Genomic DNA, 63028 nt, shown 5'->3' with positions numbered 1-63028 from the left:
TGCTCTACCGTTCCTCCTGTCAAGGAAAAATGAATCAGTAGTCGGTCTAAAGGAGAAATAGGAAAATTTATTTGTTCCAACCTGAGGGCTCTAAACCTAAAGACAGTGTTTCGGAAAACTCTACGGATTGTTCCGCTTGTTTTCATTGGAAGACACAATTATATACATTTTTGAATCAAAGGGTATATACATATCACAGTGACGCATATTACATAAAATTCAGAAGAGATACTGTGTAGCTGAACCACGCTGACTCCGTGTTTTTCAGCTCCATCGTAGGACTAAGACCCACAATTCTGCCTCTTCCCTTTTCTGCATGACTGAGCTTTAGCCTACTCAGAAGGAATGCACCCTGCCAGAGAAGCTCAGTATCAACTTTTACCCTTTCCTTTATCTGATAGGAAAATTGGAAGAATGCATTTTGCTGATGCAGATGGTTAATGATTTTTGAGGAATAAAAGTCTTGAGAACCCTGGGAGAGGGGAAAAAAAAAAAAAATCTGGTTCCCGTTGGCATGGATGTGCTTCTTCGTTAGTAATGAAACCAAGAGCTAACCTATATGACCCGCCAAACCTAACCTGCCATGCTTACTTTCAGTTGCTTGCTTTTAGTTGATTTTAAACTAAACTTCCACTAGCTTCCTTATATGTAATACCTCTGACATTTGGATCACTGTAGTATCAGTTGGTTAAATTGTTTTTCAGTAACATGGAGCCGGTTCTTGGCCAGTTCAGACCACTTGAGACTACCGACTATCCAACTGGGCCTGCATGAGCATCAGATGGATGATGTTTTAATATCACAGGGTGAAAAATTCCACCCTCAGAACATGCTAACACTGCCATCTTATGAACATGTCTCCTATGAAGAGCCATAAAGCTTGACTGCTGCTGCTACTGCTGCTAAGTCACTTCAGTCATGTCCAACTCTGTGCGACCACATAGACGGCAGCCCACCAGGCTCCCTCGTCCCTGGGATTCTCCAGGCAAGAACACTGGAGTGGGTTGCCATTTCCTTCTCCAATGCATGAAAGTGAAAAGTGAAAGTGAAGTCGCTCAGTCGTGTCCGACTCTTCGCGACCCCATGGACTGCAGCCTACCAGGCTCCTCCATCCATGGGATTTTCCAGGCAAGTGTACTGGAGTGGGGTGCCACACCACTCTAATTACCTCACTTTCTTTACTACCAATCACCTTTGGCCATGATCAGACCTCCCTGCCTGTTGATCTCATAAATGTTCCTAAAACATATCTTCAAAAGAAGACTCTACACCTGGACATCACCAGATGGTCCATACTGAAATCAGATTGAGTGTATTCTTTGCAGCCAAAGATGGAGAAGCTCTATACAGTCAATTAAAAGAAGACGGAGCTGACTGTGGTTCAGATCATGAACTCCCTATTGCAAAATTCAGACATAAATTGAAAAAACTAGGGAAAACCACTATGCCATTCAGGTATGACCTAAATCAAATCACTTATGATTATACACCTGGAATAACAAATAGATTCAAGAGATTTGATCTGATACAGCTCCTGAAGAGCTATGGACAGAGGATTGTAACGTTGTATAGGAGGCTGTGATCAAAACCATCCCCAAAAGAAGAAATGTAAAAAGGCAAAATGGCTGTCTGAGGAGGCCTTACAAATAGCTGAGAAAAGAAGAGAAGCAAAAGACAAAGGAGAAAAGGAAAGATATAGCCATCTGAATACAGAGTTCCAAAGAACAGCACGGAGAGATGAGAAAGACTTTCTAAGTGAACAATGCAAAGAAATAGAAAAAAAAAAAAAAAAAACAATAGAATGGGAAAGACTATAGAGATCGCTTCAAGAAAATTAGAGATCTCTTCAAGAAAATTACCTGCCAGAGGCATTTCAAGGGCTCAAAAAAAACCTTGTGCCACAACAGGAGGCCCCACAGAAACTGAGCCAGACCTGTCTTTGAGTGTTTGAGTGTCTCCTCCGGAGGTACAGGTCAGCAGTGGCCTGCTGCAGGGGTTCTAGGTGCAGCAGACCTGGATATGGCATAAGCCTTATTGGAGGAGGTCGCCATTAACCACACCATAGAGCCACCAAAACGTACATAGGACTGGGGAAACAGACTCTTGGCACAAACAAAAGCTTGTGTGCACCAGGACCCAGGAGAAAGGAGCAGTGACCCCACAAGAGACTGACCCAGACTTGCCCGGGAGTGTCCAGGAGTCTCCGGAGGAGGCGTGGGTGGCCTGCTGCAGAGTCGGGGACGCTGAGTGTGGCAGTGTCTGCACTGGACCTTTTGAAGGAGGTCGCCATTATCTTCATGAACTCCACCATAGTTGGGCCTCAGATCAAACAACAGGGAGGGAACACAGCCCCGCCCATCAACAGAAAATTGGATTAAAGATGAGCATGGCCCCACCCATCAGAACAAGACCCAGTTTCCCCCTCACTCAGTCTCTCCCATCAGGAAGCTTCCATAAGCCTCTTATCTTATCCATCAGAGGCCAGATAGAATGGAACCCACAATCACAGAAAACTAATCAAACTGATCACATGGACCACAGCCTTGTCTAACTCAATGAAACTGAGCCATAACATGTAGGGCCACCCATGATGGACAGGTCATGGTGGAGAGGTCTGACAAACTGTGGTCCACTGGAGAAGAGAATAGCAAACCACTTCAGCATTCTTGCCTTGAGAACCCCATGAACAGTATGAAAAGGCAAAACATAAGACACTGAACTATGAACTCCCCAGGTTGGCAGGGGCCCACTATGCTACTAGAGATCAGTGGAGAAATAACTCCGGAAAGAATGAAGAGATGGAGGCAAAGCAAAACAACACACAGTTGTGGATGTGACTGGCAATGGAAGTAAAATCTGATGCTGTAAAGAACAATATTGCATAGGAACCTGGAATGTTAGACCCATGAATCAAAGTAAATTGGAAGTGGTCAAACAGGAGATGGCAAGAATGAACATTGACATTTTAGGAATCAATGAACTAAAATGGATTGGAAGGGTGAATTTAACTCAGATCATTATATCTTCTACTGTGGGCAAGAAACCCTTAGAAGAAATGGAGTAGCTCTCATAGTCAACAAAAGAGTCTGAAATGCAGTACTTGGGTGCAATCTCAAAATGACAGAATGATTTCTGTTCATTTTCTAGGCAAACCATTCAATATCACACTAATCCAAGTCTATGCCCCGACCAATAATGCTTAAGAAGCTGAAGTTGAAGGGTTCTATGAAGACTGACAAGACCTTCTAGAAGTAAATCCAAAAAACAGATGCCTTTTTCATCAGAGGGGACTGGAATGCAAAAGTAGGAAATCAAGAGATACCTGGAGTAACGGGCAAGTTTGGCCTTAGAGTACAGAATGAAGCAGGGGAAATGCTCACAATTTTGCCAAGAGAACGCACTGGTCATAGCAAACGCCCTCTTCCAACAACACAAGAGCAGACTCTACACGGACATCACCAGATGGTCAACACCAAAATCAGATTGATTATATTCTTTGCAGCCAAAGATGGAGAAGCTCTATACAGTCAGCAAAAACAAGACTGGGAGCTGACTGTGACTCAGCTCATGAACTCCTTATTGCCAAATTCAGACTTAAAGTGAAGAAAGTAGGGAAAACCACTAGACCATTCAGGCATGACCTAAATCAAACCCCTTATGATTATACAGTGGAAGTGACAAACAGATTCAAGGGATTAGATCTGACAGACAGAGTGCCTGAAGAACTATGGATGGAGGTTCTTAGCATTGTACAGGAGTCAGGGATCAAGACCATCCCCAAGAAAAAGAAATGCAAAAAGTTAAAATGGTTTTCTGAGGAGGCCTTACAAATAGCTGAGAAAAGAAGAGAAGTGAAAGGCAAAGAGAAAAGGAAAGATATACCCATCTGAATACAGGCTTCCAAAGAATAGCAAGGAGAGATAAGAAAGCTTTCTTAAGTGAATAATGCAAAGAAATAGAGGAAAACAACAGAATGGGAAAGACTAGAGATCTCCTCAAGAAAATTAGAGATACCAAGGGAACATTTCATGAAAAGATGGGCACAATAAAGGACAGAAATGGTATGGACCTAACAGAAGCAGAAGATATTAAGAAGAGGTGGCAAGCATACACAGAGTAAGTAAGTAAATGTTAGTCACTCAGTCGTGCCTGACTCTTTGCAACCCCATGGACTGCAGCCCACCAGGCTCCTCTGTCCATGAGATTTCCCAGGCAAAGATACTGGAGTGGGTTGCTATTTCCTTCTCCAGGGGATCTTCCCAACCCAGGAATCAAACCCAGGTCTCCTGCATTGAAGGCAGATTCTTTACTGAGTGAGCTACAAGAGAAGCCCATATACACAGAAGAACTATACAAAAAAGATCTTCACAACCCAGATAATCACGATGGTGTGATCACTCACCTAGAGCCAGACATCCTGGAATGTGAAGTCAAGTGGGCCTTAGGAAGCATCACTATGAACAAAGTTAGTGGAGGTAATGGAATTCCAGCTGAGCTATTTAAAATCCTAAAAGATCATGTTGTGAAAGTGCTGCACTCAATATACTAGACAATTTGGAAAACTGCAATGGCCACAGGACTGGAAAAGGTCAGTTTTCATTCCAATCCCAAAGAAAGGCGATGCCAAAGAATGCTCAAACTACCACACAATTGCACTCATCTCACACGCTAGTAAATTAACGCTCAAAATTCTCCAAGCCAGGCTTCAATAGTATGTGAACTGTGAACTTCAGATGTTCAAGCTGGATTTAGAAAAGGCAGAGGAACCAGAGATCAAATTGCCAACATTTGTTGGATCATCGAAAAAGCGAGTGAGTTCCAGAAAAACGTCTACTTCTGCTTCATTGACTATGCCAAAGCCTTTGCCTGGGTGGATCAAAACAAACTGAAAAATGTTTAAAGAGATGGAAATACCAGACCACCTGACCTGCTCCTGAGAAATCTGTGTGCAGTCAGAAAGCAACAGTTAGAACCATGCTTGAAACAACAGACTAGTTCCAAATCGGAAAAGGGGTATGTCAAGGCTGTATATTGTCACCCTGCTCATTTAGCTTATATGCAGAGTAAATCCTGAGAAATGCTGAGCTGGATGAAGCACAAGCTGGAATCAAGATTGTTGGGAGAAATATCAATAACCTCAGGTATGCAGATGACACCACCCTTATGGCAGAAAGTGAAGAGGAACTAAAGAGCCTCTTGATGAAAGTGAAAGAGTTGGCTTAAAACTCAACATTCAGAAAACTAAGATCATGGCATCTGGTCCCATAACTTCATGGCAAATAGATGGGGAAACAATGGAAACAGTGACACACTTTATTTGGGGAGGCTCCAAAATCACTGCAGATGGTGACTGTAGCCATGAAATTAAAAGACACTTGCTTCTTGGAAGAAAAGCTATGACCAACCTAGACAGCATATTAAAAAGCAGAGACATCACTTTGCCAGGAAAGGTTCATCTAGTCAAGGCTATTTTGTTTTCCAGTAGTCAAGTATGGATGTGAGAGTTGGACTATAAAGAAAGCTGAGCACCGAAGAATTGATGCTTTTGAACTGTGGTGTTGGAGAAGACTCTAGAGAGTCCCTTGAGCTGCAAGGAGATCCAATCAGTCCATGCTAAAGGAAATCAGTCCTGAATATTCTTTGAAAGGACTGATGTTGAAAATGAAACTCCAATACTTTGGCCACCTTATGGGAAGAACTGACTCATTGAAAAGACCCTGATTCTGGGGAAGATTGAAGGCAGGAAGAGAAGGGGACAACAGAGGGTGAGATGGTTGGATGGCATCACCATGAGTCTCATGGACATGAGTCTGAGCAAACTCCAGGAGTTGGTGATGGACAGGGAGGCCTGGCGTGCTGCAGTCCATGGGGTCACAAAGAGTCAGACAAAACTGAGGGACTGAACTGAAAGCCTTTGAATGTGTGGATTAAAACAAACTGTGGACAATTCCTAAAGAGATGGGAATACCAGACCACCTTACCTGCCTCCTGTGAAACCTATATGCAGGTCAAGAAGCAACAGTTAGAACTGTACATGGAACAATGGACTGGGAAATTCCAAATTGGGAGATTGGAATCCCGAATTGGGAAGGAAGTTCCAAACTGGGAAAGGAGTACGTCAAGGCTGTATATTGTCACCCTGCTAATTTAACTTATATGCAGAGTACATCATGCAAAATGCCAGGCTGGATGAAGCACAAGCTGGACTCAAGATTGCCAGGGGAAATATCAATAACTTCAGATATGCAGATGACACCACCCTTATGGCAGAAAGCAAAGAGGAACTAAAGAGCCTTTTGACAAAGGTGAAAGAGGAGCATGGAAAAGCTGGCTTAAAACTCAACAGTCAGAAAACTAAGCTCATGGCATCCACTTCAATCACTTCATGGCAAATAGAAGGGGAAAAGGTAGAAACAGTGACAGATTTTATTTTCTTGGGCTCCAAAATCACTGCATATGGTGACTGAACCATGAAAGTAAAAGAGGCTTGTTCCTTGGAAGAAATATTATGACAGACCTAGACAGCATAATATACATATATATATATATAATATACATATATTATAGGGGACTGGAATGGCAAAGTAGTAAGTCAAGAAACACCTGGAGTAACAGGCAAGTTTGGCCTTGGAGTACAGAACAAAGCAGGGCAAAGGCTAACAGAGTTCTGCCAAGAGAATGCACTGGTCATAGCAAACACCCTCTTCCAACAACACAAGAGAAGACTCTACACATGGACATCACCAGATGGTCAACACCAAAATCAGATTAATTGTATTCTTTGCAGCCAAAGATGGAGAAGCTCTATACAGTCAGCAAAAAACAAGACCGGGAGCTGACTGTGTCTCAGATCATGAACTCCTTATTGCCAAATTCAGACTTAAAGTGAAGAAAGTAGGGAAAACCACTAGACCATTCAGGTATGACCTAAATAAAATCCCTAACGATTATACAGTGGAAGTGAGAAATAGATTTAAGGAACTAGATCTGATAGAGTGCCTGATGAACAATGAATGGAGGTTCATGACATTGTACAGGAGGCAGGGATCAAGACCATCCCCATGGAAAAGAAATGCAAAAAAGCAAAATGGCTGTCTGAGGAGGCCTTACAAATAGCTGTGAAAAGAAGAGAATCAAAAAGCAAAGGAGAAAAGGAAAGATATACCCATTTGAATGCAGAGTTCCAAAGAATAGCAAGGAGAGGTAAGAAAGCCTTCCTCAGTGATCAGTGCAAAGAAATAGAGGAAAACAATAGAATGGGAAAGACTAGAGATCTCTTCAAGAAAATCAGAGATACTAAGGGAACATTTCATGCAAAGATGGGCTCGATAAAGGACAGAAATGGTATGGACCTAACAAAAGCAGAAGATATTAAGAAAAGATGGCTAAAATACACAGAAAAACAGTACAAAAAAGATCTTCACAACCCACATAATCACGATGGTGTGATCACTCACCTAGAGCCAGACATCCTGGAATGTGAAGTCAAGTGGGCCTTAGGAAGCATCACTATGAACAAAGATAGTGGAGGTGATGTAATTCCAGCTGAGCTATTTCAAATCCTAAAAGATGATGCTGAGAAAGTGCTGCACTCAATATACCAGACAATTTGAAAAACTCAGCAGTGGCCACAGGACTGGAAAAGGTCAGTTTTCATTTCAATCCCAAAGAAAGGCAATGCCAAAGAATGCTCAAACTACTGCATAATTGCACTCATCTCACAAGCTAGCAAAGTAATGCTCAAAATTCTCCAAGCCAGGCTTCAGCAACATGTGAACCATGAACTTCCAGATGTTCAAACTGCATTTAAAAAAGGCAGAGGAACCAGAGATCAAATTGCCAACATCTGCTGGATCATGGAAAAAGCAAGAGAGTTCCAGAAAAACATCTATTTCTGCTTTATTGACTATGCCAAAGCCTTTGACTGTGTGGATCGCAATAAACTGTGGAAAATTCTGAAAGAGATGGGAATACCAGACCACCTGACCTGCCTCTTGAGAAATCTGTATGCAGGTCAGGAAGCAACAGTTAGAACTGGACATGGAACAACAGACTGGTTCCAAATATGAAAAGGAGTACATCAAGGCTGTATATTGTCACCCTGTTTATTTAACTTATATGCAGAGTACATCATGAGAAATGCTGGGCTGGAAGAAGCACAAGCTGGAATCAAGATTGTTGGGAGAAATATCAATAACCTCAGGTATGCAGATGACACCACCCTTATGGCAGAAATTGAAGAGGAACTAAAGAGCCTCTTGATGAAAGTGAAAGAGAAGAGTGAAAAAGCTGGCTTAAAGCTCAACATTCAGAAAACTAAGATCATGGCATCTGGTCTCATCACTTCATGGGAAATAGATGGGGAAACAGTGGAAACAGTGACAGACTTTATTTTGGGGGGGGGCTCCAAAATCACTGCAGATGGTGACTGCAGCTGTGAAATAAAAAGATGCTTACTCCTTGGAAGAAAAGTTATGACCAACCTAGACAGCATATTGAAAAGCAGAGACTACTTTGCCAACAAAGGTCCATCTAGTCAAGGCTATGGTTTTTCCAGTAGTCATGTATGGATGGATGTGAGAGTTGGACTATAAAGAAAGCTGAGTGCCAAAGAATTGATGCTTTTGAACTATGGTGTTGGAGAAGACTCTTGAGAGTCCATTGGACTGCAAGGAAATCCAACCAGTCCATGCTAAAGAAAATCAGTCCTGAATGTTCATTGAAAGGACAGATGTTGAAAATGAAACTCCAATACTTTGGCCACCTGATGTGAAGAACTGACTCATTTGAAAAGACCCTGATACTAGGCAGGAGAAGGGAATGACAGAGGATGAGATGTTTGGATGGCATCACCTAACATGTTTGGATGTCCATCATCAATGGACATGAGTTTGAGTCAACTCTGGGAATTAGTGATGGACAGGGAGGCTTGGCATGCTGCACTCCATGGGGTCGCAAAGAGCTGGGCACAACTGAGTGACTGAACTGAACTGACTGAACTGACTGAGACAGCATATTAATAAGTGGAGACATCACTTTGCTGACAGAGGTCTGTATAGTCAAAGCTATGGTTTTTCCAGTAGTTATGTATAGATGTATGAGTTGAACCATAAAGAAGGCCGAGTGCTGAAGAATTGATGGTTTTGAATTGTGCTGGACAAGACTCTTGAGAGTCCCTTGGACAACAAGGAGAACAGACCAGTCAGTCCTAAAGTAAATCAACTATGAATATTTATTGAAAGGACTGATGCTGAAGTTGAAGCTCCAATACTTTGGCCACCTGATGAAGAAGTTGACTTATTGGAAAAGACTCTGATGCTGGGAAAGATTGAGGGCAAAAGGAGAAGGGAGCAGCAGAGGACAAGATGGTTGGATACCATCACCAACTCTATGGACATGAACTTGAGCACATTCTGGGAGATAGTGAAGGATGGGAAGCCTAGCATGCTGCACTCCATGGGGTTGCAAAGAATTAGACATTGACTTATTAACTGAACAATAACAACAGGAAGACTTGGCCATTCCACAGCTGGTCAAGGAATTACAATCTTGGATGAGGGAAGATTACTAGGTTATTGGCGTATTTTCATACCTCGTTTGGCACTAATGAGGCCAATAGTCTCTATTATTAGTGCCTCTAGGCACTAATAATATTTGGCACTAATAAGAATCTCTATACTCTCTAATTTAAAAGGGACAAAAATGGAATTGAGACTGCCCCCACTATAACTTGCAGCAATGATCCCTGAGCTATACCCTTGGTTCCATTGGATGAGCCACTGATCCACTGATCAGATGAAAGGTGGACTATATCGACCCATACTACCCTTATCAGAGGGACACAAACACACATTAACCTTGCTGCTACTGCCACCAGTCTGATGCAATCCTTGGCTAGTAAAAGAGCAAATCAAACAGTCACCATTAGGGGCTTGACCAAGTTGGAAAATGTATACAAAATCCTACTCACATAGATAGCAACCAAGGGACTGATTGCACTGGACATGATACACAAGAATAGTCAGAAGCCCATGAGATTTCATGAACCTCCCATCGGCTGTATAACCCAACAGCAGCAAGATGGGTAGAAAGAGCCAATATAGTATATTAACACATATATATGGAATATAGAAATATGGTAACGATGACCCTATATGCAAGACAGCAAAAGAGACACAGATGTAAAGAACAGACTTTTGGACTCTGTGGGAGAAGGCAAGGGTGGGATAATTTGAGAGAATAGCGCTGAAACATGTATATTACAATATGTGATATAGATCGCCAGTCCAAGTTCGATGCATGAGACAGGGTGCTCAGGGCTGGTGCACTGGGATGACCCTGAGGGATGGGATGGGGAGGGAGGTGGGAGAGGGATTTAGAATGGGGAACACATGTACACCCATGGCTGATTCATGTCAATGTATGGCAAAAACAACAACAATATTGTAAAGTAATTAGCCTACAATGAAAATAAATTATTTTTTTTTAAAAAGAAGAGAAACCAAAAAAAAAAAAAAAAAGTTGATCGGTTACTGAAAGAGGCAGTGAAGACGATTTCTCTGGACAGGTCTTTATGAGAATGATCTTCACAATCTAATCTGGATGTTAGAAGCCATCCAGCAATGAAACACAGCGACCTGCAGCAGGCTATACGCCGGTTTATGCGACACTCACTGTACCTGCTCTGTCAGCTCGGGCCTTAAAGTTATAAGACTTAGAAGGAGGACTGAGACCCATTTAGCATGCTATGGATATTGTCCTAAGAATACCACAAGACTTCCCACCTTAGAGACTATCTTGGATTGGAAACTTAGATGGTATCTCCCTCCCAGGTGGCTTGACATCCTTATACCTTTGTAGGAAGGGCCAGTCTCTAGCATAGTATTTCCTCAAACCTTCTAACCGAAGCCCCACCCATAAACAGGGTGATCTCCTCCTTGAAATTAGGTGGGGGACTCAAGGAGAGTTCCTCTCATGGGCGCTACCAAAATTCCCACATATAACAGCTCCCTGCCCACTTCTGACATAAAAAGAAGTGGCATTGTCTGGCATTGTCCTCTGAGAAAAGTGCCAAAGCCTGGGGTGATCCTTGTACATGGAGACCAGACTTGTATGGTGTTGTTTCTGAATGAAGAAACTCTTATCTATCATTCTCGGTCTTTCCCTTCTGAGATTCATGCCACCTGCCTCCAACCATGCATTTCTGTCCTGGGCTACGACTTACGCTGAAGTCCATAACTGCTCTGACTGCTAGGTGTGTGGATTGCCGCCAGTGTCTAGCACTGAAGGAATGTCATGGGTCAGTCTGCCTGTTAACCTCACAGCACGGGGACAATGGGTGGGCAGGCAGGTAAACTCCTGTTGGGAACACTAGATGTCACCATGGCTCACGTTTTCCCCTTTGACAGTAATGATAGTATTAATAAAAAGTATTTCCTCCTCGGCCTGTACTTGAACCCAGTTCCTCTAGATTTAACACTGCCTGTCATAATCTAGGATGGTCTGGGGTGGTTATGTGCTAAATACAACCGACTTGGACTTACTGCTCTTTTTGTAAAGAAATGTTGGGGCCAGTGTGAGGAAAGCAGGAGAGACTCCATCTTGAAGCCTGTCATCCGTCTTAAAGACAGGATATGAACTAGGCCTGAACCCTGCCCAAGAGTGAGGAAACCATTGCTAATGAAAACCAGGTCTCCTGGAGACTTCCCTCCCAATAGATGACAGAGATTGTAGTTGAGGTCAGGCTGCCCCTGTTAGATTAACCATGGAGACATCCCCCTTGATGCATAATCATTGTTCCCCCCACCCTTTAACCTTAATTGTTTGTTCTCCTAGCAGCTACTTGTTGTAAAACTCAGTCAACATATACAATATACAACAGAGGTTGCTAACATGTAACCAATCGTGTGGGGGAGAGGGGTATAAAACAGGGCCTCTCAGAAACATCAGGGTCCTTTTTGGGAGCTGATTCCCCTTAGACCAACTGGCGTAATAAACTGTGCTTCATGTCTTAAGTGTCCTCCGAGGTGTGTTTTGCGACTCTGGATTCCACAGCCGGAGGACAAAAACACCTGGTTGGCCAAATGTAACCATATGGAGTGTCTACCACTGTCCTCTCTATCTTTTGTCCACCTGGTTTTTCAACTGAATGGACAAGTCAAGGAAAGAAGACTTAAAGCAGGGGCTTTCTTATCACCCAAAGGTGCCGCCTGAATATGTGGCACCAATCTTTGGCTTTATCTCCCATATGGGTGGACTTTCCCCTCGTTGTCTAGAAAGGTCTATTCTTCTTTGTCAGACACTTTCTGAAACCTGCTGACTCTCAAAACTGAGTGGAGTTGTAATCTCTCCTTGTGGGGATGGCGGGTCTCCATCTTTCTCCCTGAGTATGGAGGCATTCACAGTGGCTGGCTTGCATGCTCAGTCATGTCCAGCACTTTGCCACCCCATGAACTGTATAGCCCACCAGGTTCTTCTGTCCATAGAGTTTTCCAGGCAAGAATACTGGAGTGGGTTGCCATTTCCTCCTCCAGGGGAATCTTCCTGACCCAGAGATCGAATCCACGTCTCCTGCATTGCAGCCAGATTCCTTACCACTGAGCCATTGCAGTGCCTATTGGCATTCGTGTTAAATTAGAAATACAAGCTCTAGCCCAGCTTATCGCCTTTGTATTAAATAATTCTAGATAAAGCGTTTTTCTACTAAATCAGGAAACTAAGTGTTCCTCATTTAGTTCCACTTTCCTAGTGGTTTTCCAAAACTATATGGCTCTGGACATGTTGACAGAGGTATGTGGAGAAACATGTCCTAATTCAACAACAATATTGTACTTACAGCCCCTCTTACCAATCTAGCATCACTGGTTTATCATCTCATATAAAAAAGGCTATTAACCATGAAGAGAACATTTCTTTTGCAGATGACTTCATCTGCTGGTTGACCTCCTTACCAGGCAAATGTGCCACGGCCCTGCTAGGCATTCTTCCTTGTCTAACAGGGATTCTTTGTATGTTGCTGTTGTGGTACAGGCATGCAGATTACCTCCCAATATCTGGCCCCAGAGTATTCAGGAAAGAATGGTGCATAAAATTGCATGGGCCATATAGATGTCTGGGTGAAATGTGTGGCTGAACCACACTGACTCCATTTTTTTTTCAGCTCCATCATAGGCCTGCAGTCCTGACTCCTCCCCTTTCCATGTGACTGAGCTTTCATGTACTCAGAGGGAATGCACCTGAGCCAGATAATCTCCTTATCAACTTTAACCCTTGCCTTCATCTTATATGAAAACTGAAAGAATGTACTTAGTTTGTCTGTCTGTTGGTCTGTTTGCTAACATAGATGGTTAACGGTCCATGAGGAATGCTAGTCATAAGACCCCCCCAGAGGGAAGGAAAAACCCCAGACCCCGCTGTATGGATGTGTTTCTGCCTTAGTATTTAGATTCTACCTCTGGTTTTGACTCTGTTAAATGCCCTCAAATGCTCCCAGATTGCTGGGTCATCATGATCCTATGAAGGATTAGGGGAGAAAAAGATTAATGTCTAAGGAGTTATATTGCTAGCACCAGAAGAAGGAAAAAATTATTTTTATGTTTGAGCAGACTTTCCTGCCTTTGACGAGATCTGGTTAACGTATAATGCAGATACACATTGCCCATTAGGGAGGGACCAATATGGGCGAGGAGTATGTTATACTTAAATTATCTTGTTTTGTTTATTCTCTCATTTCCCTCTTTTGATCATTAATCCTTCAACAGAAAACATTAGGTGATGAAATACTTGGTTCTTCAACACCAGAATGGTTTCTTACCTGCCTTGGATCCGTCCTGTCCTACAAAGTCAGATCCCAATAGGCCAGTTTCTTCTTTCAGGAGTTTATGTGTCAATAAAGTACCAAGCCAAGGACTCACGGCTAATAATGTTATGTTGAACATGTTCAATATAACTCATGCCAATTATTGTCCAATCATCCTCCTATGGACATTATGCATGTCCAGCATTTTGCATAGAACTATACATATGATCAATAGTTCCAAGTCACTTAGACATCATTATTTTACTAGCAAGTTTGGATATGCAGCAAAAATCACAATAGTCGTGCATAAGTGATACAGAGCACAATCAGTATAACCACCAACAACATTAAAGTCAAGCTGAGATTTAAGCCATGAACCCCCAGAGCTGAACTATTTACCTAAGATGTAACCTAGACTAGGAAGGAGACCCAGGATCCCTTAATGCAGAAATTTAATTTTCCATGTGATGAAAACTAAATGAAAATTTAATTTTGGTATGAAATTACAAAATTCAGTCTGGATTATAGTACAGATTCCTTCTTGCCAAGTGGTTAAAATGCCAAGATGTATTTGGTTTTGTAACTTTGTTTTCCTTACCATAAAACTTCAGAATTAGACAAACTAAGGGAAAAATTAGTTAATTGAATGCAGTGAACAATACAGAGATATATGCTAACAAAGAAACATTCTACAGGCTATACATGTTGTCGATCATTTTGACTGTTGCGCAAACATTGTATGTGTACCTTTAGCAGTGCAATTTAAGCAAGCAGTGGTACTTGCCATCAGTAACTTGAATAGCTATGAAAATTATAATAATACTATGAAAATAATAATCATCTATAAAATAAAGTGCGAAAAATTACCTAGTCCTTCAGGGAGCCAACTAAACAGATTATCAAAAGGGTCTGGGTTTTTGTTTTGTTCGTTTTTTACTCTTATAACCATTTTGCTTTTTGGAAATTTTATCTAGGAATATCTCTACTTCTGCAGAGGTATTGATATAAATGCCACAAGTCGGGTGAGCAACAGGAGAAACAACTCCTTGGCTACCTCTTAGAAAATCGAAAGTAACTGTATTATCCAGTACTACTTGGGTTAAGGAATTGAGGGATGTCCAATAGATTTGCAGTCTCTTCAGCTATTTGACCGGAGAAGACAATGGCACCCCACTCCAGTACTTTTGCCTGGAAAATCCCATGGATGGAGGAGCCTGGTAGGCTGCAGTCCACGAGGTCGCTAGAGTCGGATACAACTGAGCAACTTCACTTTCACTTTTCACTTTTCTGCTTTGGAGAAGGAAATGGCAACCCACTCCAGTGTTCTTGCCTGGAGAATCCCAGGGACGGGAAGCCTGCTGGGCTGCCGTCTATGGGGTCGCGCGGAGTCGGACATGACTGAAGCGACACAGCAGCAGCAGCAGCAGCTATTTGACAAATGGTGGCTGATAGATTTACAACCATATCTCTATTTATACTCCTGCACCAGGAATCAAGATTCTCAAAAGACTTTGTTACCATGGGTATTAGGATATTCAGTTCAGTTCAGTTCAGTTCAGTCACTCAGTTGTGTCCGACTCTTTGCAACCCCATGAATCGCAGCACGCCAGGCCTTCCTATCCATCACCAACTCCCGGAGTTCACTCAGACTCACGTCCATCAAGCCAGTGATGCCATCCAGCCATCTCATCCTCTGTCGTCCCCTTCTCCTCCTGACCCTAATCCCTCCCAGCATCAGAGTCTTTTCCAATGAGTCAACTCTTTGCATGAGGTGGCCAAAGTACTGGAGTTTCAGCTTTAGCATCATTCCTTCCAAAGAAATCCCAGGGCTGATCTCCTTCAGAATGGACTGGTTGGATCTCCTTGCAGTCCAAGGGACTCTCAAGAGTCTTCTCCAACACCACAGTTCAAAAGCATCAATTCTTTGGCGCTCAGCTTTCTTCACAGTCCAACTCTCACATCCATACATGACCACAGGAAAAACCATAGCCTTGACTAGACAGACCTTGGTTGGCAAAGTAATGTCTCTGCTTTTGAATATGCTATCTAGGTTGGACATAACTTTCCTTCCAAGGAGTAAGTGTCTTTTAATTTCATGCCTGCAGTCACTATCTGCAGTGATTTTGGAGCCCAAAAAAATAAAGTCTGACACTATTTCCACTGTTTCCCCATCTATTAGGACATTACCCATGTCCTAATAATATGGGTCTCTTGATTCCTTAATGGAGAGAGAAAGGTGGTCCAGCTGTCTCTTTTGTATAGACATAACATCCCAATAAGCATAAACCTTCTAACTGCCAGCAATTAGGATATTTATGTGCCCATTCATGGGAAGTGGGTTAATTCCAATGCCACATTTGAAGACAAAACCTGAGGGAGCTAAAGTCATCCTTCCAAGAGAGCTCTCAGTGATGGAAGTGATGCTAACATAGTATTAATGTTACAAGAGAGCTCTCATCAATAGGAAGTGCTGCTAACATGGTATTAAACCATGGGTCACTTCTCTTGCAGGCTTTCCAAGAGCCATCTGTATGGTATTGGACATAAAGGAGTTTCTGGCACAAATTACTTGTCTTTTTCTCTTCAAGACACTTGTTAATCAAGTAAGAGATGGAGCAAAAAGGCCCTAGGCTAAGTTGTGCTCAGTCTCTAAGGGCCAAGGATAGTATCAGACAGGGGATGGATATATTATTAGTCTGGGGAATTTGAACCTGAAAGGTTAGGTCAGGAGGAGGTGGATCCAAGTAAGTGATAACATTAGGAATATCTGAAAATTCCGTGACATGAATTATGAGGGGCCTTTATTAGTCTTGTATTGACTGAGGAATTTGATGGCAAATCCAACAGTTGGTTAAATGACCTACAGTAGCTATTCTCTGTGACAACTTTACTGATGAACTCTCTTTCCATTCTAAACACTGGGGCAAAAGTATAGCTAGAGGTAAAACAGTAACTCTCGATGTTGACAGAGAGACAGACGGTCGGTAAACAGTACAACTGAACTAGTAGGATGAGCCTAACAGGGCTGGTCTGGATTCCGGGGTTAGCTGTCTATTGCTGTTACTGACTTCTCATGCCAGCTTGGTGGTGTCGTCTGAGTCGAAGCCAGGTGTGAGAAACAGGGTTCATAGTCCATGTAGGAGCAGAAGCCCTTTCTAAAAATGGAGAGATAGAAACCCAGAGCTCACTCCTTTGAGCTTTACAACACAGGGATTAGTTAATAATACCTGATAGGGCCCTTTCCAATACAGCTGCAAAGAATCTTATATTTGATACCTTTTCCAATAGACAAAAGTCTCCAGGTTGCAACCCATGATCCATAAGGTCTTCATCTCCCAGAAGCTAGCTATGAAAGGAATTAGTTCCCAGCTTTTCATTTTCCTTAAGTGCCTTAAGAAATCAGACAACAATGCAGCATATCATCACTCTTATATCACACTGGTTTGTACACGCCTTCACCTGGTGCATAGATCATCCAGTGGTTATTTCAAAAGGAGACAACTGATGCTTGCCAAAAGGAGTGGACCTAAGGTTGAGAAGTACCAACAGAAGAGCTTTTGGCCATGAAGATGAAAAGCCCCTGAGAGTTTTGCCAGTTGAGTTTTGGTAGTCAGTTAGTGCATTCTATCAATCGTGAATACTGGGGGTGATAAGCACAGTGAAAATGCTCTTATTGACCAGAAATCACAAATTGATTTAATTATGTATCTGACAAAGTAAATTTCTTTGTCCGTATCCAACTCAGAAGGAATTCTCCAAAAAAGATTTATTCTTTTTAATAGTGATTTACCTACTATTAGTGTTGCTCTCTTTCAAAGAACGGCTTCTACCCAGTGTGGAAATATTACCAAGATACATTTGCATCATTGAGATGGAGGCATCTGGACAAAATCCAACTGCCATACCTCAAAGGTTTCCTTAAGAAGGGCTAAGTGGTGTTGAAATGTGTGAAACAGTTTTCTGGATTGTATTTCAGGTAAACAATGCATCGACATATGCTCTGTGAGCCAGTGTAGGGAAGGGAGTCCAAAAATGCTGTTTTCCCCACAAAATCATTTTTTCAAGAACCCTATGGGTCAGGAGTAAAGGCAACTGAACCCCTACAGACACTGTAAGTCTCTTATTTGGTCCACAACATATCTGTGAAGTGGGGTTAAGAAATCCTCCTTTCTTCTCCTGCATTTGCTTCTCACCTTCTGAGGCTACTTCTCGAGCCTGTACATTTCTTGACAGTTTTATCTGGGTTAGGTTTGAGTGGCGGATATCCTCAGAACTGGGTAGAAACAGAACTTACAGCAGGTTGTTTGGCTGCTGCCTCAGTGGATTGATTCCCTTTGGGCACTCGTGAAGCAGATTTGGAATGTCCAGGTATTTTAATAATGGCCGTTTTTTTTAGGCATTTGTACAAGTCTAATAATTCTGAGTCTAGTTTCCCATGCTTTATGGGTTTTCCTGATGACATAAAACCCCTCTCTTATTACAGAGCATTCCAAATCATGTCACGTTGAAAGCATTGCAGCTATCATCGTACACATTTGCTGTTTGGTCCTTAGTTCGTTGACAATCTCTGATCAGAGCAATGAGTTCAGCTTGCTATGCTGACTTTGCTTCTGGTAGATAAGAGCTCCCAGCTGCATCTACAATTAATGTTATTAACACAGACCCAGCTCAGTATTGTCCCTGCTCTTCCTTTAAGTAAGATCCATCTGTAAACCAAACTAAATCAGCATAACTAATAGGGCTTTCCTGAAAATCATTCCTAGAAACAAGAAAATAATCAGTAAAATGTAATCATGATTGTTGTCGTCTTGGCGTTATGGGGGTAAAGTTGTGGGGTTAAGATTATTGCACTGCAGCCAAAGTAATAGGAGGTGAAGAAAGCAGCAATATCTTGTAAGAGGCCAACTTACTCACAGAACACCATTGACTATGATGAGAATTCAAGAAACTCAGGTGCAGAACATAGATAGTCAAAGCAGAGATCCCATCACTATTTATTCAGTCCCTTGCGTTGGCAAGCTGTCCCTGAAATATTAATAGTTCTCAGACAGGATGCGAGTCCTCTCTCTATGAATCTAATGGACAACTATAGCATCCTCCCAGCAGATGTTGATCACCATGACTCTCTACTAACATCCCTAAGACACTACCTTTCTCTTCATGTAAAGAGAGAAAAAACTGTAAATTGTAATCAGAATGGCCTAATGCCACAGCTTGGTTAACGTGGACCTCAAACTTCTATGGCTTTTTTCTCCTTCTGTTGTTCCTTCAGTTGGGTCATGTCCACTGGACTTAAGCAGTGCGTATAAAAGTTGGGCAATACATTAAAAATTAAGTACCCAATTCCTACAACATCAGTCAGACCCAGAAATCCCCTCAATTGTTTTTCTGGGTGGGGGTGGGGAGAGTGGTGAGAAAATTAAAATTATTTTAATTTTTTTGGTTTCAATCAATAGTCCTTCCTGAGATATTAAGTGGCCCATATGTTTTACAGTAGGTAAGCAAAGTTGGAGTTTATCTTTAGACAACTTGTGTCCCTGAGAAGGGGTTTCCCAGGTGGTTCAGTGGTAAAGAATCTGCCTACCAATGCAGGAGACACAGGAACCACAGGTTCAATCCCTGGGTTGGGAAGATCCCCTGAAGGAGGAAATGACAACCAACTCAAGTATTCTTGCCTGGAGAATCCCATGGACAGCAGAGCCTAGAGGGTTACAGTCCATAGGGTCACAAAGAGCTGGCGATGAATGAAGCAAATGAGCATACATGTCCTTTAGAAGCTAACTTGTGTAGCTGATGGATAGTATCTTTTTGAGAATCCAGTTCAGTTTTAGAACATAATATCAAATTGTCTATGTATTGAATTAAAGTATAACCGCCAGGAAAGTCTACATCAGTTAAGTCAGCTTTAATCATTTGAGAAAAGTAAGTGGGGTTCTAACTGGTAGCCTTGTGCATAGCTGTCCAGGTATATTAATGATAATCCCACATGAAGGCAAAAAGTCATGTGATTGTCTTTCTCTACTGGGATGCTAAAGAAGGCACTGCTTTTAGTAGGAATGACTGAGAGTAAAGTGCATGGATTTGGGACCAAAGGATGTCAAGGAATTGCAGTATTATTTATTGCTCACAGATCTTGAACAAATCTCCAACCTTTTCCATTCAGCTAGCTTGCTTGCAGGGTAGGCATGTTTCAAGGACTAGTACAGGGAATTACTTTTTAAAAGAAATTCCTGAATAACAGGCAATGGCATAACATCTATGTTTTGAAGCAGGACAAGAAAATTTAAGTGTAGCATAGTCTCTGTCCATTTTATTCCTTTCCTAATGGTCAAGGTGAATCTGTGTTTTACATTAACCAGACCTCCTCAAAGGCAGGAACATCTGCTCAACCATAAAGATCATTTCTTTTCCTTCTTCTGACATAGCAGTGTACCTCCAGAGAAGATTCATTTTTCCTTTCCTAATCCTGTTAAGGGTCGTGGTGACTGCTTGTCCTGTATGTAAAAATCTGCTTTATGTAACTTTGGTGAACCTTATACAAAACATCAATGTATCATTTTAATGTATGATCTGACCCTTTGTCTTAAACATGTATATAATGGTGCCTTCGACTTCTAACAGGTGGAACAATCCTCTGTGTTTTCCAAAAGACTGTCTCCTGGGTTATAATCCTCAGGTTGGCTCAAATAAAATTCTCCGTTTCTACTTAAGATCAATACTGATTACTTTTTTGTTGACATTTGCTGGGTATAGTTTGTAGGATATCAGAGACTCCCACCAGAGGACGCCTGGAATCTACTCTAAACCAGCACTCAAGCCAGCACCGGCTCTTTGAGCCCCTCTGGCTTTTTGGTATTTCTCAGATGGTTTGGTGAATTCTCCTGATATTCGGACCTCGTCGATTTACATGATGATCCTGAAATTTATCCCATCTGTTAAAATTTTAGGACTTGTAGTCTTAACAGGGTACCAGTACATTTCCAGGTAAAAGGGACCAAGGGGAAATTTCCTAGGCAATGGCCTAGATGGAAGTTCCTAGAAAGGGAAAGCCAAGAAGGAAATTTAGAGTGAACTGGGTTGGCTGGTCTTTTTTAATTTGGCTCAAGTTTGAAAGATTTTGTATAAATGGTTTGAACAAACGGACAGCAAAATGAAAGACCGAATCTCTTTAGCTCTGAAGAAAAGGGACATTTCTCTGGTGACTGAGAACCTAGCAGAAGTGTCTGAGGTGCTGGGCTCAGATGCTCAGTTGTGTCTGACTCATTGAGACCCCATGGACTGTAGCCCGTCATGCTCCTCTGTCCACGGGATTCTCCCAGCAAGAATACTAGAAAGGGGTGCCATGCCCTTCTCCAGGGGATCTTCCTGACCCAGGGATTGAACCCACTTCTCTTACATCTCCTGCATTGGCAGGTGGATTCTTTACTACTAGTGCCACCTGGGTACGAGAGATTGTGACTACACAATAAAAACTAAACAAAAAAAGGGGGGAGGGTAATTGTGCTTTTAAAGCTGACCAACTCCCAGATGGGGAGCTACCCACTGGAACTTGGCGGGCTTCATGTGCAATATATATGGAGCCAATACTTGTAAGAACTTGGTAAAATGGGAAGATCTAATGAAAAATAATTTAACTCTTAAATGGCCAAAATGGGAAACTTACCAAAATTAGTTTACTTGTGTGCCTAGTTGGAAAATGTTGGCTATAAAATTACATAGACAAGATGGGAAGCATCCTTCAATTGGTACTTTGAAGCTTTGAAGCATGGTAATGAAAAAATGGCATCTTTACAGGAAACTAACTGAAAACTATTAGAAATTGTTGTTAAGTTAGAGAAAAGCTCAGGAGTTACCCTATCCCTTCTTTTTCCTCCTTCCCCTCCTTTCTGAACGTTATGTGTCCATGGGTGTATGCTCAGTCATGTTCAACTCTTTGGGACCCCATGGACTGTAGCCCACCAGGCTCCTCTGTGCATGGGATTTTACAGGCAAGAATCTGCAGTGGGATGCCATTTCCTCCTCCAAGGGATCCCTCTCCTTTCTGAATGTCCATTTCTTGATTTGTCTGCTCTACCTCTTCTGTAAACTCCAAAGGAGAAATGAACTGGACCCCCGGGATTAAATGTTCAGATCAGATCAGTCGCTCAGTCGTGTCCGACTCTTTGCGACCCCGTGAACCGCAGCACGCCAGGCCTCCCTGTCCATCACCAACTCCCGGAGTTCACTCAGACTCACGTCCATCAAGTCAGTGATGCCAACCAGCCATCTCATCCGCTGTCGTCCCCTTCTCCTCCTGCCCCCAATCCCTCCCAGCATCAGAGTCTTTTCCAATGAGTCAACTCTTCAAACATGAGGTGGCCAAAGTACTGGAGTTTCAGCTTTAGCATCAGTCCTTCCAAAGAAATCCCAGGGCTGGTCTCCTTCAGAATGGACTGGTTGGATCTCCTAGCAGTCCAAGGGACTCTCAAGAGTCTTCTCCAACACCACAGTTCAAAAGCATCAATTCTTCGGCACTCAGCCTTCTTCACAGTCCAACTCTCACATCCATACATGACCACAGGAAAAACCATAGCCTTGACTAGACGAACCTTTGTTGGCAAAGTAATGTCTCTGCTTTTGAATATGCTATCTTGGTTGGTCATAACTTTCCTTCCAAGGAGTAAGCGTCTTTTAATTTCATGGCTGCAGTCACCATCTGCAGTGATTTTGGAGCCCAGAAAAATAAAGTCTGACACTGTTTCCACTGTTTCCCCATCTATTTCCCATGAAGTGATGGGACCAGATGCCATGATCTTCGTTTTCTGAATGTTGAGCTTTATGCCAACTTTTCACTCTCCACTTTCACTTTCATCAAGAGGCTTTTTAGTTCCTCTTCACTTTCTGCCATAAGGGTGGTGTCATCTGCATATCTGAGGTTATTGATATTTCTCCCAGCAATCTTGATTCCAGGTTGTGCTTCTTCCAGCCCAGCATTTCTCATGATGTACTCTGCATATAAGTTAAATAAACAGGGTGACAATATACAGCCTTGACGTACTCCTTTTCCTATTTGGAACCAGTCTGTTGTTCCATGTCCAGTTCTAACTGTTGCTTCCTGACCTGCATACAGATTTCTCAAGAGGCAGGTCAGGTGGTCTGGTATTCCCATCTCTTTCAGAATTTTCCACAGTTTATTGTGATCCACACAGTCAAAGGCTTTGGCATAGTCAATAAAGCAGAAATAGATGTTTTTCTGGAACTCTCTTGCTTTTTCCATGATCCAGCAGATGTTGGCGATTTGATCTCTGGTTCCTCTGCCTTTTCTAAAACCAGCTTGAACACCAGGAAATTCACGGTTCACATATTGCTGAAGCCTGGCTTGGAGAATTTTGAGCATTACTTTACTAGCGTGTGAGATGAGTGCAATTGTGCAGTAGTTTGAGCATTCTTTGGATTAAATGCTAAGAGCCCTCAAATCATTACAACTCCCTTTAAAGAGAAGCTTACTGAAGAGGTGAGCCTGCACTAACTTCTACTACCTCGACTAGCACTGAACTTAAATTTAACTAAGAGTTTCCCAGGCCCTTTATAAGATCCTTTAGGGTTTATTTATTTATTTTAATTTTTATTTATTTTTTGGGGGGTGCCACACCATGTGGCATGTGAGATCTTAGTTCTCAGACCAGGGATTGAACCCATATTCCCTGCATTGGAAGCATGGAGTCTTAACCACTGGACTGCCAGGAAAGTCCCCTTTTAGGATTTTTATGAGAATTCATTCTGTAAGGACACATGAGCCAAGATACTCAGATTTGTAATAACTTGAGCATTTGCTAGTATCCAGTCGATCCCTGGGTCCATTCAATCTCCTAGAGAAGGAAATGGCAACCCACTCCAGTATTCTAGCACAGGAAATCCCATGGACAGAGGAGGCTGGCAGGCTCCAGTCCAAAGCATCACAAAGAGTCAGATACAACTGAGTGACTGAGCACACACTTAACAAAAGTATGACTACAAAAGGCAGAGTGGAAGTCAGCTGTGGAAGATTTTCACAACCACAAGCATGCAGACGTTCACAGGTGTCAAGAATGTGCTTGTAACTTGTAACAAGTAATCCCCCAAATTTTTCCTGAGAAAATTGAGTGGTTCACCAATGTAAACAAAAGCCCAAAGAAGTTATTTTTCATTACTTTGAGAGGTTTGAGAAAAACCTTCCAACAGGACTCTGTAATGGCCCCTGAAAGTTTTCAAAATCATCAAAATGATCCAATTCTAAATTCAATCTTTAAGAGGGATTAGATGAAAAAAATAACAAAGCTAATTTAAAAATGTCAGTTGGGCCACAGTACATGCTGGTGTATTAGTGGCCCTATTAAAACATTGTTTTCTAACCCTGGCCCAAAGCAAAGTATCCGCATTTGTTTTTATTGCAGAAAGTCTGATATCTTCAAATGAGAATGCCATAAGTTTAAACAGAACTTGAACCAAAGCAAAACTAAAAAGGACTAGGGGTGCTTTGATGATTATGAGAAGGAATTTCCCCCTGCTCCTCACCAATAGTGAAAGTCACTTAGTCATGTCCAACTCTACGACCTCATGGACTATACAGTCCATGGAATTCTCCAGGCCAGAAAACTGGAGTGGGTAGTCTTTCCCTTTTCCAGGGGATCTTCCCAACCCAAAGATTGAACCCAGGTCTCCTGCACTGCAGGTGGATTCTTTACCAGCTAGCCAAGGCTCCTCACCAATACCTTAGGGGAAATGGAAACAGCAGTTGGGAGGAAATTTAAAGGCCCTTATAGATACTGGGGCTACAGTCCCTGTTCTTTACCCTGCCCTATTCATTGCCCTTGCCCTCGGAATAGACAGTCAAGTCAAATATTAATAGTAGGGGTTTCTGATGTACCTATGCAAATTTTAAAATCAGAATCGATAAGCATTCAATTAGGAATTATCACAGTGAAACTTGTGTTTCTCCTAGTAAAATGTGCCCCAATTCATTTGATAGGAAGAGAACTTTCAGAAGCCAACAATATTCATACTGCCTTTTCACAAAAAGGGGAAATGCTTCTAGATTTAGAAAATTTAATGTTGAACAAAATCTAGTTACTGAGAGATAGATGGTTATAAAATCAGTGACTGAAACAGACCAAGAAAAATTAATGACCTGTTAATTGCCAGCACCTAAAGAATTATGGTCACCTTCTTCCTTAGATATTGAAATATTTAAAATGGCCACTCCTATCAAGGGGACTGTTGACAACTCCAAGCCTCTACTTGATATTTGACAATATCACTTAAATCAGAGGCATTAAATGGGACAACCTATTATTCAGGGATTTCTTAAGGAGGGACTTACAGTTCCCCGTATGAGACCTTGTAACATACTGATCTTACCAGTGAAACAAAGTCTCACCCATGGAGCTGACACAATGCCTGGGACTTTTTCCCAACTGGGACTCCAGATGCGCTGTTACACGAGGCTTCCCAGAGCTGTTTAAGTCTGGCTGTTGGTCAAAACCCAGTTTGATGATGTATCCTCTGCTCTTTCTATTTCTCTTTTCTTTTAATGTTAGTATATTGAAAGTAAGCTAGATAATTCTCTGATAAATATTTGTATTATTTATTTGCATATAACTGCTTCCCCAATGGCTCAGCAGTAAAGAATCAGCCCGCAATACAGGAGACACGGGAGACGCAGTTTCAATCCCTGGATTGGGAAGATCCCCTGAAGAAGAAAATGGCAACCCACTCTGGAATTCTTGCCTGGAAAAGCCAATGAACATAGGATCCTGGAGGGCTTCAGTCCAAAGGGTCAAAAAGAGTCGGACATAACTAAGCATGCAGGCAGGTACCAGTGAAAAAGGAAAATGGGAAAGGTTGGAGGTTAGTTCAAGATCTGAAAGCTATAAATAATACTGTGATTCCTGCACATCTTCTGGTCCCAAATCCACATACATTCTTCTCAGCCATTCCAGCTGATAGCAGCTATTCTTCATAATTGATTTATGCTGTGCCTTCTCCACTAGTATGGAGAATAAATCAGTTCAGTCACTCAGCCATGTCAGACTCTTATGACCCCATGGACTGCAGCACACCAGACCTCCCTGTCCATCACCAACTCCCGAAGTTTACCCAAACTCACGTCCATTGAGTCGGTGATGCCATCCAACTATTTCATCCTCTGTCCCCTTCTTCTCCCACCTTCAATCTTTCCCAGCATCAGGGTCTTTTCAAATGAGTCAGCTATTTGCATCAGGTGGCCAAAGTATTGGAGTTTCAGCTTCAGCATCAGTCCTTTCAATGAACATTCAGGACTGATTTCCTTTAGGATGGACTGGTTGGATCTCCTTGCAGTCCAAAGGACTCTCAAGAGTCTTCTCCAACACCACAGTTCAAAAGCATCAATTCTTCGGCACTCAGCTTTCTTTATAGTCCAACTCACATCCATACATGACTACTGGAAAAACCACAGCCTTGACTAGACGGACCTTTGTTGGCAAAATAATGTCTCTGCTTTTTAATATACTGTCTAGGTTGGTCATAACTTTCCTTCCAAGGAGTAAGCGTCTTTTAATTTCATGGCTGCAGTCACCATCTGCAGTGATTTTGGAGCCCAAAAAAATAGTCTGCCACTGTTTCCACTGTTTCCCCATCTATTTCCCATGAAGTGATGGGACCAGATGCCATGATCTTAGTTTTCTGAATGTTGAGCTTTAAGCCAACTTTTTCACTCTCCTCTTTCACTTTCAAGAAGCTCTTTAATTCTTTGCTTTCTGCCATAAGGGTGGTGTCATCTGCATATCTGAGGTTATTGATATTTCTCCCAGAAATCTTGATTCCAGCTTGTGCTTCATCCAGCCCAGCATTTCTCATGATGTACTCTGCATATAAGTGAAATAAGCAGGGTGACAATATACAGCCTTGACGTATTCCTTTTCCTATCTGGAACCAGTCTGTTGTTCCATGTCCAGTTCTAACTGTTGCTACCTGACCTACATACAGATTTCTCAAGAGGCCGGTCAGGTGGTCTGGTATTCCCATCTCTTTCAGAATTTTCCACAGTTTATTGCGATCCACACAGTCAAAGGCTTTGGCATAGTCAATAAAGCAGAAATAGATGTTTTTCTGGGACTTTCTTGCTTTTTCGATGATCCAGCAGATGTTGGCAATTTGATCTCTGGTTCCTCTGCCTTTTCTAAATTCAGCTTGAACATCTGGAAGTTCACAGTTCACATATTGCTGAAGCCTGCTTTGGAGAATTTTGAGCAGTGGAGAAGAATAGTCAATATCTTTTTGCCTTCACATGGGGCGATCATCAATATACCTGGCCAGTCATGCCACAGGGCTATAGTGAGAGCCCCACTTTCTTTACTCAAATGCTTAAAGCTGATGTAGGCTTCCCTGGTGGCCCCACTTGAATTTAATGTGTAGATGATTTGTTTAATGTTCTAAAACTGAATTGTATCCTCAAAAAAACCAATACAATATTGTAAAGTAATTAACCTCCAATTAAAATAAATAAATTTATATTAAAAAAAAGACACCATATCTGTTACCACAACTAGCTTCTAAGTGACAAAAGTTGTCTAAAAATAAACTCTAATGTGTCCACCTATTGAAAACTTTGGGCCACTTAATATCTAAGGAAAGACTATTAATCAACTCCAAAATAACTAACAGGATTTTAGCTTGCTTAATTCCCCAAACAAATAATTGAGAGGCTTTCTGAGTCTGACTGAATATTGTAGCAATTAGGTACCTAATTTTCCACTTGCTTCGCAACCTTCATATGCATCACTTAAGCCCAACCAGCCTGATCTGATTGAATGGGTGCTGAAACGAAAAGAGACCATGAACACTTTAAAATCCAGGCACAGGCTTCGGGTTGCACTAATTATAACTTGCCTTGTTCTCTTTGTACTTGAAGAAAAGGAACTGTTTTAGGTGTATTACTCACAAACGTGGTGATCAACATTGACCCATAGGATACTGGAGTCAGCAATCAGATTTGGTAGGAAAAGGACTTCTACTTTGCATGAAGGTTATTTCAGCAAAGGCTTTGTTATATAAGATTATTGAAGAAATAATGAGGTCTCCTTTGTTTATGTCCCACACTCAACTGAGTCTTCTCTAAGCTCTCAGGACATTCAGCATTGTTCTGTAAGCTGACTAGCTTCTTATTAACTATTGTTGCTTTCTGTACCTAATATTACCTTTGTTCAATGTAACAATCTTTTTTTTTTTAAGTGTCCCTGGATGGGCATGAACTACAATGTAATAGTCTTAATCCTGCAACCTTGCTTTCAGCACCACAGGAAGAAAACAACCACAACTGCATTTTCTTTCTTTCTTTTAAATGTTTTATTTATTTATTTGGCTGCATCAGGTCTTAGGTGCAGCACACAGAACCTTTGCTGTGATATGTGGCTCTTTCCTTGCAGTGTATGGACTCTCTCCAGTTGCGATGCATGGGCTCCAGAACATGCGGGCTTCAATAGTTGTGGCGCAGGGGTTTAATTGCTCCAAGGCACGTGGGATCTTAGTTCCGCAACCAGGGATGGAACCCGTGTCCCCCGCATTGCATGTTGGATTCTTAACTACTAGACCACCAGGGAAATTCCGACTGCATTTTATCAACAGACTAAATTCTTGTTCCAGGTATGACTTACAAGAAATTCCTATTGATAATGTTGATTTAATCTGGTTTACAGAAGGACCCTACTTAAGGGATGAACAGGGACATTAGTGAACTGGATATGCAATGACATACACAGTGAACATAATTGAAAGCTCTTATTTACCAGCACAAAGTCAGCACAGCAATACGAATTAATTGCCTTAACCCAAGCTTGTCAACTAGCTAAAACTCAGATAGTAAATATATACATATTGGCTGTTGTTATGCCTTTGGAGTGGCACACAACATTGGATGTGATGGAAATGAAGGAGATCAGCCCTGGGATTTCTTTGGAAGGAATGATGCTGAAGCTGAAACTCCAGTACTTTGGCCACCTCATGGGAAGAGTTGACTCACTGGAAAAGACTCTGATGCTGGGAGGGACTGAGGGCAGGAGGAGAAGGGGACGACAGAGGATGAGATGGCTGGATGGCATCACTAACTCGATGGATGTGAATCTGAGTGAACTCTGGGAGTTGGTGATGGACAGGGAGGCCTGGCGTGCTGTGATTCATGGGGTCGCAAAGAGTTGGACACGACTGAGCAACTGAACTGGACTGAACCTCTTCCAGACAGCCTATAAAAACAGGTTGCAGTTATTAAATGCTACACAACTACTAAAACAGTTGGCAATTATTAAAACACCGGGACATCCCAAATCTGACAGTAAGGAAGCTAACGGAAATCAGCCTGCTGACGCTGCAAACGGACAACTTTAAAAATTCCTCCTCTTCAGCTTTGAGAATGTCCACTGCCCTCTGTGAACCCTGCTAACCCAGGGAGAGTTTATTCCACAGGCTTAAGAAATCACCACTAAAGAAGATAAGCAGATGTGGCAACAAAACGGGGAATTTTTTACCCCATCACACAGATATGGTTTGGACCTGATTTTAAAAAAAACCCTGATAGTGCTTGTAAGAGTACAATGGCCATTGCTGCAGCGTGCATTTTCTTTAATTCATTGGACAACTGAGAGGCAGTTTCATGGGGAAAACAACCATTTTGGAAACTTTCGGCCATGAAGACGTGTAAAGTATGTACTCACTGTACTCTATGCCCTAAATATAATCCCAGAAAACCACTACATGGGTCAGAAGGTCACGTTCCTCTTCCTAAGGGACCCTTTGAAGTATGGCCATTTATATCTCAAGGATATAAATATATCTTGGTGATGATCTGCATGTTTTCACACTGGGTTGAAACTTTCCCTGCAGGAGAGCAAGGGCTATAGCAGCAGGTAAATCACTGTTGTAAAGAATAATTCCTGTTTGGGGAATCACTTTCAAGTTATATAGTGATCCAGTTATATAGGGACTCACTTTACTGGACAAATAATTGAATTCATTTGTGACATTTAGCCAACAGTGCAGCATTTTCAAAGCCCTTATCACTCCCGATCTTAAGGATGGAAAGAAAGAACCAACAGCAGTATCAAAATGCAACTGACAAAACTCTCAGGGGCTTTTAACCTTTCACGGCCAAACGCTGTCCCGTTGGTGCTTCTGTCTTAGGTCCACTCCTTTTGTTGTTGTTGTTTAGATGGTAAGCCGCGATCGACTCTTCTGTAGCCCACCAGACTCCTCTGTCCATGGGATTTCCCAGGGAAAACCACTGGACTGGATTGCCATTTTGCTAAGCATCAACTGTTTCTTTTTGAAATAACCGCTGAACGGCCTATGCACCAGACAAAGGCGTGTACAAATCAATACTGCGTAAGGATGATGATATGCTGCACTGTTGCCAGGGACTTCTTTTTTTTTGATGATTATAGTGGCTTTTTATTGTATGGATCCATACATCTTTTGTTCCTACATTGTTATTTTAGTGTAATAATTCCACTATTCCATCAGTGAAAGCTAGAATTCTGTTCAGTCACCTCAATTATCTTCTATCAGGAATTTTTCTCTATTTTGTATTTCAGTATGATGTATGGTAAATTATTGCAAATTCTCACAATGATGCTTCTTACTTCTCTAAAGTGCATGTCCTGTGTTGGTCACAAATAACATCTACCTAACAGATGTCATCTTCTCTGAAATGATTAAAGATTGCTTATAGATTTTATTTCTGGATGAGCTCCTGGATCATTAGATATATTGCCCAGTGATTTTTTAAAAAAACTGTTGGTACTTGACTTAACTTTTCAGTTTTACTTTCTGTAACATTATCTTTTTTAAAAAAATAATAATTTACTTTAATTGGAAGCTAATTACTTTACAATATTGTGGTGGTTTTGCCATACATTGACATGAAATCAGCCATGGGTGTACATGTGTCTCCCATCCTGAACACCCCCCCCACCTCCCTCCTCTACCCGTCCCTCTGAGTTGTTCCAGTGCACCGGCTTTGAGTGCCCTGTTTCATGCATCAAACTTGGACTGGTCATCTGTTTCACATATGATATTATACATATTTCAATGCTATTCTCTCAAATCATCCCACCTTCACCTTCTCCCACAGAATCCAAAAGTCTATTCTTTATATCTGTGTCTCTTTTGCTGTCTCGCATACAGGGTTGTCGTTACCGTCTTTCTAAATTCCATATATATGTGTTAATATGCTATATTGGTGTTTTTCTTTCTGACTTACTTCAGTCTGTATAATAGGCTCCAGTTTCATCCACCTCATTAGAACTGATTCAAATGCGTTCTTTTTAATAGCTGAGTAATATTCTATTGTGTATATGTACCACAACTTTCTTATCCATTTGTCTGCCGATGGACATCTAGGTTGCTTCCATATCCCAGCTATTGTAAACAGTGCTGCAATGAACACTGGGGTACACGTGTCTCTTTCAATTCTGGTTTCCTTGGTGTGTATGCCCAGTAGTGGGATTTCTGGGTCATATGGCAGTTCTATTTCCAGTTTTTTAAGGAATGTCAGGGACTTCTTAAGGCACTTAAGGAAAATGAAAAGTGAAAGAAAGTGGAGTTGCCCAGTCGTGTCTGACTCTTTGCGACCCCATGGACTGTAGCCTACCAGGCTTCTCTGTCCGTGGGATTTTCCAGGCAAGAGTACGGGAGTGGGTTGCCATTTCCTTCTCCAGGGGATCTTCCCAACCCAGGGATCAAACCCAGGTCTCCCCCATTGCAGGCAGATATTTTACCCTCTGAACCACCAGGGAAGCCCCAAATGAAAAGCTGGTAACTAATTCCTTTCACAATGAGCTCCTAGAAGATGAAGACCTTTTGGATCATGGGTTGTACCCTGGAGATTTTGTCTATTGGAAAAGGTATCAAACACAAGATTCTTTGCTGCTGCTTTGGAAAGGGCCCTATCAGGTGTTATTAAATAACATCTGTGTTGTAAAGCTGAAAGGAGTAAACCCTGGGTTCCTCTCTCTCATTTTTTAAAAAGGGCTTCTGCTCCTACATGGACTGTGATTCTTATTTCTGACACCTTGTCTTTTTCTAAGACAAGCTGGATTGGGACGTCACTAACAGCAGCAGACGGCTAACCCAAGCGTCCATACCAGCCCTGTTGGGCTCATCCTACTAGTTCAACTGAACTGTTTACCAGCTGTCTGTCTCTCTGTCAACACTGAGTGTTATTGTTTTACCTCTAGCTATCCTTTTGCCCCAGTGTTTAGGATGGAAAGAAAATTCTTTAGTCAAGTTGTCACAGAGTATAGATATTGGGGTCATTTAACCGATTGTCGGATTTGTCATCAAATTCCTCAGTCAATAAAAGGCTGACACAGGCCCCTCATAATTCCTGTCACTGAACTTTCAGATATTCCTAATGTTATCACTGACTTGGATCCATCTCCCTCTGGCTTAACCTTTCAGGTTCAAATTCCCCAGCCTATCAATGTGTCCATCCTCTATCTGATAATATCCTTGGCCCTTAGAGATTGAACATGACTTAGCCTAGGACCCTTTTACTCCATCCCTTACTTAACAAATGTCTTGAAGAGAAAAAGCAAGTAACTTGTGACAGCAATTCCCTATGTCCAGTACCATACAGATGGCTCTTGGAAAGCCTGCAAGAGAAGTGACCCGTGGTTTAAAGCCTTGTTAGCAGAATTTCCAATTGATGAGTCCATCAGTGAGAGCTCTCTTGGGAGGATGACTTTAGCTCCCTCAGGTTTTGTCTTCACATGTGGCATTGGAATTGACAGGCCTGTCCATGAATGGCACATAAATATCTTACGAGCTGGCAGTTATAAGGTCTGTGCTTACTGGGATGTTATGTCTATATAAAAGTGACAGCTGGACTGCATTTCTCTCTCCCTTAAGGAACCAAGAGACCCATGTTATCAGTATACCAAGATACCTGGTAGCAAAGTCTTTTGAGACTCTTGCTCCCTAGGGCAGGAGTATAAATAAAGAGAGATATAGTTGTAAATCTATCAGCCACCATTGGCCAAACAGCCAAAGAGTCTGCAAACAGTATAACATCCTTCAATTCTTTAACTCAGTTGCACTGGATAATTCAATTCCCTTCCATTTTCTTTTCATTTTTGATGTCTTTGTTTATTTGGCCATGCTGCTTTCAAGACCTTAGTTCCCAGAGCAGGGATCAAACCCATGCCCCTGCATTGGAAGTTCAGAGTCCTAACCACTGGACCACCAGGGAATTCCCCACCTTTCATTTCCTCCTGGCTAAATAAGGAGGTGTGCTATTGCTCAACCTGCCTGCTGCACTTATATCAATACCTCTGCACAAGTATAGATGGTCCTAGATAACGCTCCCAAAAGACAAAATGGTTATAAGACTTTAAAAAAAGAAAGAAAGAAAAAAAAAAGAGATCCTTTTAATGATCTGTTTAGTTGGCTCCCTTCAGGGCTAGGTATTTTTTTCACTCAGTTTTACAGATGATTATTGTTTTCGTTTTATGTATTATTATCTTTTTAGTAGCTTTCAAGCTACTCATGGCATGTATCACTACATGCTTTAATTCAACTTCTAAAAGTACACATACAATGTTTGTGCAACAAATCAATATGACTGATAACATGTGTAGCCTATAAAATGTTTCCCTATCACCATATACCTGTGTCAGCCACTCCTATTAAAAATGACTGCTGACAACTCCAAGCCTCTTTGCCTAATAGTCAGCCATATCCACTTCAACGAGAGGCACAGAACAGAGGAAGACTTACGTTGATGAATCTAAAGGAGAAATAGATGATTTTCTTTGAGCCAACCTGAGAATTACAACCCTAGAAATAGTCTTTCAGAAAGCTCTAAGGCACAGAAGTCGAAGGCATATATCAAAACGACCCATTGACATTTTACATAAAGTTCACCAAAGATACATAGTCCAGATCTACAGGTAGGAAGCAGCTGCAGGTTACAAAATTAGGAAAGAAGAAAGTTATAATCTAAGGATTACATTGCTGGCATCAAAAGAAGGGGAAAAAAACATTGATCTTTATGGTTGAGCAGACATTGCTGCCTTTGGGGAGGTCTGGTTAATGTATAATGCAGGCGCACACTGCTCACTAGGGAGGGCCCAATACCGGCAGGCAGCATGTTATGCTTAAATTTTCTTATCTTCCCTTAAAACTTAAGATCTCCTCCACAGCAATTGTGTCTCTCTCTCTCCCTGCCACCACCGCCCCCCACCCCACCTCCCAACATGAAGTCACTGGAGCACCCAGAAAAGTCACGCCCCCTGATGGCCACAGCTCTTTCTCCCTCGGGGGGAGAGGGCAGTACTGCTCGGCAGATAAAAGGCCAGGTCCGTGTAACCCACATGGGTGCATCCATCCTGGAAAGGCAGTGCCTGGGGCTGACTGGCCCTGACATTGGGGGAGGGGGAGGGCGCTCCTGGTGTATGTGCACCGCAAGAGAGGGGTTTGCAGAGTAGAGGAAGGCCTTGTGTCCATCATTTAATACAAGTTTGATCTGGAGAATATTCCTAAGAGTAAGAAGATTCCTGTTCACATTAGGAATGATAAATCAGCCATTCATGGAACAAGTGCTGATCAAACACCTAGTCTCACAATAACAGGATGGCAGTGGAGGTCACTGGACTCTCATCAGCAAGCCAGATCCCCACGCCCAAGATGGGGCCTGCAGAGCACCGAATGGGCGCCAGCTGAATACGGGCAGCCACGTGCAGTCTACACCTGTACTGCAGCCGCTCTGGAACACAGGTGCGCCCCTCTACTCTAGGACCGTGGGAACGTATCTGCGACTGAAAAGTTCGGAGACCACCAACAGTTATCTTTTTTGTTTCATCAAAGTTTTATTAAGAAAACCAGAGTTCGGGGAGGCAAGGGTGAGCAGACTCCACAGTCCCACCCAGGCACAGAGAACGGAGAGACTTGAAATTCCGAGGCCCTCTGGTAAGGGCAGACAGGCAGTCAGACGGTGGACGGATGGGCACAGGGACTCGGGGACCGTCGGAGAAACATGAATGGCAGACCAGACAAATAGGGGTCCAGGGCCGGGCCCGCCCGCAGCGCAGGGAGATAGGACGTGTGGGCCGCTGGGGCTCAGCGCTCGGCGTTTGACCGCAGGTCGGTGGTGAGCGGGTCGTGCTGGATGGTTTGGTGCAGCATCAGGGCCAGTAAGCCCGCCCGGTTGGTCATGGCTGTGCGAACGTTGCGCTCCTGCTCAAACAGCTCGTCCAGCTTGTACCACTGCGTGGGGAGCAGAAGCCTTAAGCAGAAGCGGCTCTGGAGCTCCGCTCCACCCGACCCCAGCTGCATCCACATTGGCGTCCGCACATCCATGGTCAGGACCTAGCACGCGGTCAGGACCTAGCACGCGGTCAGGGCCCAGCACGCGGTCAGGGCCTAGTGCGCGGTCAGGACCTACCACGCGCACGCGCTCCAGGTCCACCTCGGCGCGCCTAAGCTTCTCCCAGCAGTAGTGCCGGTTGCACTGGCGCTTGGGCAGGCGGCAGAAGTCACCCGTGAGCTCGAAAACATCCCTTACGAGGGGGCACCCGCATACCTCGTCAGCTGGCACCTGCAGGGAGGCCGGGGTGGGTGGGGGAAGTTGCAAGTTCGGAGGAGAGTGGGAAGGAACAGAGAAGGGAGGCGGGGGCAGAGGGAAGAGAGGAATGCAAGGAAGGGGTGCCTGGGAAAAGAGGGGCAAACATGGGCGGAGGAAGGGAGCGGGGATGGGAAAGCCTTACTTTGGGGTCCCGTGAGTGCTCGGGGCATAGCACCTGGAGCCGCTTACAGTACGTCTTGCTCTGAGGGTTGTAGACGTCACAGAAGAGCCGTGTGGCCCTGGGGGTGTGGAGCGAAGGACGTGGAAGAGGACGGCAGCGCCCCCGCCCGCACCGGCGGCGGCCACTGACCCCACCGTAACCCCGCTCTCACCCTGCACGCGCCCACACTCACCCCTCGATGCGGGTGGGGTACATGGACCCAAAGGACGTCTGGCTCTCGTACTGGAGGGGCGAGCACAAACGAGGGAACTGTGGGCGTGCGCTGCGGGCCCTGGTCAGACGGCCCACCTGCCCCCCACGGACCCCGCGATGTCCCCACACCGTCCACCCCCTCGGGCCGACACCCTGACCTTGGCGTAGCAGCGCTCCATGTGGCGCAAGGCAACGCGTGGGTTGATGGGGTGCCCGCAGGAGACGCAGAAGATCTGCAGGTCCGTGTCGTCACTGTCGCCCTCGTTGCTCTGCGCGGGCGGAGGGGACCATGAGGCTGGACAGGGCCAGGCGCGCGGCCCCGCGCCGGGCTGCCGGGGCCGCGGCCCTCACCTCCTCGTCCTCGCGCACCGCCTGCTGCTTGGCGCGCAGGATGATGGCCTCGAGCTCGTGGAAGCGGCGCTCCATCTCCTGGAGGCGGGTGCGCGCGCTCTGCTGCTCCCGGCGGATGCGCTCGAGCAGCTTCTTGCCGTGCTCCTCAGCAATGCACGGGCTCTGCTGCCACTGCTGGATGCGCTGCGGAAGGATCTCGTAGATGCGGCTGCAGGGACATGGGGAATTGGGTGCGCAGGGAAGGAAGCCAGCAAGGAGGTGGGTAAGTGGGGTGCTCCGATGAAGGATGGAAGGGGACTCAAGGGTGAAAGGTGCATAACCAGGTGAATGAACGGGCAGACGGAGGATGGGTGCGTGAGCAGGTGGACAGATAGGTGGGTGCTTGGTTGACTGAACGGTGGCCACGTGACTGACTGGGGGCTCCGGTCATGCCCTACCGTGTCGTCCCCGACTCCCCCAAAATGACTCACTTGGCCGCCAGCTTCATGCCGCAGTCGTCGGAGCAATACTTGGAGCCGGGCTGGGCGGCGCGCACGCAACCAGGCCCCAGGCACTGCGGCAGCGACGCGGGGTCCTTGGCGTCAGCCCGCTCAGGGTGTTTCCATTTGTCCTTGTGCTTCTGCTTCTGTCGATGGCGCTTGTATCTTTCGTCCTTCTGTGGGACAACACGCGTGGGGTCAGGGCAGGGCTGAAGTCGTCCCTGGACCCCTGACACCCCCGGCGCCCCAGCCCGTCAGGCCCTGACCTTTCCCTCCCCCCACCCACTCCACCCTGTCACCTTCTTCTCAGACTTCTTCTCCCGCCGCTTCACGTGCTTCACTTTCACTGCCCTCTTCCGCAGCGCTGGGTCCAGGAACTGGGACTCCTCCGTGTCGCTCATCCAGGGCTGCCAGTGAGGCAAACACTGATTGTCCTACGCTCCCGGTGACCTCCCCACGACCTACTCAGTCCCCGCATCAACCTTCCATACCCTCTGCCTCCTCTCTCCTCATTACGGATACTCTCTGCTTCTGTAACCTCTACTTGATGCGAAGAACTGACTCGTTTGAAAAGACCCTGATGCTGGGAAAGATTGAAGGCAGGAGGAGAAGGGGATTACAGAGGATGAGATGGTTGGATGGCATGAGCGAATCGTTGGACATGAGTTTGAGTAAACTCAGGGAGCTGGCAATGGACAGGGAGGCCTGGCATTTTGCAGTTCATGGGGTCGCAAAGAGTCAGACGTGACTGAGCGACTGAACTGAACTCAACTGGGCTGACCCTTCCACCATGGGATGCTCTGGCTGCTCACCAGGCTGTGGTCATCGAAGGCCCCTGCACAGAAGTCCTGGTACAGTTCAGAGTCCAGTGGGAGGTCCTCATCCGAGAGTGGCTCCGGTGTCGCTGTAGCCTCCGGTGGCTCCTTGACTGCCGCAGATGCCACTGCCCCCTCATCCTCTCGGAGGCGCCCTAGCTTCTGCGATGGCTGTGGCTGTGGCTGGGTGGGCAGGGGCCGGCGAGGCCTTGGCAGGGACTCTGAGGGCGTCACCGGCGAGAGCTGCGGGGCAGAATCTCAGGACTGGCCCTGACCGCCCGGCCCGCATGCCCCGCCCGCCCTGGGGGGCTGGACTCACCGAGGAAGGGAAGTACTTGTACGATTCCTGTGCCGGCAGGAGGAAGGCCCAGGTCAGCCCCAGGTGGAGGGAGGGGGGCCCTGCCCTCGCCCTGCCAAGTGCCTGACCCCACCCACCAGCCCTGCCTCACCTCCCCAGACACACCAGTCTGCCCACAGCTCATCACCAGGACGCATTCAGCCCTGCCCCAGCCAGGCCCGACCACCTAGAAATGCCTGGCCCTACCCTGTCCACCTGGAGCTGGGGGGTCCCCTGCCAGCCTGGCACATCTGGTCACACCCCGCTCATCTGGACAGGCCAGGCGTTCGCCACCTGTCTGAATACGGTTAGACCCCACCCCACCTAGCCTCCGGCGGCTCTTCCTGGACACGCTGGCCCCCCGCCTGACCCCGCCCAACTCTGCCCATGCTCACCCGGGCCCGAAGCTGGCACTGACGGAGCCGGCACTTCTGCCGGATCTTGTTGGGGCCCCCAAACTTCTTCATGTCTCGGCAGAAGTCACAGTGACCACAGTCCTCCGTGCGCCGGCAGGCCTCGCACTCGCCACACATGCGGGCTGATCGTTTGATCTGCTGCTGCTGCTGCTGCTGCTGGTGATGCTGACGGAAGGGCCCGGAACAGAACTCAGGGACCAAGCAGGGCCTCCCAGGGGAGCCCCTCACCAATCCCAGCCATCGCCGCCACTCACCTGGCTGGGCGTGGCCACCAGGGGCTGTGGAGAGGATTTGTGTGGCGAAGCAGATCCCCGAGCAAGCATGGCCCCAACCCCTGTCCCTGCCCCTGCCCTGCGCTGCAGGTCCGGATCCGGGGCAGGCCTCTTGCGCCCTCCACCCTCATCCCGGGGCTCACTGCCGTCTCGCTCGGAGCTGTCTCGCTCCCGCGACTTCTTATGCCGATAGCGGATCTCCAGCTTGGGGTCCTTCTCTGTGGGACAGAGGGCAAGGCCAGTGGGGGTTGGTATGGGGGGACCTGGAGGGGCCCCAGAACTCTTTCTTCCTCTTCTGGCCCACCCACCAGCTCTGTCTCCCTACACCAGGGCAGAGCTGCCCCTTCTATCACAGCTCACAGGGCACCGACCTGCAGTCACTCTGCCCACAGCCGCCCATCCACTGCTCCCCATGACCCACCCTCCCATGAAGGCTCCTCTTCCTCCCTCGAAGCCCCAGCTGCCTGCCCCTCACCTCGGCACTCACGACAGTACCACTCCCGGATGGCCTTGGCCATCTTCTCCGTGATGCGGATGCAGTCCCCGTGAAACCATTCGTTGCAGTTGTCACAGCCGCTGAGGAGGACGGGGCGAGTGATGGGAGACGTGAGGGGCGGGACCCACTGGCCTCACCCCACCTGGCCAGGTGTCAGTCCCACCCGCCTCTCCCGGGCTCACATCATGAAGCAGTTGATGTCTGGTTTGCGGCAGATGCAGTAGATGGGCGCATTCTCCCCATTCTCAGACTTGCTGTCCTCCCCGGCGTCTGGAGGCTCTGGATCTGAAGCGTCACCCTCCTGTGGGACCCAACCCATCATGGCACCTCATCCGACTAGTACACCCCCATCACGGCTCACCACACAACTCAAGTCTGCCAATGCAGACTTCCCACCATGGCTCCTCATTAAATCTCTCCATCGTAGTCCCCGTAGACCACTCCCCATCGCTCACCCGTGACACCTCCTTTATCGGCTTAACCCCACTGACACCCCATCACTAGGCACCCACTCATATAATGGCTCGCTGCAAACATCCTGCCACTCCCCACATTTTGCTCCTGTCATGGCTCTTCACGGGCCCCCGATCACAGGGTCTCATAGGTACCACTTTATTCATTCGGCAGACTTCCCACCACGGTGCCCTCCTTCAGGTTCCGGAGTGATCAACCTAACCGGCGGCCCCGCCCCCCTGGATCCCTGATACGGACTCATCACGGCTCCCTCCAGACTGTCCCAACACAACTCTTGGAAAACCTCCCCATCACTCTGCACAAAGAATCCCCCATCGGGACCCTCAAGGCACTACCATCAGGGATCCCCGTTAAACTTCCATTACAGACCCCCATGATGGCTCATCAGAGAACTCCCCGATGGTTCCCCCATGAGTAAAAATTCGGACCATCAGACCCCCGTCATTCTACCCAGGCACCCGGGTTAAGGCTCACAACAGACCATCCCCCTCCCCCATTCTGCCCACAGTCCCTGGTTATGGATCAACACAGACCCCCACGAGCCTGCCAATGGACTCCACCATTTCCTACCTCACTGACCTCTAACCGCCGACTCCCTCCTGGAACCGTGCACTTACCATCTCTCGGCTCCCGACGCACCCGTTCGCGAACCCCGCCAGTGACCCGCGAACCTGCACAGACCACTCGGCAGCGTCCGCGGCCGTTGCAAACGCGCCCACAAGCACTTCCGCTTTTTCTGGTGCCTCCCAGGCACCGTACTCCTACTGCGCAGGCCTAGTGCGTCTGTTCCGCGACACACAAGCTGGTGTGGCCCGGCTAGAGCTCGGACGGTCTCCGAGGTGCCTCCATCTTGACTACTGAGACCGTACGGCGGCCGAGCTCGTGTGCTCTCAAGTATTCTCGGGAAACATGGCGGCGCTTATAGTTCAGCTTTACCAAAGGCGCCGCCATCTTGTTGGCCAGCCTAGTCCGTACAGTCACTACCTGTACGGACGCTAGGCAATATGGTCGCGCCTACTGCACGACTTCCGTGCTGACGCCGCCATCTTGGAATCGTACGCTCGGGGGCAGCGTCCTAATCGGCCACCGAGAGGGAGCCGCCATCTTGCCGGTGGATTCTGGCGCCAGTAGCTGGTACTGCCTAGATGTCTATAGGGAAGGGGGCCCTCTTTTAGGAACGCTACCTGGATTGAGTAGCTCTTTCCACTATTCAGTCGTTTTTCCTTTCCGCGTCTACTAATGGACGTCCGTATACTGTGTGCCTTATGCTGGGAAGGAAAGCATTCCCTTCGTCATGCCTCCAACATTACCTCTGACAGGTAATTTTTGCCTATTAGGGGCAGGGGAAGCCCAGTCAGGCTTATATCTGATTTGGCCTAAACTTGATGTAAAACTGAAACAGCCTGATTTATGATCTGTCAAGTACACGTTGTACATTTGTTCTAACCACTGCGATTAAAGAATGCCCACTTTCTGATAGGGAGAAATGCCTCCCTTTTGTGGTTAAGCAAACCTGCTTTCTCTAGTAATTATTAACTTGCAGGAGTTTCCCATATTTTTCTACTTAGAATCCCCTAGTGGGGATTAACTACTTAATCACCTATTTTGTCCCTTCATTCTGTCCCTTATTATTCCTGTGACACCAATGCCAGTATTCCTTGGAGGATAAGGTTCCTGTCCCACATGCCAAGGTCATGCTCACTCACTATGTGTCTGCTAATTTGTAACTACACATCGCTGTTGAAACCTTGAAGGAACGTACCTTTGCCGTGTTTGATGTATTAATATGTTCTTTGTTCTGATGCTGTATCAGTTCAGTTCAGTTCAGTGGCTCAGTCATGTCCGACTCTGGGAGACCCCATGAATTGCAGCACTCCAGGCCTTCCTGTCCATCACCAACTCCCGGAGTTCACCCAAACTCATGTCCATCGAGTCAGTGATGCCATCCAGCCATCTCATCCTCTGTCGTCCCCTTCTCCTCCTGCCCCCAATCCCTCCCAGCATCAGAGGCTTTTCCAATGAGTCAACTCATCTCATGAGGTGGCCAAAGTACTGGAGTTTCAGCTTTAGCATCAGTCCTTCCAATGAACACCCAGGACTGATCTCCTTCAGAATGGACTGGTTGGATCTCCTTGCAGTCCAAGGAACTGTCAAGAGTCTTTTCCAACACCACAGTTCAAATCATCACTTCTTCAGCGCTCAGCTTTCTTCACAGTCCAACTCTCACATCCATACATGACCACAGGAAAAACCATAGCCTTGACTAGATGGACCTTTGTTGGCAAAGTAATGTCTCTGCTTTTGAATATGCTATCTAGGTTGGTCATAACTTTCCTTCCAAGGAGTAAGCGTCTTTTAATTTCATGGCTGCAGTCACCATCTGCAGTGATTTTGGAGCCCAGAAAAATAAAGTCTGACACTGTTTCCACTGTTTCCCCATCTATTTCCCATGAAGTGATGGGACCAGATGCCATGATCTTCGTTTTCTGAATGTTGAGCTTTAAGCCAACTTTTTCACTCTCCTCTTTGACTTTCATCAAGAGGCTTTTTAGTTCCTCTTCACTTTCTGTCATAGGGGTGGTGTCATCTGCATATCTGAGGTTATTGATATTTCTCCCAGCAATCTTGATTCCAACTTGTGCCTCTTCCAGCCCAGCGTTTCTCATGATGTACTCTGCATATAAGTTAAATAAGCAGGGTGACAATATACAGCCTTGACGTACTCCTTTTCATATTTGGAACCAGTCTGTTGTTCCATGTCCAGTTCTAACTGTTGCTTCCTGACCTGCATATAGGTTTCTCAAGAGGCAGGTCAGGTGGTCTGGTATTCCCATCTCTTTCAGAATTTTCCACAGTTTATTGCGATCCACACAGTCAAAGGCTTTGGCATAGTCAATAAAGCAGAAATAGATGTTTTTCTGGAATTCTCTTGCTTTTTTGATGATCCAGCAGATGTTGGTAATTTGATCTATGGTTCCTCTGCCTTTTCTAAATCCAGCTTGAACATCTGGAAGTTCACGGTTCACATGTTGCTGAAGCCTGGCTTGGAGAATTTTGAGCATTACTTTACTAGCGTGTGAGATGAGTGCAATTGTGTGGTAGTTTGAGCATTCTTTGGCATTGCCTTTCTTTGGGATTGGATTGAAAACTGACCTTTTCCAGTCCTGTGGCCACTGCTGAGTTTTCCAAATTTGCTGGCATATTGAGTGCAGCAGGTTCACAGCATCATCTTTCAGGATTGAAATAGCTCAACTGGAATTCCATCACCTCCACTAGCTTTGTTCATAGTGATGCTTCCTAAGACCCACTTGACTTCACATTCCAGGATGTCTGGCTCTTGAATGATCACACCATCGTGATTATCTTGGTCATAAAAATCTTTTTTGTACAGTTCTTCTCTGATGCTGTATAAAACTGTTGAAAACTATGCTTCTCTAGAGTGCTTTCTTTCTTGGTGGAGGCTGTGCTCCTGGGCCAGTCCTCAGCTTGGTTCAAATGAAACTCTCTTCTATTCTTCAATATAGATTGTTTATTGATTATCTGTGTTGATACCTCCCATCACTGTTTGCAGCTGTCACTCCTCCCAGCAGTGCCTTAGCCAGGCCTACCTGATGATTCTGCCTCTGGGCCTCTACAATAGCACTCATCCATTAGAATTAGGCAACAACTGAAGGCCATACATGATGGTGACCTGACCATCTCTGGTGAGAATGGCTGGACCAAAGTTGATTTTTAAATCAGCAACCACCAGCTTCATCAAGTCTTCCCTTGAGCAGACACAGTGGGTCTGTCATTTGGGTTATTTAGCCAATGAACACATCAAGAACTTCCTTGTCACAAGTAATATATAATAAAGCAGAAGCATTTGTTTTTTGTTACTTGTGACAAGTAAGGAGACAAGGAGATAGTTCTCAAAGCACTGTGTCCCTGGGGGTGTTTTAAGTTAAGCATGACAGGAGGCATAATCATTATAATGAAGCAAAGTTTACTCTAGTTTGCCCAAAACTGCAAGTAAGTAGGCACTTGGTTACTTGCTCTCACTGTAGTATCTTGTTGACTGGAATACACTGTAACCTTTTAGGAACATCTAGTGGCTGCAACTTTCTGCAAAACAAAACTCACTTTGGTTTAAACCCATCCTATCCCTACTGCTCCCTAGCTAACACCCACCACCAGAGTGTCACTTCTTGGCGATGTCCACTTGGGTTCTCTTGTTTCATATGTAGTCACTTTTCTCTCCCATAAATTTAATTTTAAAGTTTTTAAAAATTTATATTATGTATAACAAAAAATCCTCAGACTGGAGAGCCAGACGCTTCCTCAGGGTAATGCTTTAACGTGGGCAACCGTGACAATCAAATAAGATACAAAGTATTAGTACAACCCCTCCCCCTGCCCCCCCCCCCCCCCACACACACATACACACACTGAAAGGGGAGGTTGTGGTCATTATAAACGTCCTCATGTCCACATTCAAAGCCAGAATGACTTTATTCATTTCTGGTTTAAAAATAAGTTTAAGGGAATATAACTCAGATTTAAATTAAATATAATTGCATGCATGCATGACAGAGGATGAGATGGTTGGATGGCATCACCAACTCAATGGACTTGAGTTTGGGTAAACTCTGGGAGTTGATGATGGACAGGGAGGCCTGGTGTGCTTCGGTTCATGGGGTCGCAAAGAGTCGGATACGACTGAGAGACTGAACTGAACTGACCTGAATGTTCAGTCACTTCAGTTGTGTCCGACTCTGTGATCCTATGGACTGTAGCCCACCACACTCCTCTGTCCATAGGACTCTCTAGGCAAGGATACTGGAGTGGATTGCCATGCCCTCCAGGGGATCTTCCCAACCCAGGGATTAAACCTGTGTCTCCTGTGTTTCCTGCATTGCAGGCTGTTTCTTTACCCACTGAGTCACCTGCTGCTGCTGCTGCTTCTGCTGCTAAGTCGCTTCAGTCGTGTCCGACTCTGTGCAACCCCATAGACAGCAGCCCACCAGGCTCCCCTGTCCCTGGGATTCTCCAGGCGAGAACACTGGAGTGGGTTGCCATTGCCTTCTCCGTGAGTCACCTGAGAAGGCCTAAATTTAATTACTAAAGCTAAATTTAATTTAACATAATTGAATTTGGATTTATTCATGCAGGCAATTTGCTTTAAAATAATTTAATATTAATTTAATGTATGAAATTCAATGTCTTACATATGTAATTTCAACTTAATTTTAGTTCAATTTATTATATTACATTTTATTTAATATGGTTTAATTTTACATATTTAAATTTTAATTCAAATTCACCTTAATTAAACTAAAATTTAATATCATTGAGTGAACTAAATTTATAGTCAATTCTATATTTTTGAAATATTTTATTAAAATATTTAATTATAAATTAAATATTTATTTAAATATTATTTAATTAATAAAAACAGTGAAAAAACAGAAATCACCCCCATGATGAATGAAAAAAGAGCCATCAGTACAGATCCAACACATATTGAATAGAGAATATTATTCACACATCTATACCAACTTAATATATTTGACAACTTTTAGATAAAATGGACAAATTTCTTGTCTTTAGCAAGACAATTTACCAAACTAACAAATGAAGAAATAGAAAATATGAGTAGCCATATTGATATAAAATTATTTGAATTTATGATTAAAGACCATTCCACAAAAAAAGCTTCAAGTCCAGATTAGTTCACCAGCAAATTCTGTCAAATATTGAAGGTGTAAAAATAGTAATCCTAAATAAACTTTTTGAGAAAACAGAAGAGGAAGGAATACTCCCCAATTCCTTTTGGGAATCATTTCTCTGACACCAAACTAGAAGAAGACATTACAAGAAAAAATAATAGACAAATATACCCCATGAACATAAATGCTGCAAACTTTGAGAAATGGTGTCCAAGAGACCACCTTTATTTCTGAAATCATTGCAGGGTTTAAGGGTTCCCCAAGACCATGTTTACTTCTGACACCAACTGCAAATCTGGTGATCCCCAACTAATTTGCAAGAAGGACTTAAGAAACTCACTGAAAGTTATTACACCTATAGTTATCCAGGAAGAAGATACAGATTAAAATCAGTCATAGGATAGAGTCCAGGAGGGTTCCAAATGCAGAGCCTCCAGTTATCCTCTCCCTGAGGAATCACGGACAGGCTTAGTTGCTCCCAGGGACAATATGCATGGAATTGCCAACCAGAGGAGCTCACCTGAGCCTTGGCATCCAGAATCTTTACTGTGGTTCCATTACATAGACACTGTTGACTGCCCATGTGCCTGACCTCAGTTTTTAACCCCTTAGGAGGTTGAGATAATACCATGTGACCCAAAGTCCTCATCTTAAATGACATTGTTAGACTTTGTGACATGGCCAGCCCCAACCTAAATTACTATATTGACTATCAGTTCAGTCAGTTCAGTCACTCAGTCTTGTCTGACTCTTTGCAACCCCATGGACTGCAGCATGCCAGGCCTCCCTGCCCATCGCCAGCTCCTGAAGTTTACTCAAACTCATGTCCGTTGAGTCAATGATGCCATCCAACCATCTCATCCTCTGTTGTCCCCTTCTCCTCCTGCCTTCAATCTTTTCCAGATCAGGGTCTTTTCAAAAGAATCAGTTTTTCGAATCAGGTGGCCAAAGTATTCGAGTTTCAGCTTCACCTTCCAATGAATATTCAGGACTGATTTCCTTTAGGATGGACTGATTGGATCTCCTTGCAGTCCAAGGGACTCTCAAGAATCTTCTCCAACACTGCAGTTCAAAAGCATCAATTCTTTGGTGCTCAGCTTTCTTTATACTCCAACTCTCACATCCATACATGACTACTGGAAAAACCATAGGTTTCACTAGACAGACCTATATTGACTACAAAGTGACTAAAATATCCCCAGGCAAACAAAGACACTCCTGTGAGGAATAACACTGATGGGGCTTAGATATTGCCACCCAAAGCCAAGTAGGGAAGGAGGCAGACCTCTCTTTGTTTAGTCACTAAGTCATGTTGACTCTTTTGTAATATTTGTAAAATGCAATATTATTCCATTACATAAAAGAGTGAAGTACTCATATACCATGCATGAACCTTGAAAACACTGCTAAATAAAAGAAACACACACAAAAAGTCACATATTATGATTTCATTTATATGAGATGTCTAGAAAAAGCAAATCTGTAGAGACATAAAGTAGACATCCTTGTTTTGTTCCAGCCCTCGAGGGAACGTATTCAGTCTTTTACCAGTAAGTATGATGTGAGCTGTGGGCTTTTTTGGACTTTTTATCAGAATGATGAAGTTCCCTACTATTCCTTGTGTGTTAAGTGTTTCAATTTTTGAATCATGAAAGGCTGTTGAATTTTGTCAAGTGCTTTTCGGTGTCTGTAGATGAGGCTAATATTCTATAAATATTGATTTATAAAGATTGATTTTTTTTTAATAAGCCACACTTGTGTTCCTGGAATACACCCCACTTGATCATTGTGTATGATCATTTTATATGTTGCTGGATTTGATTTGCCAGTAATTTATTGAGGATATTGTTTTATACTCATAAGATGTCTTGGTCTGTAGCTTTATTTTCCTGTGATATTTTTGTCTGGTTTTGGTATCAGGGTAATGCTAGCCTCTACCTCTGATGAGTTGGAAGTGTTACTTCCTCTTCTACTTTTTTTTTTGAGGAGTTTGTGAAGGCTTGATATTAATTATTCCTTAAATATTTGATAGAATTCACCAATGGAGTCATGTGGGTTGGGCTTTTCTTTGTGGGAAGTTTCAAAATTACTAATTTAATTATTTTGTTTGTCATAGGTCTACTCAGATTTTCTATTTCTGTTATAGTCATATTTTCTAGTTTGTGTCTTTCTAGGAACTTGTCCATTTCATCTAGGTTATCTAATTTATTGGCAATGATTTACACTATTTAAAAAAATAATCGTTTACTTCAGTAAAGTTGGTATTTCATTTTTGATTTTAGTAATTTGAATCAATCCTGGTCATTCTAGCTAATTCATCATTTAAAAAGTCTTTTCGAAGACCTAACTCTTTGTTTTTTGAATCTTTATTTTATTAATTTGCACTTTAATCTTTATTAGTGTTCCTTCTGATTGCAGTGGGTTTAATTTTCTTTCCTTTACCTGTTTATTTTAAGCTGAATGACTAGGTTGTTTATTTGAGTGTGAGTGAGTGAGTGAAGTCACTCAGTTGTATCTGACTCTGTGCGACCCCATGGACTGTAGCCTACCAGGCTCCTCTGTCCATGGGATTTTCCAGGCAAGAATATTGGAGTGGAATGGACTCTAAAAAGAGAAACTAAGCAAGTCAACAATCAAAAGTCAGTTTTCCAGCAAAGCACACGATAAGATAGGCAGTAATGTAGGAATTCTAGAAGCATACCTCCAACTGATAGAAAGCTCAGCCTCATGGTTGAGTACGGGAATAAAAGATTATATATGATCTTTTTATGTGTTTGATAGGGTTGTGTTGAACTGGCAGAACAATCTGGGGCAGGCCAACACAACACTAATCAAACCCTATCAAAAATCCTACCTTATTTCTTTGAAAAGTTAAACAAGCTTATGGAAATTTAAGGAATTCAGAATATCCAAAACAATTTTGAATGAATAACAAAATTGTTTGACTCACAATTCCTGCTTACCGGGGGCGGGGGGGGGGGGGGGGGGGGGGGGGCCTCCCTGGTGGTTCAGTTGGTAAAGAATCTGCCTGCAGTGAAGGGAATGGCCTTCAGGACAGGGGGCCCGGGTTCCATCTCTGAGTCTGAAAGATCCCCTGGAGAAGGAAATGGTAACCCACTCCAGTATTCTTTCCCCAGCAGCCTGGTGGGCTACAGTCTATGGGGTCGAAAGAGTCCGATATGACTTAAGTTTTTCCCTCTACAAACACAGGGTGTCATTTTTTCCTCTTAATATAAGTCCTGACTGCAGGTCCAGCTGGGCTAGGCTGAGCCTAAGAACTGGAGGCGGCTTGGACAAATGTCTGGAATCGAGGGCCCAAGTCATTAACTCCCTTCTTTTTCCCCTTCCTCCTCCCGTGTCCAGCTCCCTGCCCTCCAACTCCTCAGTTGCCCGGGTCGCCAAGAGTGTTATGCCTTTCACCTCCCAGTGTCCCAGAAAGCCAGAAAGCTGTCTTTACATTTTCAGAGTCCCGGGTACCTTCAGCCGCCTTGGCAGGATGCCTCAAACCGCAGCGGATAGTGAGGAGTGCTTCCAGGAGCGGCGTTCTGGTTGCCCCGGGCTACCCACTCCGCGCGGTTTGCACCTGGCCGGAAGGGGGCAGCGTGACCATGGCAACGTAGGACTCCGAAACCAGCTACTTCCTCTCGGTTGAGGCTTCGAGATTCTCTACTCCACCTCTTTGGATATTTTCGTTTCTGCTCGGAAGGCAAACTATGTAGTATGCCTTTCCTCTTGGAAAAGTTGAAGGTCAAAACACAACTCTAATTTATACAGCTAGTTGTATCTTATAATGGGAATAAAGGGTTGGTTACATGCCATCTGATCCTAAGAGTGCACAGTTCAGGCTTTCTTAGCACGTCGGGAAGACTTTTGTGATTTTTGTTACTGTACTGGCTTAAAATGGGGGGGGGGGGGGGCGGGCGGAGGGTGCAGGAGTGCCCCTCCAGATCAGGCGAAGGAGAGCGAGGTTATGGTAGTGGCCATGGCCCCTCCGCCGCCTCCCGCAGCAGCCGCGGCCCCGCCCGCGCCGGGTCCCTTTTGCTGCCTGCTGCCGCCGCGGCTTTGGCATCGGCGGCAGGGGCCCCAACCGGAGACCCCGGGCACTCCTAGAGCTCCTCATCCCGCCAAGGAGCCCCGGAAGTCGAGTCCCGCGTGAGATCCGTCCGCCCTGTGCAGTCGTCCAACCTCGGAACCCGTTCTTGGGAGGGTGGGTTTTCATAATGAAAATCCTGCGTCCCTCGGCGATCAGGGCGCGCCAGGAGCTGGAGGGGCCTCAGCTCAGCAACAAGAGGCCCGTGCTGTCCCAGAGCCCGGCACTCCCCTGGGGGGACTTCGCCATACGCTACCCACCGCCAGGGTGAGCTACCCACCGCCAGGGTGACTCTCAGCCGTGCCCCGGGGACGGGGTGGGGCCCCTGCGCCTTCTGGCCGGGTCTGAAGACGGCTGCGGGCGGCCTTCACTCCCACGGGGAAACCCGTGTCTTCATATGGAGAATGTAACTAAGCAACTCCTGGGTATTGCTGCCTCCTCGTCCATTTTGTTTGGCCAAGCGGTTTGCAGAGACCTTAAACTGACACCAACCCCCTCACGCAAGCATGCACCCTCTGTGGCCGCTACGGAGTCACAAGCAAACATAAGTTCCTGAAATGGCTTCCCCAACAGCTCTTGTGATCAACAGTCTCTCCTGCATCCCAGCGCCTGGATGTCTTATGCACCCCCTTAGATAGACCTTCTGTGGCTTACTCTGGTCTGAAGGGATCACTGGGACCCTATCCTAGGAAGCCCAAAGCACTGCCCCCAGGGACCCTTATGATAAAGGCATCCGGCCTCTCTGCACCCTGTCTTGACTTGAAGACCACTGGAGAGACGAAGTGCACCTTCTCCAGGACCCGTGAGTAATAAGCTTATCTATTTTAATTACTCTTGTGGTCCTGTTGCCACCATCCTGCTCCTGTATTCCACTTGAGTGTGTGTGTGTTAGTCGTTAAGTCGTGTCTGACTCTTTGCGACCCACCAGGCTGACTGTAGCCCACCAGGCTCCTCTGTCCATGGGATTCTCCAGGCAAGAATACTGGAGTGTATTGCCATGCCCTTCTCCAGGGGATCTTCCCAACCCAGTCATCTCCCACAATGTGGGCATTCTTTACTGTTTGAGCTACCCAGAAAGCCCTATACTCCACTTAACAAATGTTAATTTAATAAAGTCACAAGATTGGTGCCATAAGACAGGAGCCCACGGTCAAACCACTCTCTTCCTCCTCAAGGACTCAGCCCTTTTTACCTCTACCTAGGAAGAGCCAGATCACAGAGCCCTGGTTCAGCCAGTTCATGTCCAGGGACAGGCGGTGTGAAGAGCATGCTGCCTGGGAACTGGGTCACCCTCAGTGAGCCAGGAAGTGTATCATGGGCCCCTGGGAAGTGACACCAGGAGGAGCAGGAGTCTGAGAAAACCCGCTGCTTTGGCAGGCTGGGGTTTGCAGCTCATTAGGAACAGGGGTCATCTGGACGTGTTGCAGGAAGGGAGTTTGCCCTCCAGGGCCCAGACTGGGCTCTTGTCTAACACTTGGAAATGAATTGTCCAAGGAGATACACGTGCTGACCAAGCGAGAAACTTTACTGGAAAGGGGCCCCCGGGTGGAAAGCAGGAGGGTGAGGGAACCCAGGAAGATCGCTCTGCCTTATGGTTCGCAGTCTCAGGTGTTATGGTGATGAGATTAGTTTCGGGTTGTCTTTGGCCAATCATTCTGACTCAGGGTCCTTTCTGGTGGCATGCACATCACTCAGGCACAATGGAGTCTAGCCAGAAGGTTTCTGGGAGGTTGGTAGGACAGGCGGACTGGTGTCTCCTGTCTCCGTTTGACCTTTCCTGAATTCTTCCTGATGGTGGTGGCTTGTTAGTTGCATATTCCTTACCAGGATCTCCTGTCATAAAATAACTCATGCAAATGGTTACTGTTATGCCTGGCCAGGGTGGACAGTTTCAATCCGTGTTTCCCGTAACAGCCAGAGGACCTGAGACTGCTTTCTCAGGTATCCGACTGTTTGTCAGTCTGTATCCTCATTGCCTTTGTGGGTCTTCAGTACTGGGATAGATAGAGAAATCTTTCCGGCATCGGGAGATCTGCTGGAGGCCGCTGTGTGACAATTGTTCTCTCCCAGGCATGGCCTTTCGCACCACAACTGAAGTAGAAGTTATCACCACCACTTGCCAAATTGGTTTGTTTTTTTTTTCCCTAGTATTGTGATATGACTTTGTTTTCTTCCTGTGTCCCCAAATTACCCTTTCCTCCGCCTGATGATTTAGGAAGATAAAACCAATGTTTGCAGTTTTCAGAATGCTTATGGTAGGCTACTGTGTTATGGCTCTGTTTTGTGCTATTTTAGAAACTGTAATTGTCCCAACATTCTTTGGGTTTCAAGCATAGGAGGGAACTGTGTGATAACAAAACAAAGAACCGCCCCCGCAAATTCTTGTGCAATGTTTTTGAAATCGTTTGAAATAATTTTTTAGTGTTTTACCTTAGTATGGACAGTGTTTTTGTTTACATTTCAAAAAACAAATGTGCCTATAAAACGTTGTATTTTTTGTTCTTAAATGTGTTATGTAATCTTTATGAATTTATAATACGTGTGTTTACATTTGCTCATCATGTAAAGGATTTTCCTTTATATAATATATAAAATTATATATTATACATATAATATATAAAATTATATGTTATACATATATTCATAGGGGCTTCCCTGAAAGCTCACTTGGTAAAGAATCTGCCTACAGTGCAGGAAACCCCGGTTTGATTCCTGGGTCAGGAAGGTCTGCTGGAGAAGGGATAGGCTGCCCACTCCAGTATTTTTGGGCTTCCCTTGTGGCTCAGCTGGTAAAGAACCTGCCTGCAATGCGCGAGACCTGGGTTTGATCCCTGGGTTGGGAAGATCCCCTGGAGAAGGGAAAGGCTACCCACTCCAGTGTTCTGGCCTAGAGAATTCAGTCCATGGAGTCACAAAGAGTCGGCAGCGACTTTCAGTTTCTTTCAAATGTATTATGTAATCCTTATGAATTTACAGTATGTATATATTTGCTCATTATATAAAGGATGTTTTGAAAAATCACTTGTAATACTACAAAGAATGGCAAATACAAAGGTTATTGTTTTGATTTCATGAATGTTTTCCTTGATTTGATAAATACGGGAGAAGAGGATTATTTTTCTACCATTAAGTTGCCTGCAGCGTATCAGTCTCATAATCTGAAGGTCCTGAGTTCAAACCTCAGAGGGGGCAATGCAAAGCTTTGGGCTTCCCAGGTGGTGCTAGGGGTAAAGAATATGCCTGCCAGTGCAGGTATAGACTCGATTCCTGGATCAGGAAGATCCCCTGGAGAAGGAAATGGCAACCCATTCCAGTATTTTCGCCCCTACGGACAGAGATCCTGGCAGACTACAGTCCATGGAGTCATAAAACAGTTGGACATGACTTAGCAACTAAACAACAAATTACTGATTCACTTTGCTGTATAGCAGAAACTAACACAACATTGTAAGTTAACTATACTCCATTAAAAATTAATGGAGTATAAAAAAATGGAGTATTAAAAAAAGAAAATCCCAAAGAATTCACAAAAATAAGCTATGAGATCTAATAAACAATTTAACCAAAGTTGCAAGATGTGTGGTACAAGATCAACTTCTTAATGTGATAAAGTGCATCCATTAGAAAGCCTATAGCTAACATCATACTTAAATAGTGAATGACTGAATGCTTTCTCCTTATGACTGGGAGCAATGTAAGGTTGTCTACTGTTGGGAAAGGCAGTCAAGTGCAGCTTCTTGCCCCTTGCACAGTTGCATAAGAGTGACCTTGGGTCTGGAACATTTCTTAGCAAAGAGACAAAGAGCCCTCACAGGCTGAGCTAGGCATATCACTTTGTGAATATCTTTCCCTGATCCAGACTTAACGTGTACTTCTCTGTTCTGCTTATGGGTGTGTGTCCTATAGCACCTAGCTAACCCCATTGCTATGTCTGTTCTTGGAGGGGAGGTAAAGGGGTCCTTCAGCTGCAGCACTAGAGGGGGTGTGCAGACCATCTTCTTGTGTCAGCGGTTTCCTGTGTCCCTGCTGACCATGAGGGACAGACACTCAACTGTTGGAGCTGGTCTTCCTCTGTCTCTTCTCTACGTGAGGAAAGCAGTGTTCCGTTCAGCACCTATGTGAAGCGTGTCTTTCTCTGCTACCCTGACACCTGCAAACCATGCAGGATACAAACCCTGGAATTGTTGCTGCTAGGCAACAGATATCACTTGTTCAGCATTTGCTCTCACCTCTCTTGTTACACATCATACATCTACTCAGTAAAATGAGACAAGAGAAAGAAGCAAAAAGCATACAGATTGGAACAGAAGAAACGAAACTTCCCCTATTCTCAAAAAACTTGATTTTCTACATAGAAATTAAAAAAGAAAAACTTAAAAGAAAAAAGCGCCCAGAACTTATAAATACTTAGTTATGCTGCAAGATAAAGGGTCAATAGACAAAGTGAATCATATGTCCATATGAACATCACACTAACTTGAAACCAGAAAAATTCAAATAATACCATTTAAATAACTTCAAAATAATGAAACGTAGGTATAAATCTAACAAAATACTATGCTGTGTCTGTATGCAGAAATCTACAAAACACTAATGGAAAAATAAAAGAAATATAGTTAAATGGTGATACGTGTCAGGTATATGGATTAGATGATTAAATATATTTAAGATGTCAGTTATTCCAAAGTTCAGAGAAGGAAATGGCACCCCACTCCAGTACTCTTGCCTGGAAAATCCCATGGACGCAGGAGCCTAGTAGGCTGCAGTCCATGAGGTTGCTAAGAGTCAGACTGAGTAAATTCACTTTCACTTTTCACTTTCAATGATTGGAGAAGGAAATGGCAACCCACTCCAGTGTTCTTGCCTGGAGAATCCCAGGGATGGTGGAGCCTGGTGGGCTGCCGTCTATCGGGTCGCACAGAGTCGGACACGACTGAAGTGACTTAGCAGCAGCAGCAGCATTCCAAAGTTGAGTGACAGACTTTACACAATTCCATTCAGAATATCAGCAGAATTTTCAGTGTATATATACACAAGTTGATTTTAAATTTTTATAGAAACTTAGGAACTAGAATACCTAAAGTAATTTTTAAAAGAAGAAGAAATTTGGTGGGTTCACACGACTTCACTTTAAAATATGAAACTTCAGTGATCAAGGCAGTATGGTATTAGTGAAGGGATAGGCATCATGCAACAGAATAGAAAGTCCAGAAATAGATTCACTCAAATGTGATCAATTGACTTTTTACAAAGTTACAAACACAATTTAATGGAGAAGAGATAGTATTTTCAACAAATAATGTTGGAACAATTGGACACCCACCTGTAAAGACTGAGAGAACTCCAACCCCAACCTCACACTGTATACAAAAAGTTACTGAAAATTTACCATATATTTGAATGTAAAACATGGAACTGTTAAGCTTCTAGAGAAAACACAGGAGAAACATGGGAGAAAAATCTTCATGACCTGCAGTTCAGTGAACAGTTCCTAGACTGTTCATCAAGTGTGATCCATTAAATAAAAAATAGATAAGCTGGAATTCATAAAAATTAAAAACTTTTGCTCTGTGAATGCTGCTGCTGCTACTAAGTCACTTCAGTCGTGTCCGACTCTGTGCGACCCCATAGACGGCAGCCCACCAGGCTCCGCCGTCCCCAGGATTCTCCAGGCAAGAACACTGGAGTGGGTTGCCATTTCCTTCTCCAATGCATGAAAGTGAAAAGTGAAAGTCAAGTCGCTCAGTCGTGTCTGACTCTTCGCGACCCCATGGACTGCAGCCTACCAGGCTCCTCCGTCCATGGGATTTTCCAGGCAAGAGTACTGGAGTGGGTGCTCTGTGAATGATACAGAGCAAATGGTTCAGAGAATGAAAAGGCAAGACAAAAGCTGGGAAATATATATATTTGAGAAACACATATCCAACAAAGGACATCTATCTAAAATGTATAGGAACTTCCAAAACTCAATAATAAGAAAAACTAAACAATCCAATCTTAAGATATAAGCAACTTTTTTTTTTGGCTGTGCTGGGTGTTCATTGCTGTGTGTGGGCTTTGTCTAGTTGCGGCAACCGGGCTCTACTCTCTAGCTGTGGTGCACGGGCTTCCCATTGCGGGGGCTTCTCTTGGTTGTGGAGAGCCTGTGCTCCACAGGCTCTAGGCCCCCGGGCTCAGGAGTTGTGGTGCTCGGGCCTAGTTGGCCCGCATCATATGAGATCTTCCCAGACCAGGGATCGAACTAGCGTCCCCTGCACTGCAAGGTGGATTCTTAGCCACCGGACCACCAGACCACCAGAGAAGCCCTACAGGCAACAGATTTGAACAGACATTTCACCAAAGTCTAATTTCTCTGTGACATTTTTTCAGATGTCAGTGCTTTACCTATATTTAAAAACGACAGGTTATCAATTTTGCAACGATTGTTACCTGGTGCTGTGGTTGTCATAAGATTTGATTTCCATGGTGGACACTGTGAATGGTAAAGGTAGCTTTTCATCTAAGAGTGCTAACATTTTTTAAAGTAGCCATTATACATTTAAAGGGGAGATTGTGTTTTGAGGGTTAAGGTTGGGTTGGAGTTGGGATTATGGTTAGGTATGGGTGGAACTCATAGTGAGTGAGGGAAGAGAAAACTCTGAGCAGGGGGTATTTACAGAGAATACTGGAAATGGTCCACATTTACCCCTTTTATTCTAGGAGCAGCACCTGGACCCTATGTTTATTTCTTACAGGTGGAATAATGAGCATTTTCATTTTATTCTTTGTCCTTTTCTGTGTTCAAATTTTCAATTAAAAACATGTGCTTCTTTTATAATAGAAAAAACAAGTGCTAGCAAAGTAGATGATGTGTGCATGCTCAGTCGTGTATGACTCTTTGTGACCCCATGGACTGTAGCCCACCAGGCTCCTCTGTCCAAGGGGATTTCCCCTGTGAGAATACTAAAATGGATTGTCATTTCCTCCTCCAGGAGATCTTCCCAACTCAGGGATCAAACCTGCACCCCCTGCATTGGCAGGTGGTCTTTACCATCGAGCCACCTGGGAAGCCCTTACTCAGTCGTGTCTCACTCTTTGAGACCCCATGGACTGTAGCCTATGAAGCTCCTCCATCCATGGAATTTTCCAGGCAAGAGTACTGCAGTGGATTGCCATTTCCTTTTCCAGGGGCTCTTCCGAACCCAGGGATTGAACCCCAGTCTCCCGCATTGCAAGCAGATGCTTTTACCGTCTGAGCCACCAGGGAAGCTTAACAAAGGAGATATTGAAGTTCAATTTCATCAACTTTCAGAGCAGGTGGACTGCGCATCTGTGGCCACAGGGGTCTGAGTTTCTGTGAATGGTGCTGCCCTGCCATCTAGTGGCCATGTGGCATGGGAGCCTTCCAACCAGCATTTCAATAAAGAGAAAGTCTGTCTTTGAAGAAGGCAAAAAAATACTGTATTTTAGGTAAAACTTTGATTTGGTTGAGTTTTTAAAAAATGAATAAAAATGATTGATGTGGAAAATAAAGAGGGACGTAGACAGGCCATTGTGAGCAAAGACACAGAGGGGATGAACCACAGGGAGGGGTTGGCAGGGTCTGTGCGTGTCTTGGCAGGGGCCATGCCCTGGGGCCCAGGTGCGTCCCTACAAGCAAGAGGTGCTGGGAGATGAAGCTGAGGGGCAGGCAGGGCCCAGGTCAAGGGTGGACTTGGGCATTAACTTCAGCATTTCAGCAGGGCAGCCTGGAGACCCATCTTGATCACCACGCTCACCCCTGACCTCGTCCCTGCCTCCCTGACTTGGCTGCCCTCCGGTTGGCCGAATCACAATTCTGAATCTACTTTTGTAACCAATGACAAGTGTGAGTCAAATGATAGGAAGGAGAATGCTGTTACCAAACCCAAAGCTGCCATGGATGGCTGGGATTCAGGGTAGAATAGAAGGGGCAGGACAATAGCAGGGCAAGACTCATGGAGCATAATGATGGTGAAGAGATCTGGGCCAGACAAACAATGGGGTGGATAGTGCAGAAATGCATAAGTGAGTGCCATAATGTAACAATATGTCCGGCTGCCTTCTGCCTGCCCCTCAATACCCACTCTCCATGGTTTTCCATCCAGCCCTGGAGACAGATGGCCTGACCTATATGAACTGCGTCAACAGTTTCCTTTGCCTTCTGACTTCAGGAGTGGGGAGGGGAGGTGAGAAGTTGAGCCCCGGCATTGAGGCGAAGGACATGGTAGAGGGACCCATGCTGGATGCGAGAGGAAAGGCCAAGGGGAAAGCCTGGGCTAGTGAGGTCCTGGGAGCAGCTTCACTGGTATGTGGGGAAGGGGAGCAGAGCCACTCGATTGCAGAATGTGCACAATGGCTAAGCCGCGGATGGCGGAGGGCTGAGCTTTGCACCAGGCGCTGGCATGGTGCAGGGACACGTGGGCTGGCGGGATTGTGTTGCTCACTGTGAACGCGGCGGAGAGCCTTCAACTGTGGCTCAAATTCCTAAAGGCCTCAGGGTCTCAAACATCAATAGTAATTGGGAGGGTAAAGGTGCTGGGCTTGGGTTTGTTGACTCTCCTACAACAGTATCATGATGCATCATGAGAGATTTCTGATGCAATCTGACCATTTTCTAGATTATCCAGAAAGTTTATCTGGAGGTTTGTGGGGGGGGGGGGATACAGTAAATCCTAAATGTGTTCTGATTTCTGATAAATCTTTGAGGCAATGATGGAAAATCTTGCAATTTATTAAAAGCATCTTTGAAATGCATGAAAGTATCACTTGCTCAGTTGTGTCCAACTCTTTGTGACCCCATGGACTGTAGCCTGCCAGACTCCTCTGTCCATGGAATTCTCTGGGCAAGAATACTGGAGTGGGTTGCCACTTCCTCCTCCAGGGGATCTTCCCCATCCAGGGATCAAACCTGGGTCTCCCACATTGCAGGCAGATTCTTTACCACCAAGCCACCAGGGAAGCCATGAACTATTATTAATTTAGCTTTAAATAGGAGAAGGCAATGGCAGCCCACTCCAGTACTCTTACCTGGAAAGTCCCATGGATGGAGGAGCCTGGTGGGCTGCAGTCTGTGGGGTCGCAAAGAGTCGGACACGACTGAGCGACTTCACTTTCACTTTTCACCTTCATGCATTGGAGAAGGAAATGGCAGCCCACTCCATTGTTCTTGCCTGGAGAATCCCAGGGACTGCGGAGCCTGGTGGGCTGCCGTCTATGGGGTCGCACAGGGTCGGACATGACTGAAGCGACTTAGCAGCAGCAGCAGCTTTAAATAAGGCTTACATGGGCTTCCAGGTGGTACTAGTGGTAAAGAACCCACTTGCCAATGCAGGAGACACAAGAGATGTGGGTTCAATCCCTGGGTCGGGAAGATCCCCAGAATTATGGCAACCCATTCCAGTATTCTTGCCTGAGAAATCCCATGGACAGAGGAGCCTGGCAGGCTCCATGGGGTCGCAAAGAATCAAACATGACTAAAGTGACTTAGCATGCTCGCTCAAAGCTTCCACAAGATTTGTAAACATACCTGCTATACCAAATGTATTTCAGTATGTTTGGTTGCATCCACACAGACAGAAGTTACCCAAAGCATGGAAATTGCTTCATCATATAGACTTGGACATCATAATGACAGTTAATAAAATGAAATTCTAACTGTGTTTTCCTTTTCATTGCTAAGTTTTTCTTAAGGAAAAGAACTTTCAGAATGTAAGCAAGAAAAACACCTTAGTGCCAGGAAATGAGAACGTATTCAGCAAAATGAACACCTTGATATAAATGATACCCAAATAGTCTTTTCTGGCTTTCATTTGACCTATTATGAGATGTGACTGGCAGCTATTTCCACAATTAATTGATCCTGGAAAATTTGGCAAGCCTTACTCTTCTCCAGTTCAAGAACTAGACAACTGCCCACTTTGTAAGTATCAATATAATAGTATCTATTAAGTGTTTTTGGAGAAGGCAATGGCACCCCACTCTAGTACTCTTGCCTGGAAAATCCCATGGACGGAGGAGCCTGGAAGGCTGCAGTCCATGGGGTCGCTGAGGGTCCGACACTACTGAGTGACTTCAGTTTCACTTTTCACTTTCTTGAAATGGAGAAGGAAATGGCAACCCACTCCAGTGTTCTTGCCTGGAGAATCCCAGGGACGGGGGAGCCTGGTGGGCTGCCGTCTATGGGGTCGCACAGAGTCGGACACGACTGAAGCGACTTAGCAGTAGCAGTAGCATTAAGTTTTTAAAAGCTTTGGGAAAAGCATTTGTCAAATAAAATAAACAGTTATGTAACTTATTATAGTAGTTGATTTCAAATATTTATATGTAAATATTGATGCCTGTTCTAAGAAATATTTTATGAAATTCACAAAGCATGTCAGTATGCGAGTGCCATAATCTAACTGTGTGTCCTGGTTGCCTTCTCCTTGCCCCTCAGTATCCACTCTCCATAGTTTTCCATCCAGCCCTGGAGCCAGGTGACCTGACCTATATGAACTGCTTCAAGAGTTTCCTTTGCCTTCTGACTTAGTCAACGGCAGTGGGAAGATCCACAGGTAGAAGGAGAGGGAAGCAGGTACTTACTCCCTCAGCTTCCTTCCTGCTGCACAGGGATGCTCTGAACATAACCAGAGGCCACAGCTCCTGCCAGGTCACCCCTCCACACGGCTGCCACCCCAGGCTCACATGACCGTTAGTCTTTGTGCTTAGAGGTACTAACTGGTCCTTGAGGTTGTGAATCCCAGGGAAACTCACCATCATTTGTTACCTTCTATAATCTCTGACTGCACATTGTGGACAGCCCTTTTTATTAATTCTCCTCCAATTATCCAATTTGACTTTTCCTTCTGATTCTTGCCAGGATATTGACTGATACAATGTAAAAAGTTAAGTGTGGTTATTTGATGCACCTTGACATTTTCCTTTCTTGTAGCCAATTTGCTTTTCACTTTAATGCTTAAAGAACTCTTTATATTTAAAGTTGAATAATTTGAGTATTTCTAGTTGTGGAGTATGTCTTAATAAATTTGACTCAAATGAAATCTGGAGGCTTAACTTTTTCCCCCTTTAGGTAAGCACCTTTATTACATATTTTGTAGTCTTCTGATCCATTTTTCGTGCACTTTACATATAGGACACCAATTATCCTCATGTTGAATCATTTCTATCCTCTATTTTGTGGACTTTGTATTTACTTTCGTTCTTTTCTTTTTCAACTGCATGTACTGTAATCATCTTAAGCTTTTCTTTTAACTTGACTTTCAATGATGTTTTTTCTATTTCTTGCTATTTGTATTATACTTCAATATACTAGTTCTGTAATGCTGTTGTTTGGACCCTCAATTTATAAGTCTAATGCTCTCCTTACATCTTTTTCTTTTGTTTATATTCATTCTCTTTTCCATGAGGTCTTATCTTTAATTAATTAATATGTATACAATTCACATAGATATAAAATTTCTTGCTATTCCTTTAAATATATATTCCTGTAGATCATTTTCCTTATCAGTCTTTGCATGATTGCTTCCTTTCTTACCTTCCTTTCTCCTTTTTTCTTTCATTTTCTCTCACTGTTAGATACCCTAAACCAGTGTTCTGCTTTTCACAGTTTCAAGTAATAATCCAGTTTTGGAGAATATTCTCAACCTTTGGATCATTTTCCAATGGGAAACTAGACCCAGTTAGAGAGAGAGCAATGGGCAAGAAGACAGAAAAAATAAAGATTATCCTTTAGTTGTTAATCTTCAGATTTCCTTCAAATCTCAGATGTGTGGAGTCTCCAATATGATTTCAGGGGTGGTGGTGGTGGTAGGAGCTGGGCCATTCTCTGCTTCTCCTCTCTGCTCCAGAATCTTGTTTTCCTCCTTGACATCAGTTTTTTAAGTTTATTACCTTTCATTATCTCCTTTTCCTTGTTGACAATTATTAGCGATTTTTTGGAAAGGACTCTAAAAAAAAAAACCCAGCTTATTTGAGGTACATTTGTTAAGTAATAGGGAAAGGAAAATCCATGAGGCAATCTTAGTTCTCTTTTCTAACCTAAAAGTCTATTATCCTCTACCTAGTCATATTTATATTTAAAAAGCAAGTTACAGGAAGAGAGAAACATTTTTGGAGGAAAAATATCTAGTTCTTTGAGCTGGATGTGATCTCAGAAGTCATTCATTTCTCAAGTTCCCAGAGCCAGTTCATGACTGAGCTGGGACTAAGAAAAGGTCTCCTGATGTTTCTGTTTTCTGTCTTCCTTGTCTTACTATTGGGTGCAATTTTACATATGGGAGGTGGGAGAGAGAGAGTAAAGGAAGGAGAGAGAGATGTTTTCCTGCCGGGGACTTTCCTTTCCTGCCTCTAAAAATGCCGCATACTTTCTGTTGTTGTTCAGTCGCTAAGTCACGTCCGGCCCTTTGGGGCTCCACGGCCTGCAGCACGCCGGGCTTCCCTGTTTTTCGCTATCACTATCGCATACCCCTGGGCCTTTGTTAAGAGCAGCCTGGAGGCACAGAAACTGGGGCTTGACTGTAAAATTGAAAAATTATACATAGGATAAAGACTCAATAAAGAAAGAACACTAGCGTGAAAGTGTATGCTTTTTTCTTTCTCCTCTCTCCTGTGGTTTAAAAAATCTCCCCCAGGTATAACTCATTTTAGGGTTTGAAACACTGTAAAAGTGAGAAGTTTGATTTTCTGGGATGACCTCAGCTGCTATGACAAATGATGAGAATTGAGGAATAATCCCTGTGAGATCTGTATGACAAGTACATGCTTTGGATTTTAATCTTGTCAGTTGAAAATGGCTTTTAAAAACAAACCAAAAGGGAATTCCCTGCCTGGTGGTCCAGTGTTAGGACTTGATGCTTTCACTGCCGTGGGCCCGGGGTTCAGTCCTTGGTTGAGGAACTAAGATCCTGCAAACCACGTTGGGCAGCCATAGATAGATAATTAAATACCAAAGGGAAGTCAAAGGAATGTAGTTTAGTAGGAAATGTAAAAACATAATCTGCCTTGGGTGTAATAACTCCTTAAAAGTTCAGACTATCCTGCGTGATCAGTGAGGCATCTTAGAACACAGTCCACCTATTACAGTGGGCCTTCCCTCTTCTGAAAGGAAGACCCATCAGCAGAAAGCTATGAACCCGTCCCCAGACTTCCTGGACCAATTGGTCGCTAGTCACTGGAATAAATATTTCCCAAGCTGCCTAGAAATGCAGAGTTCTATTGCTTAAAAAAATCTGTGATCTTTATTCTACAGTGAAGACTTTCATTAATTCTGATTTAGGGACTTCTGGAGGTTAAGTTTGACACTTAACTGCAAGAGAAAGACAGAGAAGTACAAAACATACAAGTAAAGTCTTTTCTGTCAGAGTCAATTGGGTATGAAAAGCTTGGAATTCATAACTAATTTAAAATTGTTCATGGGGTGATATGTCATGAGGGAATTAAATGATGATGGAAGTCTATAGGTTCAGAATCACAGAACATGGGAGCAAATGACCCCTGGCTCCTGGGGAGCAGCAGAGCATCATGGGAAAGAGGACCAGTTCTGAGGTCAGGGTCTCATTTTGTCATCTATTGACTTGGACAAGTTACTTAATTATAAGCCTCTGTTTCCTCATCTGTAAAGTGCAGATCATAATCTAAGTATTCATACATTTATTACAAAGGTTAAGTAGGATAACATGTAAAATGCCTAAATTAGAATAAGTATCGCATAAATGTTAACTGATGTTATTGTTGTTATTATTTTCCCCTGAAGACTAGAGTTCACATTACTTTTGCTCATATTTCTTGCAAGGAACAGTCCAGCAATTTCTT

At 44.4% G+C, this 63028-nt stretch overlaps 1 protein-coding gene and 1 long non-coding RNA gene across 3 annotated transcripts; one reads left to right on the top strand and one right to left on the bottom strand.

The window, feature by feature from the left end:
• Nucleotides 1–34633: 34633 nt before the first annotated feature.
• On the bottom strand, nt 34634–40189 carry CXXC1 (CXXC finger protein 1). 2 transcript variants are annotated; one of them, XM_006063776.4, is made up of 15 exons: nt 40039–40189; nt 39130–39248; nt 38927–39027; nt 38434–38669; nt 38159–38344; nt 37746–37772; nt 37424–37669; nt 36911–37018; nt 36603–36787; nt 36133–36340; nt 35940–36050; nt 35762–35811; nt 35551–35647; nt 35229–35381; nt 34634–35050 (listed from the first exon to the last, which is right to left on the bottom strand). In XM_006063776.4, exons 1-15 carry the CDS (start codon nt 40039–40041, stop codon nt 34904–34906), a joined length of 1977 nt encoding a protein of 658 aa, XP_006063838.1. In that variant the 5' UTR covers nt 40042–40189; the 3' UTR covers nt 34634–34903. The 2 variants fall into 2 exon arrangements, with proteins under 2 accessions (XP_006063838.1, XP_025129525.1); XM_025273740.3 differs by lacking the exon at nt 37746–37772.
• Nucleotides 40190–40361: 172 nt separating this feature from the next.
• LOC123331098 lies at nt 40362–59255 on the top strand. The gene is made up of 3 exons (XR_006547565.2): nt 40362–40740; nt 48595–50021; nt 58899–59255. It is a non-coding gene; the product is annotated as an uncharacterized LOC123331098 (long non-coding RNA).
• Nucleotides 59256–63028: the final 3773 nt, after the last annotated feature.

This window comes from Bubalus bubalis, chromosome 22 (assembly GCF_019923935.1).
Source record: "Bubalus bubalis isolate 160015118507 breed Murrah chromosome 22, NDDB_SH_1, whole genome shotgun sequence".
NCBI lineage: Eukaryota > Metazoa > Chordata > Mammalia > Artiodactyla > Bovidae > Bubalus > Bubalus bubalis.
This window is presented reverse-complemented; position numbering and strand designations above follow the sequence as displayed.

Excerpts from the sequence above, each read along its gene's own strand:
- CXXC1 (XM_006063776.4), bottom strand. Across the intron at positions 38,670-38,926 it reads GTACTGTCGTGAGTGCCGAG|AGAAGGACCCCAAGCTGGAG; the intron begins GTGAGGGGCAGG and ends TCTGTCCCACAG. Across the intron at positions 36,788-36,910 it reads AGAAGAAGTCTGAGAAGAAG|AAGGACGAAAGATACAAGCG; the intron begins GTGACAGGGTGG and ends GTTGTCCCACAG.